Source organism: Haliotis asinina, chromosome 1 (assembly GCF_037392515.1).
Source record: "Haliotis asinina isolate JCU_RB_2024 chromosome 1, JCU_Hal_asi_v2, whole genome shotgun sequence".
Classification (NCBI taxonomy): domain Eukaryota; kingdom Metazoa; phylum Mollusca; class Gastropoda; order Lepetellida; family Haliotidae; genus Haliotis; species Haliotis asinina.
Genome location: NC_090280.1, coordinates 22,478,091 through 22,550,179, shown reverse-complemented (window position 1 = coordinate 22,550,179; position 72,089 = coordinate 22,478,091). Strand labels below are relative to the sequence as shown.

The window sequence follows — 72,089 nt, the reverse complement described above, 5'->3', positions numbered from 1 at the left end:
ACAGTTCACGAGAGGGTAAATCTCGGTGTGAGTGGTTGGGTTGCAGTGGTGTTTTGGTAGAGAGGTGTATTCAAATTAAGCAGTCATGCTGTGGAGGAGGCGAAAATGTTTTTGTAAGCACTGAGATTTTAACATTTAATACTCATTTGTCAGCGAAATTATATTTAGCGTTATCGCGTCATGTCAGATTTGTAGACAGATTATCAATATTTTAAATAGGTATCACTTGTAGCGATACCCCGAGTCAAACACAGTACTTTTCCGTACAAGCAGTAAAACTGATTGGTGAATCAGTGGGTGAATGGGTGTGTGAATAGGTGGGTTGGTGAGTGAGTGTTTGGGTAGGTAAATATGGGTGGGTGAATGGGTAGGTGAATGAGTGAGTGGGTGATTTGGTGAGTAGTTGAATCGATGAGTGAGTGGATGAATCTGTGAGTGGGTGAATGGTGAGTGAGTGGGTAAATCAGTGGGTGAGTGAGTGAGTGGTTGAATCTGTGCGTGAGTGGGTGATCACCAGAGATGGGTTTGACACATTGTATCCATGTGGGCGTTGATGGAGGACATATTCACAAAAAAACGTATATCATTCACAGTGAAATATCGTCGCACAACGTAAGGTTCACCGGGAAATGTTTATCAGGAAATATTGCTTAGTGAAACTACATTATGTGACGCATTATATCAGAGACTGTATCTGTCAGTTTCTGCTTACCACTGTAGTGACTATGTTTCTGGGTTCCATTGTGTCCGTAGCACTATGTGGGTTTGGTATGTATCTGTTTTCGAAAACTGAAATATATATTGAATCTCTGATTAAGTTGCTTTTCACTTTAATCTTACGCAATGTCCAACGTCTGTATCTAGGGTTGTTGAGTTCTGATTCTAATTACCTTTTCGTATACAGCTCTAGTGTCCATGACAATTGGATACCCACACACTGTTACACGTGCTGGTGAAGATGTTACCATGGCCATGAACCCAGAAAATGTCAGCTTCCAGTATTTTGTAGTGGGGAATGGTTCTGTATCTAAGAGACTGTTACTGGTCCAGTCCAAGACACACCGTGTATGGGTATTCAACAACAGTCACACTGGCTACATTACCAGGATACGATACACCGGGGAGGACTCACCATCACAGAACGGACAGCTGAGGTTTACCATCTACAATGTTACTGTACAGGACGCTGGTACTTACTACTGTCAGGGAAGCAATGGAGAGAATGTTACTGGATGTAGACATGTCCTCGTTGTAGCACGTGAGTACTGAGTGGAGTTAACAGAACGGTAGATAACTAAAAGAATGCGTCTAAACTAAAACGTAATTAACCATATATAAAGACTCGTGTGTGTGTACGTGCGTGTGCATGCATGTGCTTTTGTCGAGTTACACATGGCAAGCCTACTCACAGTATACCCGTGAAGATCCGGGTTAGAATTGGTCTTCTTTACCCCTTGCTTGTCGCACGAGACGACTAATGGGATTGTGTAGTCAGACTCGCTGACTTGGTTGACACATGTCATCGTATCCCAATTGCGTAGATGTATGCTCATGATGCTGGTCACGGGATTGTCCGGTCCAGACTTGATTATTTACAGATCGCATCCATATATATATATATATATATATATATATGGAATGTTCTTACGTGTTAACAACAGTCCAACCAACTACTCACTCGCAGTATATCCGAATCCACCTGTCTTGTTGCTATAATCCCGAGCGCCAGTCAAGGTAACAACAACGAGCATATCTAATGTCATTTTTACGCCGGACCTTGGGATTAGTCCAGCCAACTGATTAAATGTTGTGTAGAACATTTAATCAACAAACCGATTAGGAGTATTAGCGTGTCGCTGGCGCTTATTTGATTGACAATAAAGGTGAATACGTCATTAATAAAAGTGTCAGAGCATTTAGTTCATTCAGTTCATTTAGTTCATTATGTCTCAGTGGATTCATATTTTAAAATGTTTTTCACACATTTCGTAAAACCATGTTGATTAGTACTGGTGTTAAGGTCTCGGCGAAGCTGTTAAATTTTTTTCACAGAGAGGCCAACCACACCTACCATCACCGGACCTGCCTCACCTGTATCAGGTGAGAATGTCACCCTCACATGCTCCAACTCCTCGTCCCGGAGTCTGCCCCCGGACCACCCCCAACTGACCATGACCTACATCTGGAGGAGGGACAGGACCCTCCTAGAATCTGGTGATGAGTCTCCAACAGGTGGAGATAACTTGACAATAACCCAGGTCAGCGGAGAGAACCAGGGAGACACCTACAGCTGCCAGGCTGTGGAGGAGGGGCTGGAGTCTGACTGGAGTCACGAACATGTACTGGATGTCCTCTGTGAGTAAGAACGTACCTTTGTTTACGGTACAGGAACCTCGCATATCTATGCAACTTAGCATACAACTTACATAGAACCGTTATGTTCTGAATCATTATTATGATAGTACCTTTGTGGTTCTGATAGGACTTAATGACAGCTACACAATAATGTGTCAATTTATATAGCTCCAAACTCCACACCATGTTTACTCATAGCGCTAACAAAAAGGCATTACTGGTGTCCGTTGATATAGAACTTTCGGAAGAGAACACAGCCAGAATCTGTGGTGAAGGCTTTCAGCTTCAAAGGCAAGCGGTGTCAGGTGTTATGTCCAATATACACGAACACTTTAAAATTATGTAATGTCATTGTTTCTCACCTGGACATATATTTTAAATGAGCAAAAAACGGGCACGGGCCACTCAGCTGAAATACGAAAGATCAACACAAAACTAACAATACATAATATGTACTGAATCAGATCAAAGCGATTGAAAGTATGGCATGAAAATTTCATGTTTACAATTTTCAGTCAGGAGTGTGTGATTTGACCCTGAAAACTCTGACCATGCACAGATGCAAGAAAATTATGGGAAAAATAATCTACAGTGATTTATCGACGAGTACCCGTAAAGGTCCCGGGGTAGAATAGGCCTTCAGCAACCTATGCTTGCCATAAAAGGCGACTCTGCTTGTCGTAGGACGCGACTAACGGAATGGGGTGGTCAGGCTCGCTGACTTGGTTGACACATGTCATCGGTTCCCATTTGCGCAGATCGATGGTCATGTTATTGATCACTGGATTGTCTGGTCCAGACTCGATTATTTATAGGCCGCTGCTATATAGCTGGAATATTGCTGAGTGCGGCGTAAAACTCAACCTACTCACTCACTCACTCAAGGGGTTTTTGTCCTCAAAAACGCTTCTTTTTAAAATCGTGACAATATTGGGTTTACAATTAAGAATACGGTAAAATGCATGAAACGTTGACAATATCTGGTACAGGCACTGATCATTAGAGATACAATCGTAAGGGCATCAGATGAGATATACAGGAACGTCAAGATAATACATGACTCGAACTGTCAACGTTGGTCAGGCGGAGCATACAAATGACAATATCGGACGTGTACATACAAAATACAGTTGACTGTAGATTCCCACTGTTAACAAAATCACAGTTGAGCGGCTATCAAACTCGTACAAAGAAAACATTGGACGTTTCCCCTGCTGCGGTCGCGGTCGACCATCCAGTCGGAATACCTGACTGATACGTACACGTATGACTTAGAGGAACAAAAACAGAATGTGCGTAATGTGTCGTCGTTTGCATTTGAATGTAATATTTTCGTGACAACAGTAAGATCTTTGAAACTGGGAGTCTTATATTGGTGAGCCTAGACTCGACAAGGCTAGCAGATGTAGATGTGATCAACACTAAAAGTAGAATAGGCATTGAGTAAAAAATAAAACCTAACCAACTTCAAAAGTCTAAACCGAAAGTTGATGAAATATTAATTCAAGTGAAATTGATATACAGTGGTATTGGTATGATAGAAGAAAATATCAAGTTATCAAATTATTATTTCTGATTATATCACATGCTTTGCAGATGGACCTGACCAGATGCAGTTTCACGGCACAAGGGACAAGCTGCAGGTAGAAGAAGGGAAACCTGTAACAGTGAGATGTTCTGCTGACTGTAACCCTGCCTGCACTGTAACCTGGTGGGACACATCCAGACAGATGGTGATTACAGGACACAGGAAGGCTGTGTTGTCTATACCAGCTATAGATGTGTCTGTGTCTGGACAGTACACGTGTCACGTCAACAACAGCCATGGGAGTGCATCACGCAACCTGACACTAGAGGTCTTCAGTAAGGCCTCCACAGATTCCGGAAACATGCTTTGTGACAGAATATGTAAAATTCAAGATTATATTTGCATGAGATATGTAATAAAGTTTTTACTCCCTTCAAATTGATGCAATGACAGTAGCACTGGTAACTTGACCATTATTATTGGATCCCTCTATGAAGATGGATCGATGGGTGTTGTATCGAGAACGCAACTGGTTATATTGCAGTTGGAAAGTGTCATTTTAGATCAACATCGGAAGGGTCAACCCGGTTGACATGCCATGAACCTAATTAAAATCTTCTTAAGAGGGGTGATGTTTCTGGGTTATAAGTGATATAAAACTCCACTCATTTACTCACTCACCCATACCCACATTTGTAATCCGGGTATACATTATATCTCTGGTATTTTGTAATCACATCATGTACCTTAAATAAAGCAACATATCTTGGATGTTGTTTGTTTCTGAAAAGTAAACAGGATTATACAATGCTAAACTGAATATTGTCCATATTAAATGTTTCAGGACGCGAGGTTAATGAATCTGGTGTCGTTTCCATCGTCCCAGTGACTGCTGTCTGCTCCATCCTGATCGTGGTCATCGCCATTGTCGTCATAGTTGTTGTTTGTAGAAAACAGAGACGTGGAGGTAAAACGGTGTGATGTGACAGTGAATGACTAGAACTCACAAACACTTTGGTTCAGTAATTACATATACCGATCTCACTTAATAGCGTGTTGAGTGGATGCTTGTGCGTGTGTGTGAGTGTGCGTGTGCGTGTGCGTGTGTGCGTGTGTGCGTGTGTGCGTGTGTATGTGTTCAGTGCATCGTCAGTAAGTTATCCCTTTGCACTTTCTTATATGTAGTGAATAATGTATGACAGTCTGGGAAAACGACGCGCTGGTTAGGAAGGTGGGGATGGGGGATCAGATAGTTACCAGAGTAGTACTTTAAACAGTTTTACCCCACAACTCATATACATCTATGCACCTATAGAAATGTTAAGCAGTACTAATAAGTATTGATTTCAAGCCTCTTCTTTGTCTGTAAAACATGTAACAATACTTTGGTATGTAGAGTCTGATGTCTATTTCCACCCATACTCAGTAGAAAGCTAGCTGATAATTATTTCACTTCATACTGACATGTGATACATTTTCAAGGAACTGATGATTTTGTCCTACCTATATTACTGATTCTCTCTAGGTGTGATTTGTTACGTGTCTGTTGTGTATCTTGATTAAATGTAAAAGTGTCCTTGATGGTAACAATTCATCAAGGAAGAAGACTAAGTCTCTTGTGGGGAAATGGAATCTGAGACCGTCTTTAAGGAAGAGTTTGAAAGAGGACAGATTGTGAGAGGAGACTGTGAAGTATACTGAACTACTTTAGAAACGCACCATTGGGATAAGACGTTGAATCTCCGTTTTAAACGAAGAAAAGAACTTGTCCCTCTTGACACTGAAATTGTCAATCAGGGTTGAAACACAAGAAAAAACAAAAGTAGTCAGTGCAAAGTTGAATTAACGATAACGTTGAAGGGATCAAATTTATTTCCAAACGCGCTCAAAACTTTCACAGAGCCAATGTCAGTAACGGTTATGACCGTCATTTGCATAATCCTGCTGCAAAATGTGAAGACGTTGATCTGGCGCCATGCTGGGAGCAGGAACGACTCTTGTTCTCAGTAAGTATCATTTTGAGCTGTAACTCGACTACGGCAGACGTCCACACGTGTCCTGTCATGACTATCAGTCTCTCAACAAATCATTAGTAATACGCTTCCCTCAACGCTGCTGAACTCAACAATCACCGTTACGCTGTCCACGTCACTCTGATCCTTGTATACGCATGACTGAGATGAAATCAGGACTCGTCAGTGAATAGAATACTTATGCGCACGCAGCCCTTGCTGACGTAATCGCTATCGTACCGTCTGGAGACTGACGATATCCCTTCTTCCATGAATGGTAATATCTGTTCTGGAGGCTGGCTTGAACTTGTATGCGGCGATCTCGGGCTAGACACATGGTTGGCAAAGATGTGCTCGATCACATGTTGTGCCCAAGTCAACAATTTGGTGCAGTTCAAAATTTCGGTGTGATTTTGGTACACAGTTGACTGATCTGACAATGTGTTGTGAAAACGCCACATTTTTGCATTTTCACGGATTTTGCAGGTGAAAAGTTGATTTCCAGCAAATGGTGGGTCACGTGGGCATTTCTTGGTATGCGTCAAGTTCATCTGTGAAAGTCAGATTAATTCGAGCACAGTTTCTGTTCGTTTTGCATCCTCCATAATGAATGATAATATGATACTCGCGTTTCTAAAGTAATTCTGTATGGAACCTTCAAGATGATGCTTGAAGAGGATATATATCAACAGTGTGCACAAATTTACATGTTTAATGGACTTCAGTTTCCAAGTTTATGTTTACATTGGCTCCAGGACACTAGTTTTAATCGACATTCATGCTTCAAGACACTGGTGTTACTCAGGTTGCGTTTGTTCTACAAACATGTCGTTCTACAAACATGTCGTTCTATAAACATGTCGTTCTACAAATAGCAAGATATTTATTTCCACTTCAAAGATGTATAATTATACCGGAAATTCGTTTATCTTCTATTTTGCATCTAACATTGTGGATATGTCATTATTTACACAAAATTATTTGTTTCAGGTAAAGGATGCACATGTAATCGGTGAGTAAGGCCAAATGTGTAAACAACTGACTTAAAATTATGTAGTAGCTGCTATTGTGGAAACACTTAATCACAAATACAGTGATTTGATTAGCTCTATTTCACTTATCAGTAGCAGTATATGTGAGGCATAAGCCCAAGCAGAATTAATGGCACATCGGTAATGAGCTGTTGGTGTCAAAAAGATTTCGTTCTTTCAGGCAAACGTTAGAAGAGCTTCAAATACTACTAACTTACTTACCCATTTTGCTAACACATTCATGCATATAACTGTAGCAACTATTTTGTCCTTTTGCAAAATTTTGTGTCTGAGGACAGCGGATTGCTTTTTGTAAATATCCTTGATTCCAACCACCTTCTACATTTCCTTCCCCCAGCGTTGTCACTTACACCCGTGACGCAGACACAGGCGGAGGCTACGAGGAGATAGTAGGTTGGTGCTGGACGTCATTCTAGTACGTCACGTCGGTTGATTCAGATGACGTTAAACAGGTCATACGAAGTATTTAAGGGGTAGTGTTATGTAGAATGTCTGAAAAACAGTCCGCAACCGTTTGCAACCAAAACTACAGGTCTATTAACATTTTATAATTCTGACAACTATTAGCACTGATTGACCTTCTACTGAAACTCATACCTTATGATGTACAGTATCTCTTAAACTCTTAAACTTCTAAATGGAGAAAAAATGGTAATATCAGTGTGCAAGAAATAAATATATACTTTAAGTTTGTATGCATAATTGTTCCCACACACTTTAAACTTTCAGAGAGAGGCTGTGCTCGTCATCGGTGAGTATGTTCATCAATCTTCAAGTAAGATGAATAAATATTTCATCACCACATTGGTGTAATTACCCGTGGTAAAGTGATTTTCATCAACCCATACTTGTCGTAAAAGCTGACGAACGGGATCGATGCTTGTGCTGTTGAACACTGGATTATGTGATCCAAGACCATTTATTTATAGATCGTCAACATATAGTTGTCATATTGTTGAGTGTGGCGTTAAACAACAAACCAACCAGACAAAACTATACACGACTAGGAGCGCGATATGAACTGAGAGCGTGTCACAGCTTAATAATTTCCTCTCATTATGCTCACGTTCAATGTTCACTTTTACCAGTGTGGTGTCGTATCACAGGGAAGACGAAAACGATGGGAGCTACCAGGAAATAGAAGGTTGGTGTCTGAAGGTTAACAGCTAGCATGATGTGTAACCATTGTGAAACTCGAACTGCCGTATAGGGTACTGATATGTCGAGTAAACGTAGCACGAACTGGCTAGTGTCTGAAGCCTGGAACAGGACTCGTGTCTCAAACCAACCAAGGAGACCAAAACCCCCGATTATTTAGTCTGAAATAGCCATAATAGAATAGCTATAACATTGTAAATAGAGTCGGATATTCTAGATGTCCGAATACTTAGGACATTTCTCAGTGTTCATAAAGGACGACCAGATATTGGTGATAGGACGTGTTGGGGAAAAGGATCCACTAGTCTAGAGAGCTGTAATGATCATCCCGGTGAATGATTCTTCCTTATTCATCGCTTGGTTACTTTATTGTGTCATAGTTCTTGTAGAGCAAAATACTGTTTTGTCAGTTGACATTATTTATGTCATAAAGTTATTTAGTGCTGTAACAGGAACTAGAAACTACACAATGGTGAAATACGTCGCTATATTGTCACATGAATTATCATACTTAATACAGATATGTGTCATCTTTGTCTTGTATCAGAAGGTGATGCAAACGTAGACGACATCGTCCCCATCGTAGCTGTCTACTCCATTATGCTGACTGCTGTGGCAGTTGTGGTGTCAGCAGTCACTGTTCTTGTTTGCAGGGACGTGAAAGGTACAACGAATGCATGAATATTTTTGCATGCAATGTAAGTTTCAACCCCCACCCCTCCAATCCCCAACACACCACAACCAACAAAAATTTACCCCAACGTGAGGGCCTGGTCAGAACTTCAACAACCATGCTTGTTACAACAGGTGAGAAACGCTGGTTGATTATGCTCATGCATGTTTATCCGACGTATCCCAGTTGCGTAAATCGACGCTCTTTATATCAACCACTGGGTGTTCTCGGCAAGTCTGGCGTGTATCAGACAAGCGTAGTCTAGCTGGGATATTGTTGAATGCAGCGTCGAACAGTATACGGGCATATCCGTGGTTCACCTTGACGTGCTGCAATATTTTCTTCTCATTTTAGTTTGTGAAGTTGTTTTGATTCCTTTATTCAGTAATGAAGCGGTCGGTAGGCCAGTGGATAGGGTGTTCACGCCACAGACGCAGGTCCGATTCCCCATATGAGCATAATGAAGCCATATTTATAGTGTTCTAGTTTTGGTGATATTGATGGACTAGTCTGAGAGCGACTAATTCTTTACTGTTACTCAGTCTTTTGTTTTACTTGCAGAGAACCAGGACAACAGGTACACGTTTTCATGTTTTTATCTTAAGTGCTGGAGTCAGTCATCGTAATAACTAGTGAACAAATCTTCATATCAACGGTTGCTGTCTTCTGTGTCAAACACCATTTACTCAACGTACCTTTAGAAATCATAGATAAACTCCGGCATCGATTACCTGTGGAAATGACAGAGAAAGTAGCAAATGTATCTATGTAACTGATGCACAATTTGCTTAAAATGTTTTGGAAATCTATGACCATAGTTAAAGTGGTTTATAGGAGGTGATTTCCACTGCACACTGCTTGAAAGAAAGAAATTCATGCACCTATGGGCAAGTGCAACATAAGTGTAATGTTGTGATTACAGATTTGGTGAATATCTCACTGTGATGGCAGAGAGATTATCCCATGACTTCAGTGATGTACCTCGTGCTTCAAACAACGATGTCTTACCCCTATACGATTACGAACGACTCCTGCGGGATCAGTTCCACATCTACACATCTCTCCATCCTTCATCTTCCTCAAAAGAGGACCACAGTACCAGGTGAAACCTAAACTGACGGTACAGTTCCACACTTACACGTCTCTCCATCCTTCATCTTCCTCAACAGAGGACCACAGTACCAGCTAAAACCTAAACTGACGGTACAGTTCCACATCTACACGTCTCTCCATCCTTCATCTTCCTCAACAGAGGAGCACAGTACCAGGTAAAACCTAAACTGACGGTACAGTTCCACATCTACACATCTCTCCATCCTTCATCTTCCTCAACAGAGGACCACAGTACTAGGTGAAACCTAAACTGACGGTACAGTTTCACATCTACACGTCTTTCCATCCTTCATCTTCCTCAACAGAGGACCACAGTACCAGGTGAAACCTAAACTGACGGTACAGTTCCACGTCTACACGTCTCTCCATCCTTCATCTTCCTCATCAATGGACCACAGTACCAGCTAAAACCTAAACTGACGGTACAGTTCCACATCTACACGTCTCTCCATCCTTCATCTTCCTCAACAGAGGAGCACAGTACCAGGTAAAACCTAAACTGACGGTACAGTTCCACATCTACACGTCTCTCCATCCTTCATCTTCCTCAACAGAGGACCACAGTACTAGGTGAAACCTAAACTGACGGTACAGTTTCACATCTACACGTCTTTCCATCCTTCATCTTCCTCAACAGAGGACCACAGTGCTAGGTGAAACCTAAACTGACGGTACAGTTCCACATCTGCACGTGTTTTCACTTTTCAACAGAGCCTATACAGTTTAACATCTGAACAAGCTAACGTTTCAGCTGCCAAAACAAGAGTACTTCATTTACTAATCACCCAACAACAGGAAATGTTTGCCACGATGCCACTTTTAACAGAGGATTGTACTGGTATTGGTCTCTGAGCTTAACTGATGTATATCAAAGTATATTAACAACACTGATTTAGCATAAACATTCTTATTCAATTAATAAAGTTAAAACCTTTTATTTTCGTTTCATGAAACTTATGTTATATTTCATCAACAGCGATAATGTGAAAACACAATTTTTCAATCAATATAGCTTTAACCTGTTTTATCAGAAAGATTTAACTCTTATGCTTTCTCAACACACCGATCGACATTTTATTACTCATCCGTTGTAGATATCACTGTTAGGTAATTTTAGAAAGTTACACATTGTGTGATAACATCGCGTGATGGCGTACGTATGACGTCAAAGTGTTATGACGTGCTAATACCTCGGTCACAATAGCATTAGACCTTGCTTGACTTTCGGAAAACTTAGTGTCATCACACTCGTGGAATTCCTAATAAAGAAGTACTTTGCTCGATATCATTTTGCTAATGCCGGGTGAGTAATAAATAAAATACGAAACTGTGTCCCGTGTAACACCATATTTATAAAACTCGTGAATGGCATCGGTATCTAACGAGCGAAAGCGATTTAGATACCAAACCATTCACTCATTTGATAAATAAGGTGTTACATGGGACATAGTTTAGTTTTCTCTATATATCAAACACTACACACATAATAGGATTGCACATGGTAATTTGCACATGAGCTAAATGGATGGGCTTGTCGGCTAAGGATCCACAATTTCTTAATTCCATAAATCATAAGTAACAGATCGGTTTCCGATTGTGATCTTTTGATTGTCAGCACCTCAAATAAAACTCTACATAAATATAATACCCATTCTCAACATACATGCACACGAGCGCGTGGACACACACGCACTCACGGACTCACGCACTCACGCACGGACTAACACTCTCACACACGATTCAATAAGAATCGTTAAAAATCGTTAAATCGTTGTTTTTATGTCTTCTATAAATGCTTTAAATGTTTTACTTTAGTTTTAAATGCTGCAAATTTGATCAACCAGATTACTTCAAACAGATGTCCCACATTGTACAGGAATTCACATTACTGCTATCCTACTTCTGTATTGGTATCACTCTGCCTAGAATGTATTCGTCAGGAGGTATTTGTCTTAGAACTACTGACGTATCGTGATCTGTAGCTTAACACCAGCTGACAGTTGAACAACTGTTAACAACCCGTTTCCTGCAGATATCAGTCAACCACTCTGGTAAAAAAATAGAGAATCTCATCGAAATGTCTACTGATATGAAATATATCAACACAAGTTGATAAAGTAACAAATATCCGAGGCTTGGCAAGGATATTTTCACATTTACCAACGGGTATTGATATAATTGATATCAGTAAACACGAGAGTGAGATTCTGTTTATCATCCAAAATCATTCTTGATTAGTTTTCAGTGAAAACTGTACATGTCTGAAGACTGCACTGCCATCAGACTTCCGGTGCATCGATGTCATAACATTGTGACGTTATCGAGTTCATGACGTCATAGCATTGCCAGGGCTTTGTGCAAAATCTACTGTTAAAATGATCTCTCCTACGAGATGTTGTCTGATCTGACACAATCCATATCTCCTGTTGTACTTAGTTTTGGATGATAAATGCTGAACTTACAAATGGAATGTGAAATAACACCCTTCGAAAACGATACAGCTGTGTATTTCTGTACTGTGGCACAGAAAACGATTTTAACTGTACGTGGTTTAAGATCGGACAAATGCACGAGACAGTTTTCAACGGAGCTGGGCGTAATAGATCGTTAATGACCAGGAAGGAAGACGTCATTACATACTGGTTCTTAAAATATGGTTTCCAACTACTTCATGTTTCCACTTATTTACCAGTCTGTCATTAACACGTCCAGTCATCAAAGACATGCTCTTCTAGTACCACCACTGCTTTCTGTTTCCTGTCTTTAATTCCTGTCTGACACTTCTCTTCCTAGGGGATTTTGCAATTGTTAGTTACTTGAGGTATGCTGCCAAAAGTACCCTTTCAGAAAGTATAACTTCTAGGTTTAGAACTGCATAAGAGAGGGGAGTGACAGTCCGGTTCAAACGAACATTGTATTCTTGCCACTTGCATTAAATATGCTATCTTAAATTAGGTACATATAATACTCTAATTCAATATTTCATGGAACATTTAAATGTAAGAATATACAAAGGATTTCTGCCACATATACCCAATACTGTGTAGGTTGGTGTCAATGTCTTCACTCCAAGAAAGCTTCTACATACAAAGATGTGAATGGTTTGTATACTTGTTACGCTCTCTAACTCAGCAAACCTCAGACTCATGCAGTAAAATAAGAATAATTTTATCGCCAGGAATTTATTGTAAATTGTGCTGAAAACGACAAGGCAATATCAGTAATCCCTATCTAATTAATGGACCAGTAACGTCTTGCTTCACTTTATTAATTCTTCTGGTAGTTCATCCTAAACACAAGTAACCCCATGTTTCCAGATTATTGAGTCATGCAGTGTTATCAACCTTTTGCAATTGAATGGTTGCACTGCCCGACAGAATCAAAAGGAGATGAAATCTGTTTATGATGAAGACAGTCCATCTTTTGATACTTGTGAGATGTAAAACGGAATTTTCAAACTGAACATATGTCCCTGACAAATGAGCCAAGATGTGGACACCATTATGATGATACCTTTGAGGTCATTGAAGAGACGGAGTGTTTACATGAAATTAGGGGGTCTATTTAAGAGGTCTGCACAAGGTCAAGAAATGTTGGGAGAAATATGTTACTGTGGATGGTGACAGTGTCAAGAAGTCTTAAGGTCCAAAAATCAAAAATGAAGTTTCTACCCTGAAAACGTCTTGGTGATAATTAGAACCTCTTTTATATTCCCTCGTACATAAACGACCAGCAGCTGAATGGTGTGCTACGTAGTCATTAACAGAATGGTTTACAACGAATTATCACAGCATGTTCACAAAGCAATCAGCTAACAAAGAACATAAACATCACATGTAGATTTGTTACAGATACTACATTGGTCTCGATAACATTCAAAAGTATACAGGTAAAGCAACGGTTCAGTTAATACTCACACATCAGCACGGTGGACGTTCACTCAACCTACATTTTCACAAAACAACGTAGCGTTAACCGTATTAAATGAACTTTCTTAAACAGTAATGCAGAATACGTGAGCCATATTATACAACCAACTTTATCATACGACTCAGAGGTATGGGGATTCCAGCGGTATGAATGTTTGGAGAAGAGATTAGCATCTCAAAAAGTTCTTAGTGTTGGCTCCTCTTCACCAAATTGTATGGTGCATGGTGAATGTGGGAGAAAGCCAATATATATTAATTCCCAGATGTTTAAAACACTGGTTCAAACTTCTCCATATGCATGGACACCGTCTTCCCAGTATAGCTACAACGTGATTTTACATTCAGATAACATGGGGGAAATTACACAGGTATCGCGTGTAAGGAATCTTCTATTTGTCCATGGCTATGGTTGTATATGGTTTTGTGAATCAGTTGGAAGTGTAGACATGTTTCACAAAGAATTTTGAACTCGGTCTGTAAATATATTTAGCTCGAGTGGCATTCAACTTTAGAAGATGGTTCACGTTATGCCTATTACAAAACGTTCAAGACTTTATTTCAACCGGAATTTTTTTCATCAGTACTCACGCCGGAAACTGTAGGGAACCATTTCATCTAATATCGGCTAGGTTCATTAGACCATGTCGAAAATGAGGGAAGAAAATTGTTCATTGCAAAATCGGAACGAATATGTCAGTTATGCATATACAACTAGGAAATGAAATTCACTCTGTGTGCGTCTGTCCATTTTATAGTGATCTTCGAAAGAAATATATTACAAATCATTTGATAAGGACTAAGAACGAACCTCAGATATCAAACCTTTCACTATACATTATTATAATAAACATGCACTAGTTAAAAGTAACAAAGTCTTTAAAGAATGTGTCATTCCCGTGTGAAACAGTATGATATGTATATGAGCCGGATGCCGTTTGTACAATAAGCTTTTTGACTTTGGTAGAGGTTGCACCGTTGCACATCAACGTGAAGGTAAATAGTAAAGCGATGTCCATTAGATTGAAGTTAAAATAGAATAGCAGTAGTAAAGATTTATCGAACCAGAAGGAAGCAACGTTACATACCTCACTGAATTTACTACACCCCTTAAGTTGCGACTGTTATTCGTATTCTGTTCTGTTCTAGCTATCGCAGATAATCGCGTTCACATATAAAACTTACTATTGTGAACTTGAGATTAGTTTGGACGATAGCCAGTCGCAAGCATTCCACGGGCATATGTGGTAGGGGATTTGACCCTGGGATATATCCATTCAAAACAGATAAACGTACAACGCCTTGGTTCTATTAGCTTTAGAGATACTGGGCCCGGATACTCGTTACCAGTGTGAACTTTGACATGTTTAACACTGAGAAGCATGGTCAGTTAGTTTTAATATCTCCACTTTTCAATAACACATATCAAATCTGCTTATACTAGGAAAACATATTAGGAGAAGCAAACGAGTGAGTGAGTTTAGTTTTACGCCGCACTCAGCAATAATCCAGCTATATGATGGTGGTCTGTAAATAGTCGAGTCTGGATCAGACAATCCAGTGACCAACAACGTGAGCATCGATCTGCGCAATTGGGAACCGATGACGTATGTCAACCAAGTCAGCGAGCCTGACCATCCGATCTCGTTAGTCGCCTTTTATGGCAAGCATGGGTTGTTGAAGGTCTATTCTACCCCGAACCTTCACTAGTCGGAGAAGCAAGTAATACCCAAATACGTATACAGTGGCACGCACTCGAGACATTTCGCTTAAAATGCGTGTCCCTTTAGGCAAACCATAATGAAAACGGTTGAAACATCTCTGGACAAAAGTAGATATTAGGTTTACATGTGGATTCAGTTCATGTGCTAATTAGATAGACAATAGATATTGGCTAAGAAAATATAATCCGTTCGTCGACTCAAGGCTTAACACATGAACGTTCTGGATTGAATATAGCTTGTACGCCATTTAACTCATTTTCCTAGTTGTAAGTCTATGTAACATCATCTATGGTCTCCAAAGACAATTGAATTTTCTGGAATCGTTTTGCCCCAGTGGGTTTGGAACTGAATCCCCGACACATCATCTATTATTGTGCTCCATAACGACGTCATTGTGAGTGACTGTTAGTGACACATTATAAATATCTCAGTATAATATTTTCATCGAGACTGGTTCAACAAGCGTATAAAGTCTGTTTGTCTGTATTTAGAATTTTCAATAATAAGAAGGAACTCCACGTACCCAAATAAAGTAAGTAAGTTCTGTTTCAAGTTGTTGTTAATGAATGAACATTATTACGCTCGAAACTAGAACTCATCATTTGATCCAGGGATTTTGTAAATATAGAGCATCCCACAACCAATTCAAAGTCAACATATATAGGAATGACGATGATACACCAATAACAGAATTTTACCGTTCACACTGTGATGGTCGGCACAAACTCAAACATACAACCCTATTTTTTTCATTTGTTAGGAAAAAAACAGGATATACGAGATGAATAGTTTTCACTGCTACAAAATGTTTATTATGGACAACTAACTGTTCCAGCCGAATGTTCAATATAACCACTTTATTCCCTCACAATATCTTAAAACTTCGATCAACCTTTCTATACCCATATTTTGACCATTCGTAGATGATTTGTAAACTGTACAGGCAAACATGACCCCATAACCAATACAACGATCTGTCTGACTAATGGGATCGGGTGACTAGTTGACTTGGTTGAGCAGTCGATGCTCATGCTATTGATCACTGGATTCTCTATTCCAGACTCGATTATATACAAACCGCCGCCATATAGCTGCAATAATACTTAACAAAAGCAGTTTTGTGAGTAATCTGTCACCAACATTATTTGTCTGTGGATATGAATGTAAACAACTCATTACTGACTATGTAACGTTAAGCGCACTTAAACACAAGTTAAAATTCAACGGGAAGTTACCCGCTTTTTTAGGGAAATATTATCCAGCGAAACTAAATATTTCAACGCTTAAAAACAAATGTCAAAGTGCGTGATGTGTCAGTATGAATTTACCACGCCAGTAGACATGTCTGTGACTCACATTCTGTTTTGGGGCTTACATGTGTGTGGTATGTATGTGATAGCTGAAAAGAGCATTTGAATTATCCTGAGCTTTACATGACTTTTTATAAGTGACCAGTGTTTTCTATGAAAATAGTATTGCTTCATATTTTGACGCTTTAATTTGTGACTTACATTTCGTTTGCGTGCCTGTATATGTGGTATGTATCTGTGAACTTGTATTATATGGAGCAGGCTTAAATAATGTGCTTCAATATTTATGTCAACCGAGTGAGTATTATTTGTTTTGAGTGCAGGTCTTGCCTCCATGACAACTGGATACCCATACACTGTTACACGTGTTGGCGAAGATGTTACCATGACCATGAAACCAGACAGTTTTAGCTTTATATATTATGTATGGGTGAATGGTTCGGTATCTGTGAGACTGTTAATGGTCCAGCCCAAGGCACACCGTGTAGAGGTAATTAACAGCAGTCACACGGGCTACATTACCAGGATCAGATACACCGAAGAGGACTCACCATCACAGATCGGACAACTGAGGTTTACCATCTACAATGTCACTGTACAGGACGCTGGTACTTACTACTGTCAGGGAACCAATGGACAGGAAGTTACTGGATGTAGACAGGTCCTCGTTGTAGTACGTGAGTAGTATATGAAGAATAAAGGTTGACTGTTGCAATGCATCTCCAACATGAATGAATAGCTGTTTAACCTTCTATTGCCAATAGTGAAAGCTGAGGGGAGGAAATTATCGTATGCTGGTATATAGCGACATGGGTCCGAATATGTGTGTGTTAGTGTGCAGTGTACATGTGTGTATTGTATGGAATAATGCTTAAAGCCGCGTCAGTTCGCAGCTAGTCGCAGCAACACCGGCAGTCACAGAAATAATCACAGACCAGTGAGTTTCTCCATTATGTAATATCATATGAGGCCAGCATTAGTCTGTCTCACAGTCCCTGAAGACATTATCTTTCTCTACTGTCCAGCCCTCACTGCAATGGTTTAGCCCTAAGTTGAAGCAAGTCTTGATTTTCCTCGGGTTCAGGTCTATTCTGTCTTGGGCGCGTTTTCAGTTTAAATGGGTATACAATCAAAAATGTATATATTCACAGGCAAAACGTTAATGCCAGGCTAACATATACGTTCAAGCAAAATTCTAACACACCAAATTGTATCAATCAGCTAAAATGAGCGTGTCCAATGTTTTACTCGACACCATTTTCATCACTATGGGCCATGAAATATTAATCAATATATTTTCTTCTGCTCAAGCCTGACTACAAAACACCCTGCCTTGCATTAATCTTTTGTCTCCACATTCAAAGAAATAGAACTACATTTGTTTCGTAAATATTAGTTTTCCTGTGGTAGCCATAAGTTCCAATGTCTTATTAACCACAGACTAGGGGTTATGTGTGAGATACCTGTTTATTTCCATATATTTCGGGAAGAACACACCCTGTAATAACAATAATATACACTATGTACATAACATTGAAACACATCTGATGAACATGCCTTCATAATAAACAGAGGGCGTATACATGTATTACGCCATGCAATATAACACAGGTCACTTTCGTGATTACATGTTTACAGCGATCAACAAAATGAACGTTGCGTAAAGAGTTTTAGAGCTGAAATGGATAGAATTATTATCGCACGTTATCGGAAATGAGCGGTCAATGTAGCTTGCTAATGCCTGTAAAATGCTTGATGAGGGTCATTATCCATCCCGTTGTTAGGTGACGCCATAAGTAGCTCAGCAGTTGAAGTTCAATCACCTACGGCTCGTTTGAACCTGAGCTCATTATTGACAATATAATGATCACATTCGTCACATACACATGTGTCATCATGCACTTTCTTTCTTGTGCCAACCATCACAATCGTTCCATAAATTACAACATACAGCAATAAAAATATCGACTGGAAGGCTAACGTTGTTGAGCACTGAAAACAGTGACGTCATCTGTGTTGTTCTATGTCGTGTCTATATTTGTAAAATGTGTGTCATTGATCTTCGTCGTTTGTTGTTAGCAGTAAATGCTTCTAAACCGATGGCGTTGCTTGTGTTCTTTTTTACTAAAATTATATTTATTTTAGCTATAATAACGGTAACGCTAATTGTCAGGGCATTATCATTTACATGATCCCTCGGTCCTTTCTAACTGCGCTCCTTCGTCGGGCATTTAGTGAAAGACCTCGGGCTTTCGCAAATGATATGCCCTGAAAATAGCGCTACCTTAAAATAACATGTGGCCTAATGGTGAAAAGAGGGGATAACTGTACTGTGTTTGACGGACTGGGGATGTGTACCGTAGGTTATATAACTTCGTAACGTCCCTAATTCGTCAACCACAGTACATTATCCCAATTCTAATTCAACTCGTTTTATGCTGGTTTTAGTGAAAACAAAATTATTTTTTTAAATCAGGTCAAAGTTCCCCTAGCTCAAAGGTTAATCATATCACTCCATTAGACAATCACCAGACAAATTAGTTTCCTTCAGCACGGTTGTTATGTTCACACTGACTAAGCCTGACTATGATGAATAAATCATAGTGTTACAGTTAAAATAAAATGGAATTAACATGAAACCGCCCTCTGGTTATCAGAAATGAGCGGACCGCTGTAAATGATAATGGTCCTTTGATTCCTTACCGACGGACCGTCACAGTTCTTTAGTCAAATGACGTTATAGTGGTTGACGTGACACTCCATAATGACGTCATGAATCTTGTTCCATGATCTAACATTGATGGGTGAACAGCCCGTTGCGAGTAAATTGTTTGATCTTACAACAAAATTTATGATACTGCGCTGTCTTTCCATCCATTTTTTGCGGGATAGGTGAGTTAACTGACCTAGTGCTTCTGCAAATGTATACAAAATATGAAAAAACAGCGTTACCCTGACAGTGTTGGGATTCATTCAAAGGTTTTGGTTAATCGGTTATCAAATTGCGGCCGTATATGCTGATTATACGGTCGGAAATTCATAGCATTGACCAGTCAGAAGTCGTGTTACATACTAAGCTGAATTAGAATATACTATAAATATTGTACAACGAAACCTATCTTGTGGGTGACACGGGACTGTGTCCACGCATCCAGCATCCGCACAGTCAACGTATGCAATAACCTCGTGTAAGTGCCATACACTGGTCAAATGTATTCATACTTATAGGATAGAGAAAATAGTACCAAACACGAACTACTACTATTTGTTAAATGATATTCCGAGTGCTGAGTTTTATTTGGTTTACAAGCATATTAATACCTGTTGTGTTCAATGATTAAAGGTCACATGCAACCAAAATATCAAACATAATTAAAACACATTCATCACTTATTCATGATATGTAATATACATTGCTGCTTTTACAAAAAAGAAATAAACAAAATTATAAGTGTACAATCGCGATTCAAAAGTGCAATATTTTGTACTTGGACTTACTTCCCCCGAAACGAAGTCCTCGGGAGACCGAACCCAGTCTTAGCACCTGGATGTGCACTCAAGAGTAACGACGGCTTCTGATTGGCTGTTTCATTTGCTGATATGCTGAGGGTTCATTGTGTGTACAGACAGATGATCTGTTTGATGGGCATTTTAGAAGTATAACGAGTCACAAGAAAGTAAGATTCTTTATGGATAACAACTTCTTTTTGTGTACTTGATGCGTCGTTTCAGTATGGATTCATATAATGTTGTCAAACAAAATCATACACACTAAAACAAGACGTTATCCATGAAGAATGTATATAGAGATGTTGGGTTTGGAAAATACATGAATTCTCTGAATTTGCGCTCGATCCAATCAAAAATCATGTCAGTAGAGATGGTAAACTACTGCGTGGCTGGAATCTGTCATTCGTCCAAGTACAAAGCAGGACTTGAAACTGACAAGAGTTTGCATCAGTTATATCTCGCAGTCGCGCGTTCACGTGCTTTTGTGTCCATGGGCCATACAGTTCCAGGTAATGATTTCTGAGATCGCGACATTTGACAGATCTCGTGATTTCGCTATCTCGCGATCTCGTGCTTTTGCAGGAGTTGCCCGTACTCTTCTATTTTATGTACCGATCTCAATAAACATAAGAACGCGAGAACACCTGATTGCGGGATGGCCTAAGTGGGGCCACCGGGTACTACTAAAACTGGAATGCAGAATATTAAAACGAAATCTGAATTCCAGGTATGGTTTGGTTGAAAATGTATAGTTAACGATGAAAAACCAACATTCATAACATACCGAGAGTCCCAGAGAAAAGATACTGTCTTGTTGTTATGTGTTGTCTGGCTGCGTGAGAAGGTTCCTTACTTCTCTTAGCTTTTGAGGGTGTGACATCCTGGGTTCCTGGGCAGGAAGTGACAGTGTTTTGACAGCTTTTCTTTCCTTAATTAAAACTCTTGGGGTTTCCTAATTAACCTTTATTGTCTCATGCTGAATCAGCACGTTTATGTTAAAGAAGAGTGGCCATGGGCAACTGTGACATGATTATTAATATGTCTTAAAAGAAATATATTAAATCACAACATTTTGTACTATGTTATAAAGGATCAAACCAAGCATTCGCACGTACAAAAATCGTATGTATTTCCACTGTAGTCTGAAAAGCATAAATTGAGCCGAAAGCCGTTAGCCCGCGAGTATGCAAATGCATAAATTCACTAGCACACATGACAGACAAAATGCAATTATATCTACCTAAATAAAACTTAGTAGAGCATGAGCCAACAAGTTTGCTCAAAGCACAGCACTCTTTTCTGTATAGTCTCAACAGACACACTATATCACAAGCGTTCTGTCCGGCTTGGCACGTTCCTTCAGAAGCATCTTTGACCTCTCAAATGTATCTTCAAGTGTATTTCAAGCCATAGATTGGAATCATATTTACGTAAACATCGGTAGATATGATACCAGTCTAGGGATTTAACTACAATTCAAGATCCATGTTCTAGATTTAAGCTGGCTTTGAGAGCTCGGCCCTAGCCGAAGTAATATTTTGGGGGTTCTAAATAAATGAAAGTATGTCTGTAAGTATCCTGACAAATTTCAGCTCATGTTTATTTAATTCCGCTAATTGAGAGCGATATTAAAAATCTCTCCCATGGGTGGGCTAAAATACGTCTTTAGGGACTGTGAGACAAACTAATGATAGCCGTGTGTGATATTACGTTATGGAGATTCTCACTGGTCTGTGAATTTTGCTGTAACTGCCGGTCTTGCTGCGAATAGCTGCGAACCGATGCGACCTTAAGCATTATTTTATCGCTCACTGACGTAAATATTTTCCTCAGCTTCCAAAAACTTTCATGATTTTACTTATATTTGAAACTTAAGTTCACTATTTCGTTTGTTAAAGTATAATGAACATGTTGAGGATTCTGAAGTACATAGAAAATTCTATCAACGGGAGCGGGCTTATATACACTACCTTACCATATTACTGTCATGGCCGCTACAGGAACACAAATATTAGCGACACAAATGTATTTCTATTTCTTGGAGCCAGGAGACAAAGAACTGTGTAAGTCAGGATGTTTTGCAGTCAGGTGGGAGCGGAAGACAAACTAGTATTTTGGGCCGAAAGTAGTTAATATGGTGTCGAATAAACACTAGACAAGCACATTTTAGCAGCCTGCTACACACTACTAGCATAGACTAAGGCTTTGTCTGTGAATATATAATTTTGATTGTGACAAATAGATTGGTATAAAATGAAAAGGAGTTCAAGGGAGACCAGACCTGAACCTGACCTGATGAAATCTATACTTGCTTCGCTTAGGGCTTAAGCATTGCACTGAGGGCTAGACAGGAGGGACAATGTTGTGTTTAGGGACTGTGAGACAGACTAATGATAGCTTTGCATGAGATTACATCATGTAGAAAAGCCCAGGTCAGTGATTATTTCTATACAGTGTAGCTGCGAATAGTCGCGAATTGATGCGGCTTTATCCAATAGTTTATCACTCACTGACGTTAACCTTTTCCAGCTTCAGCACACTTTAGTGTTTCTGCTTATATTTGACATCCATGTTCACGATTTCGTTTATTAAATTATATCGAACATGTTCTGGATTTTGAAGTACATAAGAAATTATAACAACAGGAGCGGGCTTACATACACTACAAAGGATTTTCAAGCATTGTCATAAATTTGTTAAATGCTTGGGCAGTAAAAAGCGTGAATGAAGCATGACCACAACGCTACTAACATGCGCATGCGCTTTGACCTCGAGATATTGCGCATGCGCAACACCAACGTCTAAAACGTGAGATCATGAGATCGCGAGAATGCGAGAAAATGAAACGTCGCATTCTCGTTTTCTCGTGATTTCGTGTTTTTGTGGCCTTATTTGACAAGTCGAGTTTGCGAGTTTGCGAGATCTGACAGCATGTACAAATGTCGAATTCTCATGTTATCGACTTTTGACAGAAACGTGCTCTGTACCAAAAACACGAGAATGCGAGATCGCGAGAACGCGAGATTTTGGCCAAATCTCACGTTCACGCGATCTCGCATTCTCGCACTTTTGGCTTTTTAAAATTGCTTCCAAAGGTCGAGATCGCGAGAATGCCCCTTACAATATTCCATAGTATTGTGTGTACATGTGTGCATTGTGTGTGTGCATGTGTGCATTGTGTGTGCATGGGTATATTGTGTGTGTGAATTTGTGTATTGTGTGTGTGCATGTGTGTATTGTGTGTGTGCATGTGTGTGTATTGTGTGTGGTATTTATGTCAACTATTCCATAAAGCCAAAGGATATTTTCGGTATCCCTTGCGGTCATATGCATATACCGATGCAAATTAGAGAGGTCATATGCAAATTTTAGTGACTACTTTCACACGGTAAACAAACACGCCCATCTATTGGCGATCGTGTCCAGATTGACGGCCGTGCACTGTGAGTGCCTTGATGAGAGAAAATTGTTGTCTCGTAATGAGAGATATGATCTCTCTAATTTACATCTGAGAACTAGTTGTTCGGGGTCAGATCCGTTCTTTTTCATGATACCGATGAGTAATTTACACATGAGACTGGAGAGTTCATAAGGGGTATTGTTTCGATGGGGAGAACATTATATTTGTTGTTCAAAAGTTTAACTGAAAGTTTCCCAAATTCCATATGTGTTTCTTGTCATTTTTCAAACTAAGTTAATATTTGGTGACAACAATACATTCTTTAACATAAAAGTTGACTGGGAACTACATAATGTAACGCAGTCAAATGAGTGATCATTAGAAAACTGAGCTTGTGACGTCACGCATTACTACGCACAAGGGTCGCTAAATACAATGTTTATTCCCAATGCAGGATATTAACCATGCCAAAAGAGATATATAAGCCGACAAAGAAGCTTTATCGCAGGTTAACATGAATAAGTGTATCCGAGTGCACCAGTCTTGCATCTTTTACCGCCTGTCTATGGAAAATACTGTTAACTCGATTCAGTAAGTAGTTGCGCGGTAACTATCATATTTAATCAACAAAACGGTTTGAAGCATTAAGATCCAGTCAACACGTATTCCCTGTTGTAACTGTGGAACACTGAGTGAGTGAGTGAGGATCCTTGGCGTGACGAGAGAACACTTAAACTGTTTAACATTTAATAGATGGAAAATTAATGAACAAGTATAGAGGATTTAGTAAAAACATTGACATTGTAGTACATTGACACAAGCGTTAAGGTTAAGGTCTTTGTTATATTTTTTCACAGAGAGGCCAACCACACCTACCATCACCGGACCTGCCTCACCTGTATCAGGTGAGAATGTCACCCTTACATGCTCCTCCACCTCCCGGAGTCTACCCCAGGACCACCCCCTACTGACCATGACCTACATCTGGAGAAGGGACAGGACCCTGCTAGAATCTGGTGATGAGTCTCCTACAGGTGGAGATGACCTGACAATAATTCACGCCAGCAGAGAGAACTGGGGAGACATCTACAGTTGCCAGGCTGTGGAGGAGGGACTGAAGTCTGACTGGAGTCAAGAACATGTGCTGGATGTTCTCTGTGAGTAAGAACCTACCTTGCTTTAGGTAACAGAACCTCGTATTAAGTATCCTTGAAACTCTGCTGAATCACACTTTTGTGACAAGTTTCTTTCGCAGAAGTTCTGTGTAAACAGAACAGAAATCATTATTGTGAAAGTCCTGATAGGAATGAGCGACAGGTTTGCTTCAATGATCAGTTGAAATGTTCAAAACTGCGGCTGGACCCCGTTCCTCAAAGCGAACTGTCGTACGTCTGTGGTAAAGTATGAGAATTACGATCGCTTTGAGGAACGGGGCGCTGGTATGATCACCCGGATATGTTGTCAAGAGTTGCGCATAGCAACAGAGTGGGTGGGTGAGTTACAACGGTGTCCCAGCTGTAGACGGTACTTATTGTTAGAGGAAAACAACTTGATAAGATCGCGAAACAGGGAAGTTTGCCATTCTTATGAATCCCAAGAGCACAGGCCAAACCAAGCAGCTGGTCTTTATTCAGACATTTACGTCACAGACGGAAACTAGACTTATATCTCAGAAAAAGACTTCCTTCCTAGCTGACCATCTCACATGCATTGCAGATGGACCTGACCAGATACACTTTGACGGCATAAGGGGCAAACTGGAGGAAGGGAAACCTGTAACGACGAGATGTTCTGCTGACTGTAACCCTGCCTGCACTGTAACCTGGTGGGACACATCAAGACAGATGGTGATGACAGGACACAGGAAGGCTGTGTTGTCTATACCAGCTGTAGATGTGTCTGTGTCTAGACAGTACATGTGTCACGTCAACAACACACATGGGAGTGCATCACGGAACCTGACACTGGATGTCTTCTGTAAGTCAACACTCCTATAATAGAATCTATAACATACAACCTGTCTTTTGGATGACATCTGCCTTTTCATTCACCTTAACGTGATGGAACACCTGCGAGAACACCAACGGCAGTGGTACCCAACGATTCAAAATCATTAGCCGTATCAACTCGTAATATTGATAAGAACGTCAATCAAATGTCAATATCACGACAATGTTTTTGTAAAATCAAAAAGCAGCCAAGCGGCACAGATGCCTCCTAATCTTCCCTTTATATGTGACACCAAATTCGACACTTTTCCGCCTCTTTAGAACTTCGCCTGCACTAGTTAGATCGCTGATGTTTCCAACGTTGCATGGCCTCCTGTTGAACTGGCGTAGACAGTGAGGTTGATGGGGATGTCCTGTGAGAAAGATTATTTGAGATGAACATCGCATGTGTCAACCCATCAAATATGTCTGAATCAGATTGAAGTCTCATGAAGACCCGTGATGTTACTTGGAAATTGTTGAACGCTGACGTTGCATGGTCTCTTGTAGTGCTGACGTAGAGAGTGACGTTGTTGCATCAAGTTGACTGACTCTCTGACTGACTCTCTGACTGACTCTCTGACTGACTGACTGGTTGACTCGCTGACTAACTGGCTGATTAACTGACTGGCTGGTTGACTGTAAAAGCGATGAAGTTCTTAGAATGGTTTTGGATCGTGTCGTTGTTGTGTCAAGTTGACTGACTCTCTTACTGACTGACTGACTGACTGACTGACTGTCTGACTCGCTGACTAACTGGCTGATTGACTGACTGGCTGTTTGACTGTAAAATCGATGAAGTTCTTAGAATGGTTTTGGATCCAATGACTGTATCACTTGCAATTTGACCATTACCGTTGAATCCGTCTGTGAAAATAGATCGATGGGCGTTGTAGCGAGAACGCAACAGGTTGTAATGCAGTTGGAAAGTGTTATTTCAAATGAACTTCTCACCCACCCACCCACTCAGTTTCGCAGATACGGGGCAGCCCTGGTTATATTTCTAATCCTGGTGTACATTATATGTCTGGTATTTTGTAAGCACGTCATGTACCTTAAATAAAGCAACGTGTCTTGCATGTTTATTTTTTTCTGATAAGTAAACATGATTATTCTTTACTGAACTGAATATTGTCCAAATTAAATGTTTCAGCACGTGAGGTTACTGAATCTGGTGTCGTTTCCACCGTCCCCGTGACTGCTGTCTGTTCGGTCCTCATCGTGGTCATCGCCGTTGTCGTCATAGTTGTTGTTTGTAGAAAACACAGACGTGGAGGTAATACGGTGTGATGTGATAGCGTCTTGCCTGAGTGTGTGCACGTATACATCGTCACTAAGTTATCCCACTGCACATTCTTATATGTGGTGAATAATGTAGGACAGTCAGGGATAAGGGCGTGGTGGTGAGGAAGGGTGAAGGGTGAAGGGGGTGGGGTGAGGAAGGCTGAAGGGTGAAGGTGGTGGGTGGCGAGGAGGGATGGTGGGGGTTGTGGGGGTTGTGGGTGGCTGGGTGGGGTTTGGGGGCAGGGGGTGGATGGGTGGGGTGAATGAGGTGTCCAGAGCAAAGCATATAACAATACGTTTGTATATAGCGCCTGGTGTCTAGATGTCTATTTGCACTCACACTCAGTAGAAAGCTAGCTAATAAGTATTTCCATTCATACTGACATTTTCGACGATATGATCATTTTGTCCTGTCTATACTGACTGATCCTGTTTAGGCCTGATTTGCAGCGTGTCTGTGGTGTATCTTGATAAAATGTTAAAGTGTCCTTGATGGTGTCAGTAAGTCTCTTGTGGAGAGATGGAATCTGAGACCGGCCTTTAAGGAAGAGTTTGAGAGAGAGGATAGATTGTAAGAGAACTAATTTAGAAACGCACCACTGGGATAAAATGTTTAGTGTCCGTGGTAAACGAAGAAAAGAACTTGTCCTTGTTGACACTAAAATTGTCAATCAGGATTGAAAGACAAGTAAAAGCTAAAGTAATCATTCTCAAATTAGTGAAAAATGAATTAACGATAACGTTGAAGGGGGTCAAACTTATTTCCAACCGTGGCTGTCAGTATGTATGCTTTTGAGCTGTAGCTCGACCACGACAGACGTGTGTCTGTGTCCTGTCATGACTACCAGTCTCTCTACAGATTAGTACGCTTCCATCAACCCTGCTGAACTCAACAGTCAGCGTTACACTGATACTCTGATCCTTCTATACCCCTGACTGAGATGAAATCAGGACTTGTAAAGAGAATACACTCATGTTCCTTCAATGAGTGAAGACAATGTGGTGATCTCTGGCTGGACAAATGGTTGTCAAGGGTGTGCTCGATCACGTGCCAAAGACAACAATTTGGTGCTGTTGAAAGTTTCGGTATCATTTTGATACACAGTTGACTGATCTGACAATGTGCTGCGGAAACGCCACGTTTTCTGTATTTGCAGGTAAAATGGTCATTTTCAGCAAATGGTGGGTCACGTCACCAGATAGGAATGCACGCATTTCTTAGTGTGCATCATGTTTATCTGTCAAAGTCAGATTACTTCAAGCACAGTTTGGGTTCAAAATTCGTTTTACATCTTCCATGATTAAGGATAATAATGGTATGCTGGGGTTTCAGAAGTCGTTCAGTATGGAATCAAGCCAAGGTGCTTGAAGAGGATATGAATCAACAGTGTGCACATATTTACATATTTAATGACCTTCAGTCTCCATGTTTATGTTTACACTGGCTCCAGGACACTAGTTTTAATCGATAACTATACGGGAAATTTGTTTATCTTATATTTTTCATCTAACACTGCGCATATGTAACTATTTACACAGACTTATTTGTTCCAGGTAAAGGATACACATTTAATCGGTGAGTACCTACTATCCAGTACAAGTAAGACAAATGACTAAACACCTGACTTAAAACTTGGTAGTATCTGCTATTTTTCCAAGTTACTCTAGAAACACTTAATCACAAACACAGATTTGATTGGCTATGCTACACTAATCAGTAGCAGTATATATGGAATATTGAACCCAATCTGAATTAATAGCACATCGCTAATGAGCTGCTGGTATCACAGTTTTTGACATTTCAGGCAAATGTTAGAAGATCATTAACTACCCATAACTCAGAACGTGCTTACCCTTTTTGTGAGCACATTCATGGATTTAACTGTTACAACTATTTTGTCCTTTGCAAGATTCTGTGTCTAAGGAAAGCGGATTTTTTTGAAAAATATCCTTGATTCCGACCACTTTCTACATTTCCTTCCCCCCGGCAGCGTTGTCACATACACCCGTGACGCAGACACAGACGGAGGCTACGAGGAGATAGCAGGTTGGTGCAGGACGTCACTGTTGTACGCCACGTCAGTTGATTCAGATGACGTTAAACAAGTCATACGAATCATTAAAGGGGTAGTGTTATGTACAATGTCTGAAAATCAGTCTTGGACTTTTGGTAAGCTGTCAACATACAAAACTAAAGGTGTATAAGCATTTTCAAATTCTGACAACTATGAGCAGTGATTGACCATACTGAAACGCATGCCGTTTGATGTAAAGTATCTCTTATACTCATTAACTTCTAAGTAGAGGAAAATAATAACATCAGTGTGCAATGTACGGGTGTGGTATATACAGATGTGCACAATAGAACATCCGTGATGAAAGTAAAAGTTTGTACGCATATTTACTTTACGTTTGTATGCATAATTGTTTCCACACACTTTAAACTTTCAGAGAGAGGATGTGCTCGTCATCGGTGAGTATGCTCGTCAATGTTCATGTAAGGTGAATAAATATTTCATCACCACACAGGTGTAAGTACCCGTGAAGATCCAATTTAGAATTGTTTTTCAGCAACCCATGCTTGTCGCAAAAATTTGACTAGGGGATGGTGACGATGTTTATGCTTCTGAGCACTGGATTATCTGGTCCAGAACCATTTATTTACAGACCGTCGACATATATCTGTGATATTGCCGAGTGTATCGTTAAACAACAAACCAACCAGGCATGAATATACACGATTTGGGGCGCGATATAAATTGAGAGTGTGTCACAGCTTAATAATTTCCTCTCATTATGCTCACAATCAATGTTCACTTTTATCAGTCTGGTGTCGTATCACAGGGAAAATGAAAACGATGGGAGCTACCAGGAAATAGAAGGTTGGTGTCTGAAGGTTAACAACTAGCATGATGTGTAACGACTGTGAAACTCGAACTGCCGTATAGGCTACTGATATGTCGAGTGAACGTAGCTTGAACTATCTTACATCTGAAGGATATTTGAAAATCCAGGCTAGATAGCCTTCAGCAACCCATGCTTGCAATACCCATGTCGGTTCCCATTTGAGCAGATAGATGGTCATGCTGTTGATCACTGGCTTGCCTGGTCGAGACTCGATTATTTACAGACAGTGCATGGGCTGTGAAACCCAAACTGCCGTGTAGAACTGTCTAATCTCTGAAGTCGTGTCTCAAACCAAGGAAAGAGACCAAAACCCCTGATTATTTAGTTTGAAATAGCCATAACAGAATAGCTATAACATTGTAAATAGAGTCAAATTCGTTGATATTCTAGATGTCCCAATACTTAAGACATTTTTCAGAAATTGGTGATGGGTCGTGTTGGGACAGCTAGTCTGGACAGCTGTAACGGTCATCCGAAATGATTCTTCCTTATTCATGGCTTGCTTACTTTATTGCTTTACCGTTCTTGTAGAGAAAAATACTATTTTCTCAGTTTAAAAACATTATTTATGTCATAAAGTTGATTAATGCTTTAATAGGAACAAGAAAATACTCCATGGTGAATACGTCGCTGTATTGTCACTTTGATTGTTATACTTAACACAGATATGTGTCATCTTATGTGTGTCTGATATCAGAAGGTGATGCAAACGTAGACGACATCGTCCCCATCGTAGTTGTCTACTCCGTTATGCTCACTGCTGTGGCAGTTGTGGTGGCAGCAGTCACTGTTCTTGTCTGCAAGGACATAAAAGGTACAAAGAATGCATGAATATTTTTGCATGCAATGTAAGTGTCAACCCGCTCCAGTTCCTAACACACCACAACCAACACAATATTACCACAACGTGGAGGACCTAGTCACAACCTATCTTCAACAACCATGCATGTTACAACAGGTTACAGTCTGATTATGCTCATGCATGTTTATCAACCCTATCCCAGTTGCGTAAATCGATGCTCATTATATCAACCAGTGGGTGTAATCGGCAAGTCTGGCATATATCAGACAAGCGTAGTATTGGTGGGATATTGCTGAAAGCAGCGTCGAACAGTATACGGGCATATCCGTGGTTCACCTTCACGTGCTGCAATGTTTTGTCCTCATTTTAGTTTGTAAACACTGTTTTCATTTTTGGATTTAGTACGGAAGTGATCAGTAGACCAGGCGATAAGGTGTTCACGCCAAAGACCCAGGTTCGATTCCCCATATGAGTATAATGAAGCTCAATCGTAGTGTTCTGGTTTTGGTGATGTTGATGGACTATTCTAAAAGCGACTTATTCTTTACTGTTACTCTGTGTGGACGAATCGATCGGTTTAGAAATGTACAAGTTTGTCTTTTATTTTACTTGCAGAGAACCAGGACAACAGGTACATGTTTTTACGTTTTCATCTTAAGTGCTGGACTCGTATGTCAGACATCGTAATAACCAGAGAACAAGTCTTCAAATAAACGGTTGTTGCCTTTGGTGTCAAACACCATTTACTCAACTTACCTCAGAAATCTTAGACTATAAGCCTTCACAGATTAACTGTGGAAATGACTGAAAAAGTAACAATTGTATCTATGTAACTTATGCACAATTTGTTAAAAAAGGGTAGGAAATGTATGATCATGGTTGAAGTAGGGGGTAATTTCCACTGCACACTACTTGAAAGAAAAATGCAGGGGCACTTATGGACAAGTCAAAATTAAGGGCAATATAAGTGTAATGTTGTAATTATAGATGTGGTGACTACCTTACTGTGATGACAGCGAGTTTATCCCATGACTTCAGTGATGTACCTCGTGCTTCCAACAACGATGTCTTACCTCTACATGATTACGAGCTACTCCTGAGGGAACAGTTCCACATCTACACGTCTCTCCATCCTTCATCTTCCTCAGCACATGACAACAGTACCAGGTGAAGCCTAAACTGACATTTAAGCTCCACATCTACACGTCTCACCACTCTTCATCTTCCTCAACAGAGGACCACAGTACCAGGTGAAGCCTAATCTGACGGAACAGTTCCACATCTATACGTCTCTCCACTCTTCAACTTCTTCCACAGAACCTATACAGTTTAACACCTCAGCTAGCTCATCATTTCAGCTGGAAAAACAAGAGTACTCCACTTACTACACACCCAATAAGAGAAAATGTTTCCACGGTTGCCTCTTTTACAGAGGTACTCTTAAAGAGGACTGTACCGATTGAACCGATTGTACCGATTGTAGAAATATGAGATTTGTTCCTGCTTGTCCTCTACATACCCAGCGAACGTTGATGTTTGCACAAAGCAGTGATGTATGAAGTTACCAAAAAGCATGTCCTTTCAGCAAGCGGGCACTTGTAAGGACAAGCTTTGAACTTTACTCACAGTATATCAACAACACTGATTTAGCAAAAACGGTTTTGATCAATCAATAAAGCTGTACCTTTCATTTTCATTTCATAACATTTATGTTTTATTTCATCAACATCGATAATGTGAAAACACAGTTTTTCAATCAGTATAGCAGCTTTAACCTGTTTTATCAAAAAGACTAAACTCTTACGCTCTCTGAACACACTGACCAATATAATATCAAACACTACACACCTAATAGTATTTTGAAGATACTGTTGAAGAGGCGGAGTGTTGGTTTTCCATGAAATTAGGTGGTCTATTTAAGGGGTGTACACAAGGTCAAGAAATGTTGGGAGAAACGTGTAACTCTGGATGGTGACAATGTAAAGATGTCTTAAAGACCAACAATCAAAACTGAAGTTTCTACTATGAAAACGTCTTGGTGACAATTAAAACCTTTTTGATATCCCCTCGTAAATAAATGGCCAGTAACTGACTGATGTGCTACGTAGTCAGGCATTGACAGAATAGTTTACAATTCATCATAACAGCATGTTCACAAAGCAATCAGCTATCAAAGAACCTAACCATCATATGTAGATTTGCCACATATTCTACAATGGTCACGATGACATTGAAAAGTATACAAGTTATGACATTGTGTAATTAATACTCTACACATCACACACGGTGGACGTTCACACAACCTACATGTTCACAAAACTGCATAGAGTTAACAGTATTGATTGAACAATCTCAAACATTAACGCTAAATATGTGAGTCATATGATAAAGTTTGCACTGTTCCACATCAACCTGATGTTAGTGCCAAGGAAAGGCAATAATAAAGAGATGTCCATTAGATTAAAGTTTACATAGAATAGCACCAGTAACGACTTCTGGGACTAGAAGAAAGTAACGTTAGACACGAAGCAACGACGAGCAGTCCCAAGTATTCCACAAAGACATATATGGCAGGGGATTTGACCCTGGGAGATATACATTCAATATAGATAAACGCACAACGCATGGCTCTCTAGGCTTTAGAGATACTGGGCCCGGATACTCGTTACCAGTGTGAACTTTGACATGTTTATGGTCAGTTAGCTTTAAGATCTTCTGTTTTCAATAGCACATATCAAATATGCTTATTCCACAATAACATATTAGGAGAAGCATTTAATACCCAAATACATATACAATGGCACGCACTCGAGACATTTCACTCCAGTTAAACCAATTGCCTCTTCTCAAAGGAATACCACCACTTTTGTTTTGTTTTTGTTTTAAACATATTTTATTCATGAGAAAAGGATTGGGTACATGTTGTACAACTTAGAACACCTTCTCCATAGTATTTACATAATGTTATTTACATTCATTATACAAGATGGACAGACAAGAACAGAAAGATGAGAAGGATTGGGGCAATTGCAATAATTAAGAAAAGTTTTTTGATTGACAAATATATGTTTGAACAAGTTTAAATATGTTTTAATTTGCATGATAAGTTAGATCTGCATTGCCACGTAGCAGTAACTCAGAGTTTATAGTAACATTGGTAACACTGCGTAAATTAGCCATCATGGTAGATCTCTGTTGAGTATATAGTTGACAGCCAAATAGGTAATGATAAGAATTTTCACATATATATCTACAAGAAAATTTGGGGTTATCTATTATGCCAGCACGGAATAGATCGAAATTCAGTTGACTACACATGTAACGTAGTTTTGTAAGGGTGATATTAGTGATTCTCGGTCCAAAATCAAAGTATTTGGGAGCTGTGTTTTGTGTTACAACAACATTTGATTTAAAAGAATTCAGTGACACGCTTTTCTAACTTCAACTGGAAATTCATTCCACATTCTAATTTTGGAAGGAAAATACGAATTATAAGAAAACTTCAAACGGGAGAAGGGAAGCGAGACATCGTCAGAGTTACGAAGATTATAGTTACTTTTAGACGCTACCTTCCCAGGAACAAGATCATTAAGGTACGATGGTGCCATATTATGCTGTATTTTGTAAAAAAGACAACGTTTTCGTTTTCTCCTACGCTCTGCTAAAGATTCCCAACCAGTTTCATAATACATATGTTCATGATGTGTATATTTGGGTAAACCTGTTACAATTCTTGCTGCTTCTAATTGCAGTTGTTCTAATCTATTTGCTTGGTATTGAGAACACCCATCCCATACCTCACACGCATATTCGAAATGGGGTCTTATGAACATTACATAAATTCTATTCAATACACAGCGCGGTATTAAAAAATTAAGTTTACGTAGAGAAGATATCAATTTTGAAGTTGTTTTTACAATATTATCAATGTGGTCAGACCATTTACAATCTTTTGTAAACGTTAATCCCAAATGTTTATGATTTTCAACGGTTTAGACCCGAACCCCGTTGAAGTAGAGATTGAATGCCTAAATATTCCTATGTAAGGTGAAAATAGTTGCCTCAGTTTTATCAGGATTATATGTTATAAGCCACCGCTTTGCCCAAGCCCAATTTTCAACAGATACTTAGAAGATATTCCAAGTTTGAATTCAGTTCTCTTTCAATGAATAGATGATCATGAGAAGATAAGCCTAGCGACGAATCATCAGCAAATAATCGTGTCAAGCAGTCTAAGTCATCAGCTTGTGGGACACCAGCTTGTAAATACCTCGGCTTGGATAGGGCTCCATTTACAAAGACGCTTTGTGAACGATTACTTATGTAATCATCTAACCAATTTAACAAAGAACCATGAATTCCGTACTTTTCTAATTTCAACAATAAACCTTTAGGCCACACACGATCAAAAGCTTTAGAGACATCACAAAACACCATACAATAGTGTTTTTAATCATCTAAGGCCTCACATATTTGGTCATATATTTCAAATAATTGATGGACAGTTGAATGACCAGACTGAAATCCTGATTGGTACTTATATAATAACAATTGATTTACATGAAAATAGTTGTACAGATGTTTGAACATCACTGTCTCAAACACCTTGCCCACACAACTGATCAAGGACATAGGTCGATAGTTAGAGACAATTGAGCGGTCGCCCTTTTTAATAAGGGATTTACATTTGCTTCTTTTCTCATACTTGATTTATATACGAGTCTTTAATGATTGATTGAATAGCATGCATAGGGGAATACTTATTGAATGTGCTACACTTTTAAGAAACTTATGACTGATTCTGTCCGGGCCAGAAGCTTTTTCAAGATGTAAACATTGGATTATATCAGACACTTCATTTACATAAATAGTTACACAATCCAAAATAGTTTGTCAGAGAATGGCAAATCAGTGTTTACTTCGTTAATACTAGATATAGACTGAAAATACTGATTAAGTTTCTCTGCTTTCTGCGTATAAATAATAATAAAGTTGGATTTTCATCTGCATCATTTTGTTTCAAAGGCGGAATACAAGTGATGGATCCTGAATCTTTAATCAAGAACCGAAGTAATTTCCAGTAGGAATTGTTATCACTGCAATACAAATCAAGTAAAAAATCGTTTGTAAGACTGACATAAAATGAATCCTTTGCATTACATTTCATATTGTAACCACCACTATTTAAAACAACCACTTCAGTCTTATCCCAGTTAAAATGCGTATCCCTTTCGGCAAACCATAATAAAACAGTTCTGTCATCTCTGGAGGGAACTAAATAATAGGTTTACACGTGAATTGAACTCATGTGCTAATTAGATAGACAATAGATATTGGTTAGGGATATGTAACGGCATTTGTGGCCACAGAACAACTAAAACTGTACTTTCGTCGTCGGACCTCTAGACGCCCCCTTTAGTCATCTTCTGTCCTCCTGTGGAATCCCTGTAATTTCTCATTACAGGCAGTGAACCTTTTTCTCCCTCGGGTCAACCTTACGATTAACGTCTTAACATGTGGCAGTTTCAGCACTTGGGACTTTGTTGAGACAATCAAGGCCGGTTTGAGAAAATACAATAAAGGCAGCCGAGAAAAGCTGAGTATACTGAAGTGTTATAGCTGCGATATAGCTGCAACATTACCAACCACAGGTAGGTTTGTGAGTAGTCTGTCATCAATGTTACTTGTCTGTCCATTTGAATGTAAACAACTAGTTACTGATTATTAAAGGCTAAGACCTCGTAGGCATGTGTTTAAATTCAACGGGAAGTTACCCATTTTTTGTAGGGAAACATCATCCATCGAATCTAAATATTTCATCTCTTGAAAACAATTATTACAGTGCGTGATGTGTCAGTATGAATTTACCACGCTAGTAGCCATGTCTGTGGCTCACATTCTCTTTTGGGGCTTACATGTGTGTGGTATGTACCTGTCAGCTGAAATAAACACATTAAAGAAAATATTTTTAGAAAAACTAGATATTTTGACGCGTTAATTTCTGGTTCACAATTCGTTTGCGTACCTGCATATGTGGTATGTACCTATCAACTTGTAATATATTGAGCGGGCTTCAATAATGAGCTTGAATATTTATGTCAACTGTTAGCCTTGTTTTCATGAGTAATATTTGTTTTGAGTGCAGCTCTAGTCTCCATGACAATTGGATACCCATACACTGTTACACGTGTTGGTGAAGATGTTACCATGGCCATGAACCCGGAGAATGTCAGCTCAGTATACTCCGTGTTTATGAATGGCTCGGTATCTAAGAAACTGTCAGTAGTCATCCCTAGCTCACACCGACTAGTGGGACTCAACAACAGTCACACCGGCTACGGGACCAGGATCAGATACACCGGGGAGGACTCACCATCACAGACCGGACAGCTGAGGTTCACCATCTACAATGACGCTGGTACTTACTACTATCAGGGAAGCAATGGACAGGAAGTTGCTGGATGTAGACAGGTCCTCGTTGTAGGACGTGAGTGGAGTTAACAGAATGGTAGATAAGTAAATGAATGAGCCTAAACTAAAACGTAATTAACCATGTATAAAGACGTGTGTGTGTACGTGCGTGTGCATGCGTGTGCTTTTGTGGAGTTAAGGATGGAAGTATACATGTGAAGATCAGGGCGGGAATTGGACTTCATTACCCATTGCTTGTCGTACCAGACGACTAACGGGATCGGGTAGCTCTCTGACTTGGTTGACACATGTCATCGTATCCCAAATGCGTATATGTATGTTCATGATGCTGATCACAGGACTGTCTGGTCCAGACTCGATTATTTACAGATCGCCGCCATATATATGGAATGTTGTTAAGTGTTAGCAGCAATGCAACCAACTACTCACTCGCAGTATTTTAGACTTGTCTGTGTAATATTTTGATATTTCGATGGATATTTCTTATACCTTTTTTAATGGCAATTTATCAACTGTAACAATTGTGATATTAGTTGAAAATGTTTCCCAAAATAATTCATTGTTAGAGCTTGTTAATTTGTTTTGGATTTGAAAGTATATTTGAAGAGTGTTCGTAACTGTCTTTCTTCATTGTGATCTCTTTGAGGTCAGAGTGCCGCACATTTCTCATGCTTTATATTTTGAATTCCTAATCCCACCACAGCGGTTCTGTTCTCATTTGTTAAAGCAAATGTATGTTTTTGTGTGATCACCTGCTTTCGGAAAAAGAGTTAGCAGTGTGAAAGTCTAACCTAAAGTTTGTAAAGAATTCACTATTTTCACCCTCGTGCCACATGTATTTTGTCCATTTGTCCGGTTTATCCTCATGTGTATTGCTGTTAGAGGTGAATGTGTTTCACAGAGCGATGTGGGGAGCTTGGCAGTGCATGACACGAGCAAGTGACATGAGTTAAAGAGTATGATGAAGGGAAAAAGGGAGGAAGAACCTAACATAGGCAACAACACTGCGACCGTTATAAGCAAAGCATATAAACTGGTCACATAATGTACCTTTTCTGTTCATGGATGCCAAAAATAGAACACACTTCAGCGAGTTTTCATACGCGTAGAATCAAACCTACCTATACGCAAACGGCCCTTGACTTTTCATTTCAAAGCTCTCTCAGTGTCTTTTCACTAACGTTTAATGCCATCTAGTTCTTTCCATATTGCAAAACATTCACTTTGGCTCATGTTGTACCCGTAAATCACCTATTTTATTACCTGTAAGGGCCACATTGTAGTACCGCACAAATGGCTGTATATTCTATTTGTTTAGTCAAAAATACCTTTAAGTTTCGACCATAGCGATTCAATGCTTTAGAATTCTAAATAGTGAATGTAGACGTGATTTAACAAGTAACGGTTTTTAATAGGCTTAAAACATAACAAGCTGCACAGAAACACCCTAACATTGCATTCACGAAGTGTAATGCATGTTGACCAAAAGCTCCAGAATGAGTACATTCAAGACAGACGTCAGGCGGATAAGTCTCTTTTAAAGAAAATCTGGAGGTAAATGTCAACACCATCAGTACCGTGCCTGTCCTTTCCTAATACTTGTGAGCAGCTGGTTGGACAAAGCAAGATATTCAGAGTAATGGCCACCCGATCAGGAGGATCACGTCCGATAACAGACCCCACCACTCTCGTTCCTCTCTTAATCCTTTACGTAGGCCAATCAGTGCGGAAGGTCGGGGTTTGATTAATGTGGAGGCTCATCATGGTAGAATCGTATTGTGTACTTTTGCAAATATTTAATTATCGGATGATCCTCTGATGATACACGTCAAGACTCATAATGAAAACAAGGAATTCCACAGCTAATGTTGTTGGACAGAATCCAGAATTTGAAGTTAGTTTTGTTGATGGTGATGTACTGTTCGATGGGAGTCACTGTCATTGTGGAGAAGCTTTCTGAGAAACCACTGCATCGTGTATGGATTTACAACGTCTTTATTATTTACAACATGACTACTTCCTTCCACTTCATCAAGTGAAGGACGGAATATGATCACAAGTATCGCAGGCATTTTGCAACGAGGTTTATAAGGAATATTTGTATATTCCTTGAGTTGTGTAGATTGAATATCTCTCTAAATAATTACCCTGCTGTCAATAGGAATGAACCATTAAGACAAAAGTCATCAATATCCCCCGCAACTGTTTGCCAGTGTTTTGGTGTGCATATGGCAGAGTGGAAGGATTGTAAGGTTTTACAGTTTTTTCTCCTAGAAAGAACACTACCACCAAAGTCAGTCGAGGTCGAAGTTGTTGCCATCCAAAGCCCCAAAATATTTTATTCAGAAATCCAAACCTAAAAGAAGGCGTCACTATACCACCAGGCCTATCCATATGCCAAGTTTGGTGAAGTAATAGTGAACAGTTTTAAGGTTCTGTTCCAATTTCAATGTCAAACGTCTTGTCATGGAAACAAAGAAAAAAAAAACAACCAACCAACCAAACAAACAAACAAACCAAAAATCACAAACAAATTTCACACACTGGTGCAACACCCGAAAGACACATCTAGGAATCATGGTGAACATAGCGAACATGTGTACCACGTTTGATAAAGCAAACGTTTGGGTGATCTGCTAAGGACATGGGAACCTCAAAAAATTCATGTCCCGGTCTGATCCCCGAAAGGGATCAATCATGCTTGGCATGACAAACAAACAAACAAATTTCACACACTGGTGTAACACCCGAAAGGCGAACATGTGTACCAAGTTTGATAAAGCAAAAGTTTGGGAGATCTGCTCCGGACATGGAAACCACAAAAAAAATAAAAATAAAAATAAAAAATTCATACCTGCGTTTAATCCCCCAAAGACACATCTAGGTATCATGCTGCACATGTGTACCAAGTTTTAGTAACCTAGCATGTACAGTATGAGAGATCTGCTCTGGACAAGATGACATCCTCTTTGTCACAGGCTAAGGCATGTTTCCACGGATACCGCAAAAAATAAAAACCATGTCTGGGTCTAACCCCGAAAAGACATATCTAGAGATCATGTTATCATAGCATGTATACCATACTATCACAAATAGTTTAGGAGATCTGCTTCGCACAAAGTTTGCGGACGTACGGACGGACGGAACCCGTTTCTATATCCTCCTATTGTGGGGGATGATTAACGCAGCTTAACCACTCTTACCGTGGCCACCTTTGGAGTTGGGAAAATCCCTCAGGTCCTCGACCCTTGGGATTTTCCCTCCCCCGCTGGTTTACTCTTGCTACCAAAACCTCGGAGTGGTGTTTCATCATTCACATCAAAACGCCACCTGCCATATTCGTACTGCATTATATTCTGTATGTGTGTACGTGAGAGGAGAAAGACGTGGCTGGTCAAACAGTAAATGTTTGATAGAGGGAATATTACTATTCAAAAGAGGGCTCTTGAATTTCGGTGTGAGGTTTTGGGTTGCAGTGGGGTTTGGGTGGAGGGGTGTATTCAAATTCAAGACATTTTGCTGTGGAGGAGGTGAAAATATGTATTTGTAAGCAGTGAGATTTTAACATTTAATACTCATTTGTTAGCGAAATTATCTTTAGCGTTATCGCGTCATGTCAGATTTGTAGACAGATTATCAATATTTTAAATAGGTATCACTTGTAGCAATACCCCGAGTCAAACACAGTACTTTTCCGTACAAGCAGTAAAACTGATTGGTGAATCAGTGGGTGAATGGGTGTGTGAATAGGTGGGTTGGTGAGTGAGTGTTTGGGTGGGTAAATGTGGGTGTGTGAATGGGTGGGTAGGTGAATCAGTGAGTGGGTGATTTGGTGAGTAATTGAATCGGTGGGTGAGTGAGTGGATGAATCCGTGAGTGGGTGAATGGTGAGTGAGTGGGTAAATCAGTGGGTGAGTGAGTGAGTGGTTGGATCTGTGCGTGAGTGGGTGATCACCAGAAATGGGTTTCACACATTGTACCCATATGGGCGTTGATGGAGGACATATTCGCAAAAAACATATATTATTCACAGTGAAATATCGTCGCACAACGTACGGTTCACCGGGAAATGTTTATCAGGAAATATTGCTTAGTGAAACTACATTATGTGACGCATTATATCAGAGACTGTATCTGTCAGTTTCTGTTTACCACTGTAGTGACTATGTTTCTGGGTTCCATTGTGTCCGTAGCACTATGTGGGTTTGGTATGTATCTGTTTTCGAAAACTGAAATATATATTGAATCTCTGATTAAGTTGCTTTTCACTTTAATCTTACGCAATGTCTAACGTCTGTATCTAGTGTTGTTGAGTTCTGATTTTAATTACCTTTTCGTATACAGCTCTAGTGTCCATGACAATTGGATACCCATACACTGTTACACGTGTTGGTGAAGATGTTACCATGGCCATGAACCCAGAAAATGTCAGCTTCCAGTATTATTTAGCGGGGAATGGTTCTGTATCTGTGAGACTGTTACTGGTCCAACCCAAGACACACCGTGTACGGGTATTCAACAACAGTCACACCGGCTACAAGACCAGGATCAGATACACCGGGGAGGACTCACCATCACAGACCGGACAGCTGAGGTTTACCATCTACAATGTCACTGTACAGGACGCTGGTACTTACTACTGTCAGGGAAGCAATGGAGAGAAAGTTACTGGATGTAGACAGGTCCTCGTTGTAGTGCGTAAGTACTGAGTGGAGTTAACAGAACGGTAGATAAGTCTAAACTAAAACGTAATTAAGGATATATGAAGACTCGTGTGTGTGCGTGCGTGTGCATGCATGTGCTTTTGTCGAGTTACACATGGCAAGCGTACTCACAGTATACCCGTGAAGATCCGGATTAGAATTGGTCTTTTTTACCCCTTGCTTGTCGTACGAGACGACTAACGGGATCGGGTAGACAGGCGCGCTGACTTGGTTGACACATGTCATCGTATCCCAGTTGCGTAGATGTATGCTCATGATGCTGGTCACGGGATTGTCCGGTCCAGACTTGATTATTTACAGATCGCAGCCATATATATATGGAATGTTCTTACGTGTTAACAACAGTCCAACCAACTACTCACTCGCAGTATATCCGAATCCACCTGTCTTGTTGCTATAATCCCGAGCGCCAGTCAGGGTAACAACAACAAGCATATCTAATGTCATTTTTACGACGCACCTTGGGAATAGTCCAGCCAACTGATTAAATGTTGTGTAGAACATTTAATCAACAAACTGATTAGGAGTATTAACGTGTCGCTGGCGCTTATTTGATTGACAATAAAGGTGAATACGTCATTAATAAAAGTGTCAGAGCATTTACTTCATTATGTCTCAATGGATTCATATTTTAAAATGTTTTTAACACATTTAGTAAAACCATGTTTATTAGCACTGGTGTTAAGGTCTCGGCGCAGCTGTTATATTTTTCACAGAGAGGCCAACCACACCTACCATCACCGGACCTGCCTCACCTGTATCAGGTGAGAATGTCACCCTCACATGCTCATCCTCCTCCCGGAGTTTGCCCCCGGACCACCCCCAACTGACCATGACCTACATCTGGAGGAGGGACAGGACCTTCCTAGAATCTGGTGATGAGTCTCCTACAGGTGGAGATGACCTGACAATAACCCAGGTCAGTGGAGAGAACCAGGGAGACACCTACAGCTGCCAGGCTGTGGAGGAGGGGCTGGAGTCTGACTGGAGTCACGGACATGTACTGGATGTTCTCTGTGAGTAAGAACGTACCTTTGTTTACGGTACAGGAACCTCGCAAATCTATACAACTTAGCATGCAACTTACACAGAACCTTTATGTCCTGAATCATTATTATGATAGTACCTGTGTGGTTCGGTTGGGAATTAATGACAGCAACAACATAATAATTTGTCCATTGATATAGCGCCAAACTCCACACCAAGTATGCTCATAGCGCTAACAATAGGGCGTTATTGACGTCCGTTGATATAGAACTTTTGGGAGAGAACATAGCCAGAAACTGTGATGAAAGCTTTCAGCTTCAAAGGCAAGTCGGTGTCAGGTGTTTTATCGAATATACACCAGTGACCAAAAAATTTGTCATGTCATTGTTGCCCCCCTGGACATGCGCTTTAAATATGAGCAAAACGGACCACTCAGCTCAAACACAAACGATCAACATAAAACTAACAATACATACATGTACTGAATCACATGACACGGGTTACGAAAGCGTTAATTTATGTTCCTTAGGCTCGCAATTCTAGCGTCAAATATGCAGATTTCAGAAAATGTAAATGCAGGGTGACGGGCAAAGGTGAAAACAAGGTAATGTAAAACATCAGGAAAATACGGAACACAGGAGACTCTTTACCAACCACGGGGCTAAAATTTCAGGACATTTTAAGCAAACATTGCTGAGAGGTGGGCGTTCACTAAACGAAGGGGGTTTTAACTGGTTACCTTAGAACTAATATTTCAATGTTGATCTTGTTTCAACGTGATGGCAGTATCAAGGTACCTAACTGTTAATGAAGGTCCTCTTGATATAAATTATGGACCATTCAAACTTGAATGTGATAGTTATGAAGGCTTGTGTCACACGTTGAATGAGTAGTTGGTATTTTACCTTGTACTGAGTCTTCATTCATTCATCAGTAATGGTTAACACTTTACTTGTATATTTCTCATTGGAGATGGATAAAGGATAGGGATGGGACACAACTTTCTGGAAATTTCAAACCTCAACATGATAATAATTTCAAAACTGTTTTAAGATGCATTCTTTTCCCAGATTTCATATATACTCTTAAAAACAGTAAGTGAACTGTACTTTCAATCTATAATTGTCGAAATTGGGAGATATATGCGATTGAATCAATGTTGATACAATAATAATGGATGTTTTGAGAACCTAACCAACTTCCACATGGATTTCATTCAAAGCATACCTGTTCGTTCAGTTATCCCCCTTGTTAGGTGACTGGAGTATGTCATGAAAATTTCAGGTTTACAATTTTCAGTGAGTAGTGTGTGATTTAACATTGAAAACCCTGTCCATCCACGGATGCAAGAAAACTATCGGAAAAATACAGTCTGCGGCGATTTATCGACCTGCCTGTGAAACGTCAGGATTCATAATGACACCCCATGCATGTGTAGGAGGGTCCGACGTTGTGCACGTGCTCCCCCATGCATTGTGTTTGCGTGTGGTGATAACGTGAAATGATGCTGTATACACAAAACGAATGTCATTGTAACGTTCCTGAATGGGTTTTCTTTCTACCAGATTTCAAAGTTCAGGGTATCCTACTTTTTTAAGAGTATACGTGCCTAAGAGCGTGCGTTTGTGCTTGCTCTCGGGTGGTAGTTCAGGATGGTGGACAAGGGATGGAAGAAAAACAAAAGCCAGTGATAGAGAAGAAGATAGCAGCAGCCATGTTTTACTATTGTTTGGTCGAATGATGGTATATACAGTGGTAAACCTGTGACAGGACTGAGTGGCCAATGTTCCCTATGTGGAGACCCGCTCTGTCAACTCACACATTCAGAAGTCGGAAGGCGTCTCTTCACCATCGACGTAGTCGTATTTTGGGGTGACGACCTTGGCCGACAATCCGACTAGCCACACAATCCGTTCGCTTCTTGTTTTCCTGACTGGTCTCCCTGGCCTGTCTCGTCAACTGATCATATCATTCAGACTTTTATACACAGGGCCATTACGCCACATTGTGCACTGACCCATGCACATGTGTATACGTAAGATTCGCCGACGTAGGGAAGTGTTAACTGACATGTACTGATAACGTTTCAGAATATAGGGTCCTGCCCGGAGGGTGGGTGATGTTAAGAGGGGATACGCCAATGTTTGTTGAATACATTACATAGACAAAGGGGATAGAATTCCAGTGCACTTTGGACATATGTTGAAACAAATAGATCGTTTGAATGAATGAAGCTTCAATGAAACTTATTGAAATGACTTAGTCTGTGACAACAGCCCTGAACGTCATGGAGAGTTTGGATTCGTGAAGGACTGGGTTGGATTGGCCTTCACCAACCCATGCTTGCCATAAAAGGCGACTATACTTGTTATAAGAGGCGACTAACATCGGTTCCCAATTGCGCAGATTGATGCTCATGTTGTTGATCATGGGATTGTCTGGTCCAGACTCGATTATTTACAGAGCTCGACTATTGCGCTGAGTGCGGCGTAAAACTCAATCCACTCACTCACTCATGGAACTTTTCTCCTTAAAAGTGCTTCTTTTTAAATTAGTGACAATATTGGGTTTACAACAAGAATACAGTAAAATGCATGACGTTGACAATATCTGGTACAGGCACTGATCATTAGAGATATAATCGTAAGGGCATCAGATGAGATATACAGGAACGTCACGGTAATACATGAATCGAATTGTCAACGTTGGTCATGCGGAGCATACCAATGACAATATCGGACGTGTACACACAAAATACAGGTGATCGGAGATTCCAGCTGTTAACAAAATCTCAGTTGAGCGGCTATCCAACTCGTACAAACAAAACATTGGACGTTTCCCCTGCTGCGGTCGCGGTCGACCATCCAGTCGGAATACCTGACTGATACGTACACGTATGACTTATAGGAACAAAAACAGAATGTGCGTAATGTGTCGTCGTTTGCATTTGAATGTAATATTTTCGTGACAACAGTAAGATCTTTGAAACTGGGAGTCTTATATTGGTGAGCCTGGACTCGACAAGGCTAGCAGATGTAGATGTGATCAGCACTAAAAGTAGAATTGGCATGAGTAAAAAATAAAACCTAACCAACTTCAAAAGTCTAAACCGAAAGTTGATGAAAAATTAATTCAAGTGAAATTGATATAAGGTAGTATTGGTATGATAGAAGAAAATATCAAGTTATCAAATTATTATATTCTGATTATCTCACATGCACTCCAGATGGACCTGACCAGATACACTTTGATGGCACAAGGGACAAGCTGGAGGTAGAAGAAGGGAATCCTGTAACAGTGAGATGTTCCGTTGACTGTAACCCTACCTGCACTGTAACCTGGAGGGACACATCCAGGCAGATGGTGATTACAGGACAAAGGGAGACTGTGTTGCACATACCAGCTGTAGATGTGTCTTTGTCTGGACAGTACACGTGTCACGTCAACAACAGCAATGGGAATGCATCACGCAACCTGACACTAGAGGTGTTCAGTAAGGCCTCCACAGGTTCGGGAAACATGCTTTGTGACAGAATATGTAAAATTCAAGATTATATTTGAATGAGATATGTAATGAAGTTTTTACTCCCTTCAAATGGATGCAATGACAGTAGCACTGGCAACTTGACCATTATTATTGGATCCCTCTATGGAGATGGATCGATGGGTGTTGTATCGAGAACGTAACTGGTTGTATTGCAGTTTGAAAGTGTTATTTCTGATGAACATCGGAAGGGTCAACCCAGTTGACATGTCATGAACCTAATTAAAATCTTCTGACGAGGAGTGATAGGTTATAAGTGACATAAAACTTCACTGATTTACTCACTCACCCATATCCACTTACCCGCTCACCCGCTCACCCGCTCACTCACACACTCAAACACTCGAATTCGCAGATACGGGGCAGCCCTGGTTATATTTGTAATCCGGGTATACATTATATCTCTGGTATTTTGTAATCACATCATTACCTTAAATAAAGCAACATATCTTGGATGTTGTTTGTTTCTGAAAAGTAAACAGGATTATACTTTACTGAACTGAACATTGTCCATATTAAATGTTTCAGCACGTGCGTTTAATGAATCTGGTGTTGTTTCCATCGTCCCCGAGGCTGCTGTCTGCTCCGTCCTGATCGTGGTCATCGTCGTTGTCGTCATAGTTGTTGTTTGTAGAAAACAGAGACGTGGAGGTAATACGGTGTGATGTGACAGTGAATGACTAGAACTCGAGAGGGACGTGAAGTGGCCTCTCTCACAAACACTTCTTCACCACTTTGGCTCAGTAATTACATATACCGATCTCACTTAATAGCGTGTTGCGTGTGTGTGCGTGAGTGTGCGTGAGTGTGCGTGTGTGTGCGTGTGTGTGTGTGTGTGTGCGCGTGTGTGGGCGTGTGTGCGCATGTGTGTGCGTGTGCGTTTACGCGCAAGCGTGCAAGCGCGCAAGCGTGTGTGTGTATATGTATGTGTTGAGTGCATCGTGACTAGAGTGGGGTAGGGGGTAGGGGGGAGCGGGGGAAAGGGGACGTCAGATAGTTACCAGACGTTACTTCTACCCCACAACTCATATACATATAAACAACTATAGAAATGTTAAGTAATACTAATAAGTATTGATTTGATGTCTCTTCTTTGTCTTCAAAACATGTAACAATACTTTGGTATGTAGCGTCTGATGTCTATTTCCACACATACTCAGTAGAAAGATAGCTGATAATTATTTCACTTCATACTGACATGTGATACATTTTCAAGGAAATGATGATTTTGTCCCCGATATATTAGTGATTCTCTCTAGGTGTGATTTGTAACGTGTCTGTGGTGTATCTTGATTAAATGTAAAAGTGTCCTTGATGGTGACTATTCATCAAGGAAGAAGACCATGTCTCTTGTGGGGAAATGGAATCTGAGACCGGCTTTAAGGAAAAGGTTGAGAGAGGACAGATTGTGAGAGGAGACGGTGAAGTATACTGAATTACTTTACAAACGCATCACTGGGATAAGACGTTGAAACTTCGTTTTCAACGAAGAAAATAACTTGTTCCTCTTGACACTGAAATTGTCAATCAGGGTTGAAACACAAGAAAAAACAAAAGCAGTGAGTGCAAAGTTGAATTAATGAAAACGTTGAAGGGATCAAATTTATTTCCAAACGCGCTCAAAAGTTTCACGGAGTCAATGTCAGTAACGGGTATAGTCGTCATTTGCATAATCCTGGTGCAAAATGTGAAGACGTTGATCTGTCGCCATGCTGGGAGCAGGAACGACTCTTGTTCTCAGTAATTGTCATTTTGAGGTGTAACTCGACTACAGCAGACGTCCACACGTGTCCTGCCATGACTATCAGTCTCTCAGCAAATCATTAGTAATATGCTTCCCTCAACCCTGCTGAACTCAACAATCACCGTCACTCTGATCCTTGTATACGCATGACTGAGAAGAAATCAGGACTCGTCAGTAAATAGAATACTTATGCGCACGCAGCCCTTGCTTACGTAATCGCTATCGTACCGTCTGGAAACTGACGATATCCCTTCTTCCATGAATGGTAATATCTGTTCTGGAGGCTGGCTTGAACCTGTATGCGACGATCTCGGGCTAGACACATGGTTGTAAAAGATGTGCCACGTGTTGTGCCAAAGTCAACAATTTGGTGCAGTTCAAACTTTTGGTGTGATTTTGGTACACAGTTGACTGATCTGACAATATGTTGTGAGAATACCACGTTTGTGCATTTTCACGCGATTTGCAGGTGAAACGGTGATTTCCAGCAAATGGTGGGTCACGTGGGCATTTCTTGGTATGCATCAAGTTCATCTCTGAAAGTCAGATTAATTTAAGCACAGTTTCTGTTCGTTTTGCATTCTCCATAATGAATGATAATAATGTGATACGCGCGTTTCTAAAGTTGTTCAGTATGGAACCTTGAAGATGATGCTTGAAGAGGATATAAATCAAGAGTGTGCACAAATTTACATGTTTAACGGACTTCAGTTTCCAAGTGTTTGCTTCAAGACACTGGTGTTACTCAGCTTGCGTTTGTTCTACAAACATATCGTTCTACAAATAGCAAGATATTTATTTCCACTTCAAAGATGTATAATTATACAGGAAATTCTTTTATCTTTTATTTTTCATCTAACATTGTGCATATGTCATTATTTACACAAAATTATTTGTTTCAGGTAGAGGATGCACATATAATCGGTGAGTAAGTCAAAATGTGTAAACATCCGACTTAAAAGTTTGTAGTAGCTGCTATTTTTCAAGGGTATTGTGGAAACACTTAATCAGAAATAAAGTGATTTGATTAGCTGTACTTCACTTTTCAGTGGCAGTATATGTGAAGCATAAGCCCAAGCAGAATTAATGGCACATCGCTAATGAGCTGTTGGTGTCAAAAAGATTTCGTTCTTTCAGGCAAATGTTAGAAGAGCGTGAACTACCGATAAGGCAGAACTTGCTTATCCTTTTTGTGAACACATTCATGCATATAAATGTAACAGCTATTTTGTCCTTTACAAGATTCTGTGTCTGAGGAAAGCGGATTGCTTTTTGTAAATATCCTTGATTCCAACCACTTTCTACATTTCCTTCCCCCAGCGTTGTCACATACACCCGTGACGCAGACACAGACGGAGGCTACGAGGAGATAGTAGGTTGGCACTGGACTTCATTCTAGTACGTCACGTCAGTTAAATCAGATGACGTTAAACAGGCCATACGAATTGTTAAAGGGGTAGTGTTATGTAGAATGTCTGAAAAACAGTCCTGAACTTTTTGCAACCAAAACTAAAGGTCTATCAACATTTTAAAATTCTGACAACTATTAGCACTGATTGACCTTCTCCTGAAACTCATATCGTATGATGTACAGTTTCTCTTAAACTCTTAAACTTCTAAAGGGCGGTGGGGTAGCCTAGTGGTTAAAGCGTTCGCTCGTCACGCCGAAGACCCGGGTTCGATTCCCCACATGGGTACAATGTGTGAGGCCCATTTTCTGGTGTCCCCCGCCGTGATATCGCTGGAATATTGCTAAAAGCGGCGTAAAACAAAACTCACTCACTCACTCACTTAAACTTCTAAATGGAGAAAAAATGGTAACATCAGTGTGCAAGAAATAAATAAATACTTTAAGTTTGCATGCATAATTGTTCCCACACACTTTAAACTTTCAGAGAGAGGATGTGCTCGTCATCGGTGAGTATGTTCATCAATCTTCAAGTAAGATGAATAAATATTTCATCACGACCTAGGTGTAATTACCCGTGAAGATCTAGGCTAGAATTGCTTTTCATCAACCCATACTTGTCGTAAAAGCCTTGACGAACGGGATCGATGCTTATGCCGTTGAACACGGGATTATAGGGTTAAGAACCATTTATTTACAAATCATCGACAAAAAACGTTAAACAACAAACCAACGAGGAAAACTATACAGTTATTTTCAGACCGTCGACATATAGCTGGGATATTGCTGAGTGAGGCGTTAAACAACAAACCAACCAGACAAAACTATACACGACTTGGAGCGCCATATGAACTGAGAGTGTGTCCCAGCTTAATAATTTCCTCTCATTATGCTCACGTTCAATGTTCATTTTTATCAGTCTGGTGTCGTATCACAGGGAAGACGAAACCGATGGGAGCTATCAGGAAATAGAAGGTTGGTGTCTGAAGGTTAACAACTAGCATGATGTGTAACGACTGTGAAACTCGAACTGCCGTATAGGGTACTGATATGTGGAGTAAACGTAGCTCGAACTGTCTAGTGTCTGAAGCCTGGAACAGGAGTCGTGTCTCAAACCAACCAAGGAGACCAAACCCCGATTACTTAGTCTGAAATAGTCATAATAGAATAGCTATAACATTGTAAATAGAGTCGGATATTCTAGATGTCCGAATACTTAGGACATTTCTCAGTGTTCATAAAGCACTGCCAGATATTGGTGATAGGACGTGTTGGGGGAAAGGATCCACTAGTCTGGAGAGCTGTAATGGTCATCCCGGTGAATGATTCTTCTTTATTCATCACTTGCTTACTTTAGTGTGTTATAGTTCTTGTAGAGAAAAATATTATTTTGTCAGTTGACATTGTGTATGTTATAAAGTTAAATAAAGTTAAATAATGCTTTAAGAGGAACTAGGAACTACACAATGGTGAAACACGTCGCTGTATTGTCACATGAATTATCATACTTAATACAGATATGTGTCATCTTTGTCTTGTATCAGAAGGTGATGCAAACGTAGACGACATCGTAACTATCGTAGCTGTCTACTCCGTTATGCTGACTGCTGTGGCAGTTGTGGTGGCAGCAGTCACTGTTCTTGTCTGCAGGGATGTGAAAGGTACATTTGCATGCAATGTAAGTTTCAACCCACCTCCAATCCCCAACTCACCACAACCAACACAAAATTACCCCAACGTGCAGGGTCTGATTAGAACCTGTCTTCAACAACCATGCTTGTTACAACGGTGAGAAACGCTGGCTGATTATGCTCATGCATTTATCCACCGTATCCCAGTTGCGTAAATCGACACTCTTTATGTCAAGCACTGGGTGTTCTCGGCAAGTCTGGCATATATCAGACAAGCGTAGTCGAATGCAGCGTCGAACAGTATACGGACATGTCCGTGGTTCACTTTCACGTGCTGCAATACTTTGTTCTCATTTTAGTTTGTGAAGTTTGTTTGGATTCTTTTATTCAGTAATGGAGCGGTCGGTAGGTCGGTGGATAAGGTGTTCATGCCACAGACGGAGGTTCGATTCCCCATATGAGTATAATGAAGCCATATTTATGGTGTTCTGGATTTGGTGATGTTGATGGACTATTCTGAGAGCGACTAATTCCTTACTGTTCCTCAGTGTTGGATGAATTGATCCGTTTAGAAATGTACAAGTTTGTCTTTTGTTTTACTTGCAGAGAACCAGGACAACAGGTACACGTTTTCATGTTTTTATCTTAAGTGCTGGACTCATAACTAGTGAACAAATCTTGATGTAAACGGTTTCTGTCGTCTGTGTCAAACACCATTTACTCAACGTACCTTTAGAAATCTTTGACTATAAGCCGCCATCGATTACCTGTGGAAATGACAGAGAAAGTAGCAAATGAAAATCTATGTAACTGATGCACAATTTGCATAAAAAATGTTGGAAATCTATGATCATAGTCGATGTGGTTTATAGGAGGTGATTTCCCTTGCACACTGCTTGAAAGAAAAATACATGCACCTATGGGCAAGTGCAATATAAGTGTAATGTTGCGATTACAGATGTGGTGAATATCTCACTGTGAAGGCAGAGAGATTATCCCATGACTTCAGTGATGCACCTCGTGATTCCAACAACGATGTCTTACCCCTATACGATTACGAACGACTCCTGCGGGATCAGTTCCACATCTACACGTCTCTCCATCCTTCAACTTCCTCAAGAAATGACCTCGGTACCAGGTGAAACCTAAACTGACGGTACAGTTCCACACTTACACGTCTCTCCATCTTCCATCTTCCTCAACAGAGGACCACAGTACCGAGTGAAACCTAAACTGACGGTACAGTTCCACATCTGCAGGTGTCTCCACTTTTCAACAGAGCCTATACAGTTTAACATCTCAACAAGCTAACGTTTCAGCTGCCAAAACAAGAGTACTTCATTTACTAATCACCCAACAACAGGAAATGTTTTCCACGATGCCATTTTTAACAGAGGATTGTACTGGTATTAGTCTCTGAGCTTAACTGATGTATATCAAAGTATATTAACAACACTGATTTAGCATAAACATTCTTGATTAGGTTTGAGTGAAAACCGTATATGTCTGAAGACAGCAGTGCCATCTGACTTCCAGTGCATCGATGTCATAACATTGTGACGTTATCGAGTTCATGATGTCATAGCATTGTCAGGGTTTTGTGCAAAATCTACTGTCAAAACGATTTCTCCTACGAGATGTCGTCTGATCTGACACAATCCACATCTCCTGTGGAACACAGTTTTGGATGATAAATGCTGAAGTTACAGATGGAATGTGAAACAACACCCTTCGAAAACGATACAGCCGTGTATTTCTGTACTGTGGCACAGAAAACGATTTTAACTGTACGTGGTTTCAGATCGGACAAAGGCACGAGACAGTTTTCAATGGAGCTGGGCGTAATAGATCGTTAATGACCAGGAAGGAAGACGTCATTACATACTGGTTCTTAAAATATGTATTCCAACTACTTCATGTTTCCACTTATTTACCAGTCTGTCATTAACACGTCCAGTCATCAAAGACATGCTCTTCTAGCAATACCATTGCTTTTTGTTTGCTGTCTTTAATTCCTGTCAGACACTTCTCTCCCTATGGGACTTTGCAATTGTTAATCGCTTGAGGTATAATTCCAGAAGTACCTTTTCAGAAAGTATAACCTCTAGGTTTAGAACTGCAGGAGAGAGGGGAGTGACAGTCCTGTTCAAGCGAACATTGTATTCTTGCCACATGTCCGGCAGTAAATATGCTATCTTAAATTAGGTATATGTAATACTCTAATTCCATATTTCATGGAACATTTAAATGTAAGAATATACAAAGGATTTCTGCCACATATACCCAATACTGTGTAGGTTGATGTCAATGTCTTCACTCCAAGAAAGCTTCTACATACAAAGATGTGAATGGTTTGTATATTTGTTATGCTCTCTAACGCAGCAAACCCCTCATTTAGTAAAATAGGAATAAACTTAGTGTCAAATATCTAGAAGAATAATTCAAACGGAATTGGTATAAATCTATGTAATATCTGTCATAGTACAGTGCGAGAGAGTTAGGGAATGAGATCTATAAGAAGTTTTTTAAAAGATTTCTAAAAATTGGGAGATATGAATCAAGCAGAGCTTCGCTCGGTGAACTATGTATCCCATGTATGTACGTACCCAAATAAAAGTGATTAAGTTCTGTTTCAAGTTGTTGTTAATGAATGAACATTATTACGTTCAGGCATCATTTGATCCAGGCATTTTGTAAATATCCGGTATCCTACAACCATTTCAAAGTCAACATATATAGGAACAACGATGATACACCAATAACAAAATTGCACCATCTCTGTTTTTCACATTTGTCAGAAAATAACATAAGACAGCATTATTCCTTCACAATATCTTCAAACTGAGATCTGTTTTCGTATACTGATATTTTGACCAGTGTTAGTTGATTTGTAAACTGTGTTACTATCTGTCTGAATAACGGGAGTAGGTGACTCGCTGATTTAGTTGATAAATATATGGTATTTCGATTGAGCAGACTGATGCTCACGCTATTGATCACTAGATTGTCTGGTCCAGACTCTTTTACATACAGACGTCTGCCATATAACTGTAATATTATCCACCAAAACCAGATTTGTGAGTCATCAGTCATCAACGTTACTTGTCTGCCGATGTGAATGTAAACTACTAATTAGTAACTATTAAAGGTAAAGCGCACGTAAACATATGTTAAAATACAACGGGAAGTTACTCACTTTTTCCAGGGAAAAATTATCCAGCGAAACTAAATATTTCAACGTTTGAAAGCAATTGTGAAAGTGTGTGATGTGTCAGTATGAATTTACCACGCTAGTAGCCATGTCTGTGGCTCACATTCTGTTTTGGGGCTTACACGTGTGTGGTATGTACCTATCAGCTGAAAAAAAAACAAACATTAACTGAGCTTCACATGGCTTTTTATAAGTAACCAGTGTTGTCTAAGAAAATAGTTTTGAGAGAAACTAGATATTTTGACAGGTTAATTTCTGGTTTACATTTCGTTTGCGTGCCTGTATATGTGGCATGTATCTGTGAACTTGTGTTAAATTGAGCGAGCTTAAATACTGTGTTTGAATACATATGTCAACTGTTAGCCTTGTTTTAATGAGCAATATTTGTTTTGAGTGCAGCGTCCATGACAACTGGATACCCGTACACTGTTACACGTGTTGGCGAGGATGTTAATATAACCTTGAAACCAGACAATATCAGATTTCTATATTATGTATGGGTGAATGGTTCGGTTGCCGAGAGACTGTTAGTGGTCCAGCCCAAGTCACACCAGGTAGTGGTACTCAACAGCAGTCACACCGGCTACGGGACCAGGATCAGATACACCGTGGAGGACTCACCATCACAGACCGGACAGCTGAGGTTTACCATCTACAATGTTACTGTACAGGACGCTGGTACTTACTACTGTCAGGGAAGCAATGGAGAAAATATTGCTGGATGTAGACAGGTCCTCATTGTAGCACGTGAGTAGTATATGAAGAATAAAGGTTGACTGTTGTAATGCATCTCCAACATGAATGAATAGCTGGACATTGGACATTATTGGACACTGGCCTGGTACATGGCGACATAGATCCAGATGTGTGTGTGTTAGTGTGCGCGTGCGCGTGCGCGGTGTGTGCATGTGTGTATTGTGTGTGTGCTTATGTGTACTGTTTGTGCGTGTGTGTACTGTGTGACTGCATGTGTGTATTGCGTGTGTGCGTGTGTGTATTGCGTGTTAGTGTACGTGTGTGCCTGTGTGTATTGTGTGTATAGTGTGTATGTCAACTATTCCAAAGAAATACTGGTTCTTCTATACTTACCGGCAATGAAGCGTTATCGCAGGTTAACATGGATAAGTTTATCCGAGTCCATCAGTCTCACAATCTTTTAACGCCTCTCTCTCGAAGGTACGTTTAACTCGATTCAGCCAGTAGTTGTGTGGTAATTATCATATTTAATCAACAAAACGGTTTGGAGTTTTACGATCCAGCCAACACGTATTCCCTGCTGTAACCGTGGAACACTGAGTGAGTGAGTGAGTGAGTGAGGGAAGGAGGGAGAAGGAGGACCTTTGGCGTGACGAGTGAACACTTTAACTGTTTAACATTTGATGGATAATAATGATGAATAGCATATAAATACAAGTATAAAGGAGTTAGGGAAATCTTGTACAATGACACCCGTGTTAAGGTTACAGCACAGCTGTGACATTTTTCACAGAGAAGCCAGCCACACCTACCATCACCAGACCTGCCTCACCTGTATCAGGTGAGAATGTCACCCTCACATGCTCCTCCTCCTCACGGGGTCTACCCTCGGACCACCCCTCACTGGTCATGACCTACAACTGGAGGAGGGACAGGACTCTGCTAGAATCTGGTGATGAGTCTCCTACAGGTGGAGATGACCTGACAATAACCCACGTCAGCAGAGAGAACCAGGGAGACACCTACAGCTGCCAGGCTGTGGAGGAGGGGCTGGAGTCTGACTGGAGTCACGGACATGTACTGCATGTCCTCTGTGAGTAAGAACCTACCTTGCTTTAGGTTACAGAAACATTACTTTTCCTTGAAACTCTGTTTTTAAGTGACAGTTTTGTGACAACTTGTCTTTGTTGAAGTTGTGTAAACAGAACAGAAATTAATATTGTGTACGTTCGGATAGGAATTAGTGGCAAGTTTGCTTCAATGATCCGTTGAAAGTTTCAGAAAACTGCAGCTGGGTCCCGTTCCTCAAAGCGAACTGTCGTACGTCTATGTTAAAGTTTGGGAGTAACAATCGTCTATGGTAAAGCATGGGAGTAACAATCGTCTATGGTAACGTATGGGAGTAACAATCGTTTATGGTAAAGTATGGGAGTAACAATCGTCTATGTTAAAGCATGGGAGTAACAATCGTCTATGTTAAAGTATGGGAGTAACAATCGTCTATGGTAAAGCATGGGAGTAACAATCGTCTATGGTAAAGTATGGGAGTAACAATCGTTTATGGTAAAGTATGGGAGTAACAATCGTCTATGTTAAAGCATGGGAGTAACAATCGTCTATGTTAAAGCATGGGAGTAACAATCGTCTATGGTAAAGTATGGGAGTAACAATCGTTTATGGTAAAGTATGGGAGTAACAATCGTCTATGTTAAAGCATGGGAGTAACAATCGTCTATGTTAAAGTATGGGAGTAACAATCGTCTATGGTAAAGTATGGGAGTTACAATCGTCTATGGTAAAGTATGAGAGTAGCAATCGTCTATGGTGAAGTATGGGAGTTACAATCGTCTGTGGTAAAGTATGGGAGTAACAATCGTCTATGTTAAAGTATGGGAGTTACAATCGTCTATGGTAAAGTATGAGTTGCAATCGTCTATGTTAAAGTATGGGAGTAACAATCGTCTATGGTAAAGTATGGGAGTTAGAATCGTCTATGGTAAAGTATGAGAGTAACAATCGTCTATGGTGAAGTATGGGAGTAACAATCGTCTGTGGTAAAGTATGGGAGTAACAATCGTCTATGTTAAAGTATGGGAGTTACAATCGTCTACGGTAAAGTATGAGTTGCAATCGTCTATGTTAAAGTATGGGAGTTACAATCATCTACGGTAAATAAGATTGAAGATTTTTATGGATATCAACTTCTTTATGTGTTTTCACTTCTAAATGACATTCAAAGACTCATCTACGGTAAAGTATGAGTTACAATCGTCTATGGTAAAGTGTGGGAGTAACAATCGTCTATGGTAAATTATGAGAGTAACAATCGTCTGTGGTGAAGTATGGGAGTAACAATCGTCTATGTTAAAGTTTGGGAGTAACAATCGTCTATGGTAAAGTATGGGAGTAACAATCGTCTATGTTAAAGTATGGGAGTTACAATCGTCTATGGTAAAGTATGGGAGTAACAATCGTCTATGTTAAAGTATGGGTTAAAATCGTCATAGCGCTAAGATCGCTTTGAGGAACGGGGCCCTGGTATGACGTCACTGTAAGGTCACTCGGATATGTTGTCAAGAGTTACACATAGCAACCCAGTGGGTGAGTGAGTTACAACGGTGTCCCAGCTGTAGCCTGTACTTATTGTGGGAGGAAAACACAACTTGATACGAGACATGGAGGTTTGTCATTAGTGTGAATCCCACAGGCCAAACCAAGAAGCTTGTCTTTACTGTTTACATTTACGTCACAGACGCAAACTTATATCTGAGAAATAGATTTCCGATGTTAGCTGACCATCTCACATGCATTACAGATGGACCTGACCAGGTACACTTTGAAGGCGCAAGGGATAAGCCGGAGGTAGAACAAGGGAAACCTGTAACAGTAATATGTTCTGCTGACTGTAACCCCTCCTGCACTGTAACCTGGTGGGACACATCCAGACAGGTGGTCATGACAGGACACAGGGAGGCTGTGTTGTACATACCAGCTGTAGATGTGTCTGTGTCTGGACAGTACACGTGTCACGTCAACAACAGCCATGGAAGTTCATCACGGAACCTGACACTGGAGGTCTTCTGTAAGTCAACACTTCAAGAATGAAATCTATAACATAACATGGATGACGCCTGCCTTTCTGTTCACCTTAACCTTATGGAACACCCGCTGGAACACCAACAGTAATGGCACCCAAAGATTCAACCACTAACAGAAAACCATATCAACCCGTAATCAGGGGTTCATGACTAATTTTTCATTTTATGACAAAATACATGATGTTAATGTTTAATGGACTATTTATCGAAGAGTGGTAATTTCAATCTCTACTAGCTTTACTTTGTTATTATTGTGAACTTTATTTAGCTTCATTATGAGCAGATATGAAATGAAATCCAAGATTATTTGTACGAGGGTCAATCTAATGTGAATATCACGACAATGTTTTGTAAGTTCAGATTCTCCAAAAAGTGTTTCTCCAAATGTTTTTGTTAATTCGAAAATTTAAAAAGAAATCAAGCGGCACAGATGACTCGGAATCCTAGTTGTCTCTTGATATGTGACATATCGACACTTTTCGCATGTTTCCGTTTCTTTACAACTTCGCCTGCACAAATGAGAACGCTGATGTTTCCGACGTTGCATGGTCTGTTGTTGAGCTGACGTAGACAGTGATGTTGTTGTTGTGAATTTGCAGTGCACCACTGAAAGATTATTTCAGATGAACATGGCAGGGGCAACCCATTTAATATGTCTATTAAAGTCTCCTGAAGTGAAGTGATGTTACTGGGGTATTGTTCCTAAAGTCGCATAACTGACTGACTGACTGACTGGCTGGCTCTGACTGACTGACTGACTGGTTCACGGACTGACTGGCTCACTGGCTGGTTGACTGGCAACTTGACCATTATTATTGGATCCGTGTATGAAAATGGATTGATGGGTGTTGTATCGAGAACGCAACTGGTGTTATTGCAGTTTGAAAGTGTTATTTCAGATGAACATCGGAAGGGTGAACCCACTTGACATGTCATGAATCTAATTAAAATCTTCTGACGAGGCATGATGTGACTGGGGTATAAGTGACATAAAACTTCATTGATTTACTCACTCACCCGTACCCACCCACCCACTTACCCGCTCACCCGCTCACTCATCCACTCACCCACTCAAATTCGTAGATACGGTGCAGCCCTGGTTATATTTGTAATCCTGGTATAAATGATATCTCTGGTATTTTGTAAGCACATCATGTACCTTAAATAAAGCAAAGTATCTTGGATGTTATTTTTGGAAAAAGCAAACATGATTATACTATACTGAACTGAATATTGTCCATATTAAATGTTTCAGTCCGTGAGGTTAGTGAATCTGGTGTCGTTTCCATCGTCCCCGTGGCTGCTGTCTGCTCCGTCCTGATCGTGGTCATCGCCGTTGTCGTCATAGTTGTTGTTTGTAGAAAACAGAGACGTGGAGGTAATACGGTGTGATGTGATAGTGAATGACTAGAACTCGAGAGGGACGTGAAGTGGCCTCTCTCACAAACACTTCTTGACTACTTTGGTTCAGTAATTACAGATACTCATCGCAGTGTGTACGTGTGTGCGTGTGTGCGTGTGCGTATGTGTGTATGTATGTGTGTGTGTGTGCGTGTGTGTATGTGTATGTGTTGAGTGCATCGTCACTAGAGTGGGGGAGAGGGTAGGGGGAAAGGGGGAAAGGGGGAAAGGGGGAAAGGGGACGTCGGATAGTTACCAGAGTAGTACTTTAAACAGTTTTACCCCACAACCCACATACATATATACTCCTATAGAAATGTTAAACAATACTAATAAGTATTGATTTCATGCCTCTTCTTTGTCTGCAAAACATATTATAATACCTTTGCATGTAGCGTCTGATGTCTATTTCCACCCATACTCAGTAGAAAGCTAGCTGATAATTATTTCACTTCATACTGACATGTGATACATTTTCAAGGAAATGATGATTTTGTCCTACCTATATTAAGTGATTCTCTCTAGGTGTGATTTGTGACGTGTCTGTGGTGTATCTTGATTAAATGTAAAAGTGTCCTTGATGGTGACTATTCATCAAGGAAGAAGACCAAGTCTCTTGTGGGGAGATGGAATCTGAGACCGGCTTTTAGGAAGGTTTTGAGAGAGGGGACAGATTGTAAGAGAAGGCGGTGAAAGTATTCTGAACTACTTTAGAAACGCATCACTGGGATAAAACGTTGAATATCCGTGATAAACGAAGAAAAGAACTTGTCCCTGTTGAAACCGAAGTCGCCAAACAAGATTGAAACACACGTAAAATCAAAAGTAGTCATTCTCAGTTTAGTGCAAACATGAATTAACGATAACGTTGAAGGGGGTCAAACTCATTTCCAAACGCGCTTAAAAGTTTCACAGTCAGTGTCATTAACGGGTATGGCCATCACTTAAATAATCCTGCTGCAAAATGTGAAGGCGTTGGGAACAGGAACAACTGCTGTTCTCAGTACGTATTCGTTTGAGCTGTAACTCGACCATGACAGACGTGCACATGTGTCCTGCCATCACTACCAATCTCGCTACAAATCATTACGCTTCCTTCAACCCTGCTGAACTCAGCAATCAGCGTTACGCTGTCCACGTCGCTCTGATCCTTGTATACGCATGGCTGAGATAAATCCGGACTCGTCAGTAAACAGAATGCTTATGCGCACGCAGTCCCAGCTGACGTAATCACTGTCGTACCGTCGCTTCTTCCATGAATGGTAATATCTGTCCTGGAGGCTCGCTTGAACCTGTTCCTTAAAAATCAGTGAAGACAATGTGGCGATCTCGGGCGGGACAAATGGTTGTCAAAGATGTGCTCGATCACGTGTTGTGCCAAAATCAACAATTTGGTGCAGTTAAAACTTTCGGTGTGATTTTGGTACACAGTTGACTGATCTGACAATGTGTTGTGAAAACGCCAAGTTTTATGCATTTTCACGCGATTTGCAGGTGAAAAGGTGATTTCCAGCAAATGGTGGATCGTTTATCTTATTTTTTTCATCTAACATTGTGCATATGTCATTATTTACATAAAATTATTTGTTTCAGGTAGAGGATGCACATATTATCGGTGAGTAAGGCAAAATGTGTAAACAGCTGACTTAAAATTTTGTAGTAGCTGCTATTTTTCAAGGGTATTGTGGAAACACTTAATCACAAATACAGTGATTTGATTAGCTATATTTGACTTATTAGTAGCAGTATATGTGGAGCATAAGCCCAAGCAGAATTAATGGCACATCGTTAATGAGCTGTTCTTGTCACAAAGATTTCGTTCTTTCAGGCAAATGTTATAAGAGCGTGAACTACCGATAAGGCAGAACTTGCTTATCCTTTTTGTGAACACATTCATGCATATAAGTGTAACAGCTATTTTGTCCTTTGCAAGATCCTGTGTCTGAGGAAAGCGGATTGTTTTTCTAAATATCCTTGATTCCAACCACTTTCTACATTTCCTTTCCCCAGCGTTGTCACATACACCCGTGACGCAGACACAGATGGAGGCTACGAGGAGATAGCAGGTTGGTGCTGGACGTCATTCTAGTACGTCACGTCAGTTAAATCAGATGACGTTAAACAGGTCATACGAATTTTTAAAAGGGTAGTGTTATGTAGAATGTCTGAAAATCAGTCTTGGACTTTTGGTAAGCTGTCAACATACAAAACTAAAGGTATATCAACATTTTAAAATTCTGACAACTATTAGCACTGATTGACCATCTCCTGAAACTCATACCGTATGAGGTAAAGTATCTCTTAAACTCTTAAACTTCTAAATGGAGAAAAATGGTAATATCAGTGTGTAAGAAATAAATATATACTTTAAGTTTGTATGTATAATTGTTCCCACACACTTTAAACTTCCAGAGAGAGGATGTGCTCGTCATCGGTGAGTATGTTCATCAATCTTCAAGTAAGATGAATAAATATTTCATCACGACCTAGGTGTAATTACCCGTGAAGATCCAGGCTAGAATTGGTTTCATCAACCCATGCTTGTCGTAAAAGCTGACGAACGGGATCGACGCTTATGCCGTTGAACACTGGATTATCTGGTCCAGAACCATTTATTTACAGACCGTCGACATATACCTGTGATATTGCTGAGTGCGGCGCTAAACAACAAAACAACCAGGCAAAACTGTACACGACTTGAAGCGCGATATGAACTGAGAGTGTGCCACAGCTTAATAATTTCCTCTCATTATGCTCACGTTCAATGTTCACGTTTATCAGTCTGGTGTCGTATCACAGGGAAAATGAAAACGATGGGAGCTACCAGGAAATAGAAGGTTGGTGTCTGAAGGTTAACAACTAGCATGATGTGTAACCACTGTGAAACTCGAACTGTCGTATAGGGTACTGATATGTCGAGTAAACGTAGCTCGAATTATCTCCTGTCTGAAGAACTCTTACACGTCCATGGTAGATAGTCTTCAGCAACCCATGCTTGCCATAAACGTCGACTATGCTTGTCGTAAGCGGCAACTAAAAGGATCGGCACGTCGTTCTCGCTGACATGGTTGACACATATCATTTGTTCCCATTTGCGCAGATCGATGGTCATGCTGTTGGTCATTGGATTGTCTCTTCCATACTCGATTACAGACAGTGGAACGGCTGTGAAACTCGAACTGCCGCGCCGTGCATTTTATGATGAAACGTAGCTCGAACTGTCTAGTATCTGAAGCCTGGAACAGTAGTCGTGTCTCAAACCAACCAAAGAGACCTCCCCCCCTCCCCCCGATTATTTAGTCTGAAATAGCCATAATAGAATAGCTATAATATTGTAAATAAAGTCGGATATTCTAGATGTCCGAATAGTTATGACATTTCTCAATGTTCATAAAGCACTACCAGATATTGGTGATGGGTCGTATTGGGGAAAAGGATCCACTAGTCTGGAGAGCTGTAATGGTCATCCCGGTGAATTCTTCCTTACTCATCGCTTGTTTACTTTATTGTGTCATAGTTCTTGTAGAGCAAAATACTATTTTGTCAGTTGACATTATTTATGTCATAAAGTTAATCAGTGCTTAAACAGGAACTAGAAAATACACCATGGTGAAATACGTCGCTATATTGTCACATGAATTATCATACTTTATACAGATATGTGTCATCTTTGTCTTGCATCAGAAGGTGATGCAAACGTAGACGACATCGTCCCCATCGTAGCTATCTACTCCATTATGCTGACTGTTGTGGCAGTTGTGGTGGCAGCAGTCACTGTTCTTGTCTGCAAGGACGTGAAAGGTACAAAGAATGCATGAATATTTTTGCATGCAATGTAAGTTTCAACCCCCACCCCTCCAATCCCCAACACACCACAACCAACAAAAAAATACCCCAACGTGAGGGCCTGGTCAGAACTTGTCTTTAACAACCAATGTTACAACAGGTGAGAAACACTGGTTGATTATGCATGTTTTTCCGACGTATCCCAGTTGCGTATATCGACGCTCTTTATATCAACCACTGGGTGTTCTCGGCAAGTCTGGCATGTATCAGACAAGCGTAGTCTAGCTGGGATATTGTTGAATGCAGCCTCGAACGGTATACGGGCATATCCGTGGTTCACCTTGACGTGCTGCAATATTTTGTTCTCATTTTAGTTTGTGAAGTTGTTTTGATTCTTTTATTCAGTATTGGAGCGGTTGGTAGGCCAGTGGATAAGGTGTTCACGCCACAGACGCAGGTTCGATTCCCCATATGAGTATAGCCATATTTATAGTGTTCTGGTTTTGGTCATGTTGATGGACTAGTCTGAGAGCGACTAATTCTTTACTGTTACTCAGTGTTGGATGAATCGATCCGTTTAGAAATGTACAAGTCTTTTGTTTTACTTGCAGAGAACCAGGACAACAGGTACACGTTTTCATGTTTTTATCTTAAGTGCTGGAGTCAGTCATCGTAATAACTAGTGAACAAATCTTCATATGAACGGTTGCTGTCTTCTGTGTCAAAGACCATTTAGTCAACGTATCTTTAGAAATCTTAGATAAACGCCGGCATCGATTACCTGTGGAAATGACAGAGAAAGTAGCAAATGTATCTATGTAACTGATGCACAATTTGCTTAAAATGTTTTGGAAATCTATGACCATAGTTGAAGTGGTTTATAGGAGGTGATTTCCGCTGCACACTGCTTGAAAGAAAAATACATGCACCTATGGGCAAGTGTAACATAAGTGTAATGTTGTGATTACAGATGTGGTGAATATCTCACTGTGATGGCAGAGAGATTATCCCGTGACTTCAGTGATGTACCTCGTGCTTCCAACAACGATGTCTTACCCCTATACGATTACGAACGACTCCTGCGGGATCAGTTCCACATCTACACGTCTCTCCATCCTTCATCTTCCTCAACAAATGACCTCGGTACCAGGTGAAACCTAAACTGACGGTACAGTTCCACATCTACACGTCTTTCCATCCTTCATCTTCCTCAACAGAGGACCACAGTACCAGGTGAAACCTAAACTGACGGTACAGTTCCACATCTGCACGTCTTTCCATCCTTCATCTTCCTCAACAGAGGACCACAGTACCAGGTGAAACCTAAACTGACGGTACAGTTCCACATCTACACGTCTTTCCATCCTTCATCTTCCTCAGCAGAGGACCACAGTACTAGGTGAAACCTAAACTGACGGTACAGTTCCACATCTGCACGTGTCTCCACTTTTCAACAGAGCCTATACAGTTTAACATCTCAACAAGCTAACGTTTCAGCTGCCAAAACAAGAGTACTTCATTTACTAATCACCCAACAACAGGAAATGTTTTCCACGATGCCATTTTTAACAGAGGATTGTACTGGTATTAGTCTCTGAGCTTAACTGATGTATATCAAAGTATATTAACAACACTGATTTAGCATCAACATTCTTATTCAATTAATAAAGCTAAAACCTTTTATTTTCGTTTCACGAAACTTATGTTTTATTTCATCAACAGAGATAATGTGAAAACACAATTTTTCAATCAATATAGCTTTAACCTGTTTTATCAGAAAGATTTAACTCTTATGCTTTCTCAACACACCGATCGACATTTTATTACTCATCCGTTGTAGATATCACTGTTAGGTAATTTTAGAAAGTTACACATTGTGTGATAACATCGCGTGATGGCGTACGTATGACGTCAAAGTGTTTTATTGTTATGACGTGCTAATACCTCGGTCACAATAGCATTAGACCTTGCTTGACTCTCGGAAAGCTTAGTGTCATCACACTCGTGGAATTCCTAGTAAAGAAGTACTTTGCTCGATATTATTTTGCTAATGCCGGGTGAGTAATAAATAAAATACGAAACTGTGTCCCGCGTAACACCATATTTATAAAACTCGTGAATGGCATCGGTATCTAACGAGCGAAAGCGATTTAGATACCAAACCATTCACTCGTTTGATAAATAAGGTATTACATGGGACATAGTTTAGGTTTCTCTATATATCAAACACTACACACATAAAAGGATTGCACATGGTAATTTGCACATGAGCTAAATGGATGGGCTTGTCGGCTAAGGCTCCACAATTTCTTAATTACATAAATCATAAGTAACAGATCGGTTTCCGATTGTGATCTTTTGATTGTCAGCACCTCAAATAAAACTCTACATAAATATAATACCCATTCTCAACATACATGCACACGCGCGCGTGGACACACACGCACTCACGCACGCACGCACGCACGGACTAACACTCTCAGACACAATTCAATAAGAATCGCTAAAAATCGTTAAATCGTTGTTTTTATGTCTTCTATAAATGCTTTAAAAGTTTTACTTTCGTTTTAAATGCTGCAAATTTGATCAACCAGATTACTTCAAACAGATGTCCCACATTATACAGGAATTCACATTACTGCTATCCTACTTCCGGATTGGTATCACTCTACCTAGAATGTATTCCTCAGGAGGTATTTGTCTTAGGACTGACGTATCGTGATCTGTAGCTTAACACCAGCTGACATTTGAACAACTGTTAACAACCCGTTTCCTGCAGATATCAGTCAACCACTCTGGTAAAAAAATAGAGAATCTCATCGAAATGTCTACTGATATCAAATATATCAACACAAGTTGATAAAGTAACAAATATCCGAGGCTTGGCAAGGATATTTTCACCTTTACCAACGGGTATTGATATAATTGATATCAGTAAACACGAGAGTGAGATTCTGTTTGTCATCCAAAATCATTCTTGATTAGTTTTCAGTGAAAACTGTACATGTCTGAAGACTGCACTGCCATCAGACTTCCGGTGCATCGATGTCATAACATTGTGACGTTATCGAGTTCATGACGTCATAGCATTGTCAGGGCTTTGTGCAAAATCTACTGTTAAAATGATATCTCCTAGGAGATGTTGTCTGATCTGACACAATCCATATCTCCTGTTGTACACAGTTTTGGATGATAAATGCTGAACTTACAAATGGAATGTGAAATAACACCCTTCGAATACGATACAGCTGTGTATTTCTGTACTGTGGCACAGAAAACGATTTTAACTGTACGTGGTTTCAGATCGGACAAAGGCACGAGGCAGTTTTCAATGGAGCTGGGCGTAATAGATTGTTAATGACCAGGAAGGAAGACGTCATTACATACTGGTTCTTAAAATATGTATTCCAACTACTTCATGTTTCCACTTATTTACCAGTCTGTCATTAACACGTCCAGTCATCAAAGACATGCTCTTCTAGTACCACCACTGCTTTCTGTTTCCTGTCTTTAATTCCTGTCTGACACTTCTCTTCCTAGGGTATTTTGCAATTGTTAGTTACTTGAGGTATGCTGCCAAAAGTACCCTTTCAGAAAGTATAACTTCTAGGTTTAGAACTGCAGAAGCGATGGGAGTGAGAGTCCGGTTCAAGCGAACATTGTATTCTTGCCACTTGCATTAAATATGCTATCTTAAATTAGGTACATATAATACTCTAATTCAATATTTCATGGAACATTTAAATGTAAGAATATACAAAGGATTTCTGCCACATATACCCAATACTGTGTAGGTTGGTGTCAATGTCTTCACTCCAAGAAAGCTTCTACATACAAAGATGTGAATGGTTTGTATATTTGTTACGCTCTCTAACTCAGCAAACCTCAGACTCATGCAGTAAAATAAGAATAATTTTATCGCCAGGAATGTATTGTAAATTGTGCTGAAAACGACAAGGCAATGTCAGTAATCCCTATCTAATTAATGGACCAGTAACGTCTTGCTTCACTTTATTAATTCTTCTGGTAGTTCATCCTAAACACAAGTAACCCCATGTTTCCAGAAGATTGAGTCATGCAGTGTTATCAACCTTTTGCAATTGAATGGTTGCACTGCCCGACAGAATCAAAAGGAGATGAAATCTGTTTATGATGAAGACAGTCCATCTTTTGATACTTGTGAGATGTAAAACGGAATTTTCAAACTGAACATATGTCCCTGACAAATGAGCCAAGATGTGGACACCATTATGATGATACCTTTGAGGTCATTGAAGAGACGGAGTGTTTACATGAAATTAGGGGGTCTATTTAAGAGGTCTGCACAAGGTCAAGAAATGTTGGGAGAAATATGTTACTGTGGATGGTGACAGTGTAAAGAAGTCTTAAGGTCCAAAAATCAAAAATGAAGTTTCTACCCTGAAAACGTCCTGGTGATAATTAGAACCTCCTTTATATTCCCCCGTACATAAACGACCAGCAGCTGAATGGTGTGCTACGTAGTCATTAACAGAATGGTTTACAACGAATTATCACAGCATGTTCACAAAGCAATCAGCTAACAGAGAACATAAACATCACATGTAGATTTGTTGCAGATACTACATTGGTCTCGATAACATTCAAAAGTATACAGGTAAAGCAACGGTTCAGTTAATACTCACACGTCACCACGATGGACGTTCACTCAACCTACATTTTCACAAAACAACGTAGCGTTAACCGTATTAAATGAACTTTCTTAAACAGTAATGCAGAATATGTGAGCCATATGATACAACCAACTTTATCATACGACTCAGAGGTATGGGGATTCCAGCGGTATGAATGTTTGGAGAAGATCCATTTATTGGCATGTCAAAAAGTTCGTGTTGACTCCTCTACACCAAATTGTATGATGCATGGTGAATGTGGGAGAAAGCCAATATATATTAATTCCCACATGTTTAAAATACAGGTTCAAACTTCTTGATATGCACGAACAACGTCTTCCCAATATAGCTACAACATGACTTTACATTCAGATAACATGGGGGAAATTACATAGGTATCGCGTGTAAGGAATCTTCTATTTGTCCATGGCTATGGTTTTATGTATGGTTTTGTCAATCAGTTGGAGGAAGTGTAGGCATGTTTCTCAAAGAATTAAGAACTCGGTCTGTAAATATATTTAGCTCGAGTGGCATTCAACTTTAGAAGATAGTTCACGTTATGCCTATTACAAAACTTTCAAGACTTTATTTCAACCGGAATTTTGTTTATCAATACTCACGCCGGAAACTTTAGGGAACCAATTAATCAAATATGGGCTAGGTTTATTAGAGCTTGTCGAAAATGAGGGAAGAAAATTGTTCATTGCAAAATCGGAAGGAATATGTCAGTTATGCATATAAAGATAGAAAATGAAATTCACTCTTATATAGATTTTATAGTGATCTTCGAAAGAAATGTATTACAAATTATTTGATAAGGACTAAGAACGAACCTCAGATATCAAACCTTTCACTATACATTACACATGCACTAGTTAAAAGTAACAAACTCTTTAAAGAATGTGTCGTTTCCTGTGTGAAACAGTATGGTATGTATATGAGCCGGATGCCGTTTGTACAATAAACTTTTTGACTTTGGTAGAGGTTGCACCTTTGCACATCAACGTGAAGGTAGTGCCAAGGGAAACAATTAGTAAAGCGATGAAGTTAACATAGAATAGCAGTAGTAAAGATTTATAACTAGAAGGAAGCAATGTTACATACCTGACTGAATTTACTACACCCCTTAAGTTGCGACTGTTATTCGTATTCTGTTCTGTTCTAGCTATCGCAGATAATCGCGTTCACATATAAATTTACTATAGTGAACTTGAGATTAGTTTGGACGATAGTATTCCACGAAGGCATATGTGGTAGGGGATATGACCCTGGGCCATATACATTCAATACAGATAAACGTACAGCGCCTTGGTTCTATTAGCTTTAGAGATACTGGGCCCGGATACTCGTTACCAGTGTGAACTTTGACATGTTTAAGACTGAGAAGCATGGTCAGTTAGTTTTAATATCTCCAGTTTTCAATAACACATATTAAATATGCTTATACCACGAATACATATTAGGAGAAGCAAGTGAGTGAGTGAGTTTAGTTTTACGTCGCACTCAGCAATATATCAGCGACATGATGGTGGTCTGTAAATAATCGGGTCTGGACCAGACAATTCAGTGACCAACAACATGAGCATCGATCTGCGGAATTAGGAACCAATGACCTATGTCAACCAAGTAAGCAAACCTGACCACCCGATCCGTTAGTCGCCTCAAGCATAATCGCCTTTTATGGCAAACATGGGTTGCTGAAGGCCTGTTCTACCACGGGACCTTCACGGGTCGGAGAAGCAAGTAATACCCAAATACGTATACAATGGCACACACTCGAGACATTTCCCTCCAATTATATCAATTTCTACTTCTCGAGAGAATACCACCACTTTTTAAAACATCCACGTCAGTCTTACCCCACTTAAAATGCGTGTCCCTTTAGGCAAACCATACTGAAAACGGTAGAATCATCTCTGGATGAAAGTAGATGTTAGGTTTACATGTGGATTCAGTTCATGTTCTAATTAGATAGACAATAGATATTGGCTGAGGATATATGACCCTTTCGTCGATTCAAGGCTTAACACATGAAGGTTCTCGATTGAATATAGCTTGTACGCCATTTAACATTTTTGAAGAAACTCATGTCATCTCCTAGTTGTAAGTCTATGTAACTGCGCCTATGGTCTCCAAAGACAATTGAATTTTCTGGGATCGTTTTGCTCCAGTGGGGTCTGGAACTGAATCTCGACATATCAGCTATTATTACCTTCCACAACGACGTCATCATTGTCAGTGACCGTTAGTGGCACATTATAAATATCTCAGTATAATATTTTTATCGAGACTGGTTCAACAAGCTTATAAAGTCTGTTTGTATTTAGAATTTTCAATAAGAACAAGGAACTCACGTACCCAAATAAAAGTGATTAGGTTCTGTGTCAAGTTGTTGTTAATGAATGAACATTATTACGCCCGAACGTGATACCTAGAATTAAGCATAAAATTAGAATTCATCATTTGATTCAGACATTTTGTTAATATCGAGCATCCTACAACCAATTGTAAGTCAACATGTATAGGAATGACGATGATACACCAATAACAGAATTGTACCGTTCACACTGTGATGGGCGGCTCAAACTCAAACAGACAACCCTATTTTTACATTTGTCAGAAAAAAGGATATACGAGATGAATAGTTTTCACAGCTACAAAATGTTTATTATGGACAACTAGCTGTTCCAGCCGAATATTCAATATAACCACTTTATTTCTTCACAATGTCTTCAAACTTAGATCAACCTTTCTATACCCATATTTTGACCATTCGTATATGATTTGTAAACTTTACAGGCAAACATGCCCCCATTACGAATAAAACAATCTGTCTGACTAACGGGATCGGGTGACTCGCTGACTTGGTTGAGCAGTTGATGCTCATGCTATTGATCACTGGATTCTCTATTCCAGACTCGATTATATACAGACCGCCGCTATATAGCTGCAATATTACCTACTAAAAGCAGTTTTGTGAATAATCTGTCACCAACGTTATTTGTCTGTCAATATGAATGTAAACAACCTATTACTGACTATTAAAAGATACAAACTCGTAAACATAGGTTAAAATTCAACGGGAAGTTACCCGCCTTTATAGGGAAATATTATCCAGCGAAACTAAATATTTCAACGCTTAAAAACAATTGTCAAAGTGCGTGATGTGTCACTATGAATTTACCACTCTAGTAGACATGTCTGTGACTCACATTCTGTTTTGGGGCTTACGTGTGTGTGGTATGTATCTGCAAGCTGGAAAGAGCACTTTGAATTATGCTGAGCTTTGCATGACTTTTTATAAGTGACCAGTTTTTTTATGAAAATATTATTGAACGAAGCTTCATATTTTGACGCTTTAATTTGTGACTTACATTTGGTTTGCGTGCCTGTATATATGGTATGTATCTGTCAACTTGTATTATATTGAGCTTTCTTAAATAATGTGCTTGAATATTTATAGTCTGGTTCATAATTATTGAGAATTTTTCTTCTTACTTTGAGCTATCCTAACACCTCAACTGATTCACTGATACTTAAAACTAAGTAATGGTATAAAGGAGGTAACTCATCTTGGCCTACTGAGTATAGTACAATTAGAGTTGCCTCCCCTGAATTTGTAGCAGACGTCATTTTCCTCAGCACTGTCAACAATGTCTGCTGAAGATAAAAGAAGGTTGATTTTTGAGTTGTGTAATCAAGGAATTGATGATGTAAATACATTGGCAGAGAGAACAGGAACTCCTCTTTCTACCGTGTATAGGATTAGGAAGAATTTTAAAGAGGGAAAGGATTTTGGGCACCAGAAAGGAGCAGGGAGACCCAGAAAATTGGACTTCTCAGATCGCGTCCGGCTGGGAATTTTAGCGTCTAAAAAGCAAAGGGCAAGCATCTCCAACATCAGGTATGAAATGATAGAAAGGGGATCAACAGTTGTATCAAAATCTACAGTTAGAAGATATTTGATTGATCTTGGATGGGAGAAAAAGACTGGAATTCCTTCTCCTCTCATGAAACAAGAACATAAAGACAG

General features: G+C 39.9%; 3 protein-coding genes and 1 pseudogene across 3 annotated transcripts; all 4 read left to right on the top strand.

Moving 5' to 3' along the window:
- Window positions 1-966: 966 nt before the first annotated feature.
- On the top strand, window positions 967-9,884 carry LOC137259296 (carcinoembryonic antigen-related cell adhesion molecule 6-like). The gene is made up of 11 exons (XM_067796974.1): window positions 967-1,258; window positions 2,053-2,355; window positions 3,952-4,218; window positions 4,728-4,858; window positions 6,573-6,586; window positions 7,285-7,340; window positions 7,677-7,698; window positions 8,036-8,091; window positions 8,653-8,769; window positions 9,340-9,355; window positions 9,701-9,884. Exons 1-11 carry the CDS (start codon window positions 967-969, stop codon window positions 9,882-9,884), a joined length of 1,458 nt encoding a protein of 485 aa, XP_067653075.1.
- Window positions 9,885-17,236: 7,352 nt separating this feature from the next.
- Window positions 17,237-32,205, top strand: LOC137259211 (carcinoembryonic antigen-related cell adhesion molecule 6-like). The gene is made up of 11 exons (XM_067796858.1): window positions 17,237-17,528; window positions 24,619-24,918; window positions 25,478-25,738; window positions 26,903-27,025; window positions 28,588-28,609; window positions 29,025-29,080; window positions 29,485-29,506; window positions 29,860-29,915; window positions 30,641-30,754; window positions 31,358-31,373; window positions 31,977-32,205. Exons 1-11 carry the CDS (start codon window positions 17,237-17,239, stop codon window positions 32,203-32,205), a joined length of 1,491 nt encoding a protein of 496 aa, XP_067652959.1.
- Window positions 32,206-41,580: 9,375 nt separating this feature from the next.
- On the top strand, window positions 41,581-52,354 carry LOC137259072 (carcinoembryonic antigen-related cell adhesion molecule 6-like). Its single transcript, XM_067796798.1, has 11 exons — window positions 41,581-41,872; window positions 42,615-42,914; window positions 46,112-46,378; window positions 46,958-47,080; window positions 49,076-49,097; window positions 49,494-49,549; window positions 50,069-50,090; window positions 50,501-50,556; window positions 51,129-51,242; window positions 51,484-51,497; window positions 52,169-52,354. Exons 1-11 carry the CDS (start codon window positions 41,581-41,583, stop codon window positions 52,352-52,354), a joined length of 1,452 nt encoding a protein of 483 aa, XP_067652899.1.
- A 2,473-nt stretch (window positions 52,355-54,827) lies between these two features.
- LOC137258980 (cell adhesion molecule 4-like) lies at window positions 54,828-64,570 on the top strand (annotated as a pseudogene).
- The last annotated feature ends 7,519 nt before the right edge of the window (window positions 64,571-72,089 follow it).

What these genes read in the sequence shown, in the direction of transcription:
- LOC137259072 (XM_067796798.1), top strand. Translation starts at nt 41,581, where the DNA reads ATGGCCATGAACCCAGAAAATGTCAGCTTCCAGTATTATTTAGCGGGG. An exon ending in TAGAAAACAGAGACGTGGAG is followed by an intron (nt 47,081 to 49,075) that starts GTAATACGGTGT and finishes TATTTGTTTCAG; the next exon opens with GTAGAGGATGCACATATAAT. An exon ending in GAGCTATCAGGAAATAGAAG is followed by an intron (nt 50,557 to 51,128) that starts GTTGGTGTCTGA and finishes TTGTATCAGAAG; the next exon opens with GTGATGCAAACGTAGACGAC.
- LOC137259296 (XM_067796974.1), top strand. Translation starts at nt 967, where the DNA reads ATGGCCATGAACCCAGAAAATGTCAGCTTCCAGTATTTTGTAGTGGGG. An exon ending in AGGCTACGAGGAGATAGTAG is followed by an intron (nt 7,341 to 7,676) that starts GTTGGTGCTGGA and finishes TTAAACTTTCAG; the next exon opens with AGAGAGGCTGTGCTCGTCAT. An exon ending in GAGCTACCAGGAAATAGAAG is followed by an intron (nt 8,092 to 8,652) that starts GTTGGTGTCTGA and finishes GTCTTGTATCAG; the next exon opens with AAGGTGATGCAAACGTAGAC.
- LOC137259211 (XM_067796858.1), top strand. Translation starts at nt 17,237, where the DNA reads ATGACCATGAAACCAGACAGTTTTAGCTTTATATATTATGTATGGGTG. An exon ending in TAGAAAACACAGACGTGGAG is followed by an intron (nt 27,026 to 28,587) that starts GTAATACGGTGT and finishes TATTTGTTCCAG; the next exon opens with GTAAAGGATACACATTTAAT. An exon ending in GAGCTACCAGGAAATAGAAG is followed by an intron (nt 29,916 to 30,640) that starts GTTGGTGTCTGA and finishes TGATATCAGAAG; the next exon opens with GTGATGCAAACGTAGACGAC.